Source organism: Syzygium oleosum, unplaced genomic scaffold (genome assembly GCF_021117445.2).
Source record: "Syzygium oleosum isolate NSW1041296 unplaced genomic scaffold, Sole_v2.1 Sole_v2.03, whole genome shotgun sequence".
Classification (NCBI taxonomy): Eukaryota; Viridiplantae; Streptophyta; class Magnoliopsida; order Myrtales; family Myrtaceae; genus Syzygium; species Syzygium oleosum.
This window is the reverse complement of record NW_026607487.1, coordinates 9090654-9158282: the sequence shown is the minus strand read 5'-3', so window position 1 is coordinate 9158282 and position 67629 is coordinate 9090654. Positions and strand designations below refer to the sequence as shown.

The window sequence follows — 67629 nt, the reverse complement described above, 5'->3', positions numbered from 1 at the left end:
AAATTTTGCTTTGATCAACTATGTTTATCATATGTCGATAATTTTGTCATTTTTTTTGTGCAAACTAACGCCCCTTTAAAATAATTGAATGATTCATCACATCATTTGATTCTTGTAAATTAGATAATCAAGAGTCATCATATGCCCCATTGTCATCAGCAAAATTTATTTTTTTTGCCGAAAATTTATCTTGGTCAAATTCATCGTATGACTCATATTTTCCACGAAAGGCACGTTTTATGTAAAGTCTTCAAGTGGTCCTCTATCGTTATCCTTAAGTAATTGCTCATACTTAGACACACTCGTTGCCAATTGGAATAAATTGGCAAAATTTTAGCCTTCAAATTTTTCTCTAAAATTGAATTTCAATCCATTGAAAGCCAAATTTGTGAATTTTTCTTCAGAGAGTGAGATAAGGCACTTATTTCGAGCCCTCTTGAATCGATCAACTAACTCATTATCGTGTTGACAGATGTTGGCCAAATCATCAATCGATATGTCAGGTATCATTATATAAAATTGAGAATGCAATTGTCTTCCCGTCTTAGCCCAAGTATGGATTGAAATAGGAGATAAATTAATATACCATGTAAAGGCGGTTTTTGATAAGTCTCAGGAATTTATTTGTTCCTACCTCTCCGCATTGGGCAATAAATCAACAAATGTGTTCGATGATCAACTAGTCATCTTCGCCAGTTAAAACAGCAAAGTTAGGACTTTCGAATTTTCTTTGGTAAGGTATGGTGTCAACCCAATTAGGATGTGACTTTCTATATACTAGCCTGACCATTCCTCTTTCGGCGAGTTCACCCACTTGATCAGGATTCACAAGTTGACACATTTCCTGCCCCCTAGGTTCAGGGTAGATAGGATTCTCAAGCCTTTGTAAAATCCTCACTAATGGTGAGATCACTTGACCTAAATTATTTCCACTGCTCAATTTATTAAGAGTTAGAGGAACATACCCGGAAGCCGCAATATTAGGCAAATTACTTCCACTAACAGGTATTGTCCTACTAGTTTGGGTCGTACCAACAATTTCAACCCTTTGCAAAATCCCAAAAGGTGCAGGATTGGTAGGATTCGCCTGCATTTGAAATGAATAGCTCAATGTTCTTGGCCCGTGCATGACCTCATGCAAGGTGTTGACGATCATGGACTTGATCACGTCAATAAGGTATTTCATCATGTGAATGGTCGTTTCCTTCTAGTGTTTGTCGTGAATCATTCATGGTAGCCAACATAACAAGATTTGGCTCCAACTGTCATCTTTACTCGTCGGCGAATTGTCTTGGGATGTCGACATCTCCACCTTGTTCTTGCTTTGCCATTGGTTGTGCAGTCGATGACTTAGAATGCCCCACTCTGTCATTAATAGGTTACGGTGAGGAGTTGTTACCGCCAATATTGTCAGGACCGAGTTGATTCATAGTATGTGCCATTGCATTTCCACAAATTAGCCACATTGGTTCCACCAGCCATGCCAAAAAGATGTTTCGCCTGAATTTCTCCCATGACAAATATCTTTTACCAAAAGTCGTTCTTCGATTTTTTTTAATGGAAATGGGTTATGTGCCAACTCCGGACAGAAGATATCCAACCAAATGAAGAAATCAACGGCTTTACTTCGAATCAAACTATACAAACCCAAACCGTACCGGAATTTAATGGACAATAAGGTTTGGAGAGTACAACTATTACTAACGAACCGAATGTGAACAAATTATGTCGGAATTTAATCGATGACACGACCATAATATGCCGAGATGAATATTCACATCAGAATTTAATCGACGACGCAGATCGAGAAACTATAGCTAAGAAACACGCTAGAATTTAATCGACAACGATAATCTAGAAAATAAAAGTACAATCCAGGAAAGTAAAGATGTTAAAAAATAGTAAATTTGTTTGATGTGTGCAAAGGTATCTGAAGATCACAATGTGGCCATTTAAAACCTACGATCGACGGTTATTAAAAGGTTATAAAAGGAAGTTACAAAGGGTGGTTACAAATAGAGGTTATAAACAGTTATTGAAAAAGAAATAACTTCCTAGTAGTTACGATAATTATAACAATCGTAAAATAGCGACAAAATAACCAAGTGACGGTTATCCTCTTCTCGATTGCTTCATGTCAATATTGATGACTTAATCGATCAACTTCAAGGTCCTTGTCAATAACTTCACTTTTTGTGTCTTCAATGACTCCACTAGCGAGTTATTAATTCTTTTCAAGTTACTAATAATTCTATTAATAAATAACCAATTTTACACACTCACGATATATACTATATAGGTCTTCGGATTCTGTATTAACATGGAAAAGGCAATGAGTGGATTGAAAATAAAAATGGCATGTATTTATTGATTAAATAATTATCCACGATATATATAGTATGATTGAGGCCCGTGATTTGTTGTGTTTTGGAATAGCATTTGGGTGGCGTCCGAGTCAATTTTCACGCACCCCGACTACTAATCTACCTAAGGGTCGTGTTTTAAACTACAATCTCTTTAGAATTCTACAGCATAATGTCGGCCGATCTCATCCATAAAATCATGTTTAATGAGTGTACGCTGACTTGGTATTTTATATTCTCTTTTGATCTTTTTTTTCGCGTGTACTTTTTATGACGGGCCTTGTCTGTTTTTTGTATGGCGAACTATACTAGAAAAAATAGCGGATGGAAGCAACGGAGATGTGGCTATAGATCAATACCACAATTATAAGGTATGTCATTCATCGGTCACGACCCCGTAATCTTTTCTTCATTCTGTCGGTCCATCAATACAAAACTCTTGGTAAATAAGCTACTTTATGTTATCCAACTCTGATCTTTCCGAGCATTATGTGGTACAGGAAGATGTTGGGATGATGAAGGAGATGGGTTTGGATGCTTACAGAATGTCAATCTCGTGGCCGAGGATACTACCCAGTAAGTTGTTCTTCTCGTCCAATCTTCTCCCTTTTAGAGCACAAAATTTTTCAATTTCCTATGAACAGAATATACTTAAATTCTTTGCTGTATTGACGATTTCAGAAGGCACGGTCAAGGGAGGAATCAACAAAGCAGGCATTGCATACTACAACCTCCTTATCAATGAACTCCTGGCCCAGGGTATTAACCTCATCTCACTCTCTCCATCAAATAATTTTTTTTGTTTTTGCTTAGTATTGTGACCTATATCTGTTGCAATTCGTCTCCATTCGATGTAGGAATCAAGCCATTTGTAACCATATTTCACTGGGACGTTCCCCAAACATTAGAAGACGAGTATGGTGGTTTCCTGAGCTCCAAGATTGTGTAAGTGATTGTCAACTTGCGTAATCTTTAGCCGTTCAACGAGTATTATATGCATGTAACAAAGCTCAAATGCTTGTTTATATGACAACATTACGACCTGGCTTGAGGAATCCCTAATGTACCTTAAGTGTTTCTTGCTGGCGGGTATACTTCGAATCATTGCTGTTAGTTCGCATATACTCTGATGAAGTTGGGCTTTCTCGTCCGGGTTCGAGGTTTCGAAGATCAATCTTTGTTTTGTTCATGTGCACACAGGGGCCACTTCCGAGACTTTGCTGATGTATGTTTCAAGGAGTTCGGGGACCGGGTCAAGCACTGGATAACCCTGAACGAGCCGTGGACTTTCTGTGACGGAGGCTATGTGCTTGCGAGTTTGGCTCCGGGCCGATGTTCGGCATGGCAGCAACTGAATTGCACCAGCGGCGATTCTGCCACGGAGCCGTACGTAGTCGGCCACAATCAACTCCTCGCGCACGCAGCTGCCGTGAAATTGTACAGGGTTAAGTACCAGGTGAGTTCGATAAATTTCTCGATTCTCCAGGTTAATTTCTCTTGCGAGCATTTGGAAAAATCAGAATAACGGTGATATGCGGGCATGCAGGCAACTCAAAAGGGGGTCATTGGTCTAACATTGTTATCTCATTGGTTTGAGCCCTACTCGGACGCCAAGCACAACCTCAATGCAGTCCAAAGAGCCTTGGACTTTATGCTCGGATGGTGATTGAAGTGCTTCTTCTCTCCTATGCTTTTCTCGTGTGATTTGTAGTTAATCGGTTAGCTGCGCTTAACTAGCACTAGAGAGTGAACCGAAAAAGCTCCAACCCTCGCGTACATTACTCGCTCACTGATTGTCTTTTATAGGTTCTTGGACCCAATAACCTACGGCGACTACCCCCACAGCATGCGATCCCTCGTCGGAAATAGACTGCCAAAGTTCACGGAAGAGCAATCGCTCTCGTTGAAAGGGTCGTTCGATTTTCTCGGGTTGAACTACTACACCGCCTACTATGCAGCGTATGCGCATTACTCTGTGAACGCTCAAAACATGAGCTACGTTACAGATGCTCTCACCAATCTCACAAGTGAGGAACCGAATCGTTGTAGTTGATATTCGGTGACAACGACGATAGCGCGATCTTGATTTAAGTGAATGCTAATAACAACCTTTTTTCTTGTAGGCGAGCGTAACGGGATACCAATAGGCCCAGTGGTATATATACACTCTTTTGTCCAATCTATTCTTCTTTAATTTGCTTGCAATCTTTCATTTTTGTTGCCCTCGTTGATTAAAATGTGAATCAACTTTTGCAGGCTGCTTCGAGTTGGCTGTCGGTTTATCCAAGTGGGATACGAAGTCTGTTGCTGTATGTTAAGAATAAGTACAAGAACCCGCTCATCTACATCACCGAGAACGGTACGTAGGACTCACTAAACATCTCGCTAAAATTTACTTACTAAACAATCTGAAAAGACTAGAAGGCCGATTCTACAGTTCCATTCCAATTTTTTTTTCATTCTGGTAAATTTTTAAAAGAGTTGGTAAATGTAAAAAAAAGTATGGGTAAAGAAAGTTGTTGATCACCTAATTTTTCTGTAATTAATTAGTAACTTACTGACATTTTTATGAAATTCCTAACTCTTTTTTAAAGTCTACAAATTATCGGCTTTAATTATCTTTTACTAACTTGATTTGTTTTTCTTTTACCAAGGCTTTAAATATATCAACTCCTATGTGAATTTATCAATCTGTCACTGGTTATTTTTTTGTTTTTTTAACACTTATCAACACTAATCAAACTAGTAGTTAGTTAAAGAAATCGGAAACTAGAAACTCTAGAAAATCTTCATAGACAATCACAAAAGTAAATTGCATGGTTTAATTAGGTGGGCCATAACTTAGTTTTGAAGCCACAAGTAAATATGATTTGTTGAGGAATATATGATATAGTAGGTATACATTTTAAACCCGTCTTTCATAGCTTAAAGATATTTAAAGAAGCAACATGTCTAACCACGTTTTTACAACTCTATGCATAATGGTGAGCTAACATCTTAGAATTTGAGATCCTAAACCAAATGAATCCTTGCCGATGTCATTTCTCAAGGGATAACAATCTCTCTGTCACTCTCGATCAAACGCACAGGAATCGACGAGTTCAGCAATTCGACACTACCGTTGGAGCAGCAACTGGCTGATCCTGTGAGGATAGATTACTACTATCGTCATCTCCGGTACACTCTGAAGGCAATCAAGTAAGCAATATTTCAAGCAAGATTCTTCTCATAATTCAACGCAAAGTCTCAGATTTCGCAACTTTGCACTACATGCGAATAACGGTTGGGTCGGTTGTATGGTCAGGGACGGAGTGTACGTGAAGGGTTACTTCGCATGGTCATTGTTCGACAACTTCGAGTGGGGCTCGGGATACACCGTCCGTTTCGGCATCAACTACGTGGATTACAAGAACGGATTGAAGAGATATCCCAAGCACTCGTCCATTTGGTTCAAGAGCTTCCTCAACAAGCATTGATGTTGGATCGTCTTTGCAAGTGATTTCCTGCGTGATATGCATCGAACGAATAAGCAGATCCAAATCCCATTTTCATTTGATCGTTTCCTAAGACTGTTTGCTTGAAAGTGCTATCATAGATATAGTGACCAAGTCGATCAAAATAAAGAAAGGAAAATTCGTTTTTCGCATGATGCCAGATGTCTTTTACAATAGTAGAATGAACTTTCTCGTTGGGCTCACTCGTCACGGCATGCTAAGAGGCCCAATCTAGGGTCGACCCTTTTCTACGCACTGAATTTCGTTTTCCGGGAAAACGCGAGAAATTAACGCCCTAAGAAAGAAAATGACGGGAACATATCATCTCGACCTTGACCCTGCTCCTTCTCCCGTTAACCCCGCAAAGCCCCCGAGCTCGCTCAAGCCGTCACCTTCTTGTGTTGGCTTGACATCATCGCCTTCATTATCATCTTCATCCTCCTCCTTAATCAACTCTCACTTCGGTTGTTACAGCGAATGCGAAACCGCCATTGCCCATGGCAACTGGCAGATACTAGCCCTAGCTTAGCTCTACACAACCTCGCTTGCTCCATTTGAACTTTATTCTCTCCCGCTCGGATCTCAAAAGAACCTCGCAGTTAACTAGTTCTAACAGTATCACCTAGAAGGGGTGAACATGTGAATTCAAGAAACTTAACCGAAAAAATTAAAGAATAAAAAGTGTTAAGAGTTTGATACAAGTATAACCAGGTAAAACACAAAGTCGATATAAGCAGGATCTGGTTATATCAAGTAGTGCAGTACGGTTCTATCAGACAATAAATTAATATAAGTAGAGGGATAGGAAATGATGCACATAGAGCTTATAGTGGTTTGGTTTGGTGTAAGCCTACATCCACTCTTCCAGACTAATTGCGCACCACTGGATTTCACTAGTAATTTTTTTAGCAGTTACACAGTATCACGTGCTACTTCTACTTGAAGCGCTTCTACCCAAAGCTAATAGATGACACTATCACGCACCCAAACACTACTACAACACCGGTACACTCCCCACTCATATTACATTCAACGTAAGCACTCTCTGTAGCTCACTCACAGTTTGTATCAAAATATAAATCTTTCTCTATTTCGTAGTTCTATCTTCTTCTGTATAGGTTGATCTTCTTATATAGTCTTCAATCTTCAAACTAGCCGTTGAATAATCTTCAAGAGGATCAATTTAGCTGTTGAAGATAAACAATTAAATCACCGGAGATCTAGTCCCACACAATCAGATCTTCTAGTAATATTGTAGCTGCCACGAATAGAGTTGCCATCGTAAGAAATAATCCTGTCATATCACAAGCTGCTGGAAGCACGTAATAAGATGTTGGTCACAAGTAGTGCAGATGATTCACTTTTATCAACAGTCACTAGTTATATCAAGCGTCCCAGAGATCTCAGGCTTCCGCTTATATCAGGCTCCCACAAGATTTCGTTTATATCAAGCCACCGCAAGCTTCCGCTTATATCAAGTTCCTGCAAACTTCTGCTAATATCCGACTCCGGTTATATCAAACTTCCCGAGTATATCCAGTTGCTTTCCATTGATCTTCCTTAGTTTCTTAGTGATCCAAGACAGTATAAACTGTTCACTTTTATTGATACCTCCAAGTCTCCACAAACTTTCCGTTCTTCATGACTTATTCACCTCCATAAAGGTCTCTCCAGTTTTCATCAATCTTTAACTTCATACTTCGGATACCTTTGATATTGGCAAAGTATATCACTTTCACTCTGGCTTCTATCTTCTAATCCTTCTAAGAATATTGGCAATTGTTACTTTACCTCATTGTTCACCTATCTATTATACCTCCAAACTTTACTGAACTCCCTGTTCTAGGCTTGTTAACCTTTTACTCAGGTACATCTAGCTTGTAGACACCTCTACGCCCAATGCCTTATTCATCATTGATAGAGAACTCATAACCTTTAGATGTCCTGTTAGAACACCATATGCATAACGGCTTGTGCATTTTCATGTTCCACACATAACTCTTCAAAAAGATCTTCATCATCGAGAACAGGACCTAAGCAAATCACCTCATCTTCTTCAAATTGAATGTCCGCCATTAAACATAGATTTCCTTTCTCATTAATCTCATCATAGGCCTTTAGGACTTTCTTCTTCTTTTTCGAATTTTCCTTTCCTTTTCTTGAATAAAGGACAGTCGGGTTTTATGTGATATTCTGATCTTTATTGTCATCTCTATTTTTGTAGAATCTCCTTTTTTTGGATTTTTTTGTTGGCTTCTTCATTTTGGAGTTTCTTCTCTTTCACACAAGAATTTGAAATCTTTAAAAGCCATGCTAAAGAAAGTGTGTCAATCATGGCATTTTATGTTCATGAACTGGTGCCGGAATTCCATATGAATTCGACTGAATTAATATCGATCACTCCGTTCACTCATGCTTACCATCGTTTGAAACGATGGATTGCCATCTTCAAAAGAGTCCTTACACTCGAAACTCTTCTATTGGTCAAAAAAGAAAATGCAACTAATGAGCTTTTTATATCAGAAAAATCCAAGTCGAGCATCGATATACAAAATTTGCCCTTGAGTGAACAAGTCAAATTAGGGTTTATTTGATATTATACGGCTCTATAATATTAGTTTAGTCTTAATTTGCTAGCGCATCGAAAGCGAGAATCAAGGGCCAACCAAACCAAAAATATTTAAGTATCGTCACTAGTTCGTAGCAACACGGCATCCCACGTCCTTTCCAACTCATTTGGGTTGTCTACTTAATATATAGTTGGGTGTATAAGTAACTATGCTTAAGACCGATTCAAGTGAGGTTAACTTAGGCCCAGCAGCCGCTCTCTTGTCCCATTTATGTTAGCATTGAACCCACCATTCTTTTTTAATTGCCCAACTGCTTATATTGTAAGGGCACATGCAAAAATTTGACTTATCGTATTAATGTCATTCCTAACACATAAGTAGTTGATAAGCGATGATCTACACGTCTGACTGCACGAGCATGTGATTTCAGTACCCTTCAACCAGAATTGCCTGCAGATCATAAGATAAAGTTGTCGATTCTAAGTGGCATAATTGATCACTATGCTAATTCACAGTTACCATATATCATTCCACTCTTGATTCGATCTTTGCATCTCATTGTTTGGTCCTTCCTAGTGGGTTTGTTATTAGGATAAGAACAGCAGATAACTTTCGTATGGCGCTCACTAAAGTGTCATAACTTTTTTTTTCGCTCACTTAAGTGCCACATCAGAGTAAAATCGTTTATTTGAGTGTCAATTTCAACAAATCGTCATACATGGATTTTTTACTTAATTTTCCATTCCGACGTGGAATTTTTTAAAAATAGACAAAAGTCCAACGTGGAAATTTTTGTCCACTTGGAGAGAAACGACGTCGTTTCCATACAACCCGTCGTCTCTCTCTCTCTTTAACAGAAACGATATTGTTTCTTTCTGTCTCTCTTCCTCAAACGATGACCTCATTTCACTCACACTCTCTTCCTCTTATTCGTCTCTTAATCTCACTACGCCCAATCCCAAATCTCTCTCTCTCTCTCATTGCAAATTAGGGCTTCCATCTTCCTTAAAACCTCAATCTTCACTTTCTTTCAATGTTTGTCCGTTGAGTTTTCTGTTGCTCGTCATCCTCTCTCACATGAACAGAGACTAGAAAGGCCCTATGTGCTTATTACACAGACATTGAATGATGTGCTCAATGTGCTCATTACACAGACCCTAGAAAATTGTTTTGGCCCCCACTGTGCGAATAACGACAATATCTTAGCCGTTGTTCCAAGACCAAGTCAAGTTATTTTGATAGGTCCTTCCTGTGATCTGACTTGGGGAATAGAACAGACACTGAGAAGGCAGTTGGTGGGTTAGACAGATAGGAACATGTTCAACGGGTTCGCCAACTTGCAGCTTCTCGAGATCACAATACGGGGATTAATACATAATAATCATTGAATGGCCCAAAACATAGCAACACGATCATTTCATAATTTATTTCTCTTACTGCATTCATTATATATAGAGAGAGAGGGGGGATGAGAAGCAAAAGCAAGGCATTGTCTTGGCTTGCTTAGGCTACTGACCACAAGGATAAATCAGCCATGGCGTTTCTGGTTCACAGTGAGCTTGTGCTCTTGGCCTTCATGCTTCTTCTCGGCAACACAGCTTACGCTTCTAAAGTTCAGCCTGAGTACGACACCGCATTATTCAACCGGAGTAGCTTCCCCTCCGGTTTCCTCTTCGGGACGGCCTCTTCGGCATACCAGGTATCCTAACATTGTGCTCTTCTTTTTTGGCTTCCTTCAGCTAGATTATTCATGGCCCACGAGAAGGTGAGTTTGAGTTTGATGTATGCGTTCTTGCTTTATTGTTATTGTCTTTTTTTACAAGTATGAAGGTGCAGCCAAAATAGACGGCAGGGGCCCAAGCATTTGGGATACTTTCACTCACAAATATCCCGGTACACATCCAGCACTCCTGATCATATCATAGCCATATAAGCTAAGCTGCATATTCTTCTTCTTTTTCTAAATGAAGTTAGGGCATCGTGAGATTTGATACTCTCTGGACCCTGCAACGTAAAATGAAGTGTGGTTGCTTTTATTGGAAAAGGAGTAACAGTTCATAAGAGCTTGTCTCTGAACACATGACAAAATTAAAGAAGATGCGTGTGTATTGATTTTTTACCTACAAAAAGCCCATCTTAAGCGGATAAGTTCCGAGCATTTCGAATATTTATGCTTTCTACTAACCTAATGGACTATATTACAAGGCAAAAATGCGAGCTCGAGCATGCGTGTGTGGCCCAGATATGAGCTTTGACACAGTAGGAAATCGAACATATATCAATTGATCAAACCATGCGTGTGTGCCTCTTTCTTATGCTCACTAAATGAACCCTAGTTGTTCTTTAATACGAATTATCAGCAGCATCCGTTGGTCCAAAGTATTGGCAATGTCAAAAATATCTCAGTCCATGTTTTCACTCGTAAAATTATTTAATGTCAACTCCTTTTTGGGGGAGTTTCTTGCATAATATCGAAGTGGAATACGGCATCGGAGATAAATTTCATTTCCTTATAGCCCCATTTAATATTGTATTTCACGTGCCGAATGGCCTCGATGCACTTTATATGAAGTATGATCACAGCTGAAAAAAAAGATTAGTTTAAACTCACCATCCCCCCAGCTTGTGTGAAATTATATTCTCGTGTGTCAGTAAAACTATGTCAGTAATTGAGATGTTAGCAAAAATATCAAAATAAAGCAAGTGCAAGGACGAAGTGGAACTTAGAGAAGTTATGGAGAATGATAGAAATGGTCAATTTAATGAGAGTCCGCTCCTCAAAGTCAAATCTCTGCCTTTCTAGACAGTACAGACTATATTATTTCAAGACGAGAAATGAAGATGTTCAGAACATATAAAACGTCGTCCAGCTGCGCGTGCTTCATGCGGTATTAAATGTCGCAATCTTCAAGGTCAACCAAATCTTGCGTATACTCACAAATCAAGACAAGGAAATCATTATGGGGATCCATTAATGCTGACTTGAAATGCTTATTAGATCTATGGTCGACAACTATATATAATGTGATCATGCACTCCAGTCTGTCCCAATATTATTTATATATCAATCAATAATATTTTTTGCGATATTTTAGGCGAATATTCGGTTTGATCATATACTTAAACACAGACTTCAGTTTGATCTTGTCGTCTATGCTGGAGACAAAGCATCCAGTTGGGTTCCATTGAAATTCAAGTTGCCTATTCTAAGGGATATAATATTACCAAAAAGGGCAAATGAATTGATTGCTTTCAAGTCGTCTCTTTCTCGTTTTATATTATATAGTTTTGAGATTGAATAATGCTAGAGATGTCAAATTCGGTTTTATAAATTGATTTCCAACCACTTGTTTGAATATAAAAAAAATTGGAAATTGATTTCCTAAGTAATTTCAGCTTATGCAAAATCAACCAACACTTTTAGAACGCGAGGGAATCGGCCAGAGACTGTGGTGTTCTTGTATATAACTCTTTATTATTAACATGCTTATATGTTGCGCCGTACGTCAGCTTGACTAATTTATAACGTACTTATATATAAGATTTAAGCCTTGCAAAGGGTGGTTAGCTCGCCATGATTTTACTTTTAACGAAAGAAAAAAAATAAGCCAACGTCGTTTATAATCTGATGAACACTAAGAAGTTGTTGCCTCAAAGGCATTTTTTGTTTTCTTACAGCTAACAAAAGAAACCACAGTTTCTGCTATCGTTTTGTCTCACGATCGATTGTTAGAATCGATATATAGGTCTTCGGATTCTGTATTAACATGGGAAAAAGCAATGAGTGGATTGAAAATAAAAATGGCATGTATTTATTGGTTAAAACAATTATCCATGATGTATATAGTTTGATTGAGGGCCGTGGTTTTTCGTATTTTGGAATGGTATTTGGTTGGCGTCCGAGTCAATTTTCACACACCCCGAGTACTAATCTACTTTCCATGCTGCGATCCTAAGGGTCGTGTTTTGAAGTACAATCTCTTTAGAACTCTACCATATAACGTCAGCCGATCCCATCAATAGAACCATGTTTAATAAATGTACGCTAACTCGGTATTTCATTTTCTCTTTCAATCTTTATTTTTTTTCATGTGTACCTTTATCACGGGCCTTGTGTGTTTTTTGTACGGCGAACTATACTAGAAAAAATAGCGGACGGAAGCAACGGAGATGTGGCTATAGATCAATACCACAAATACAAGGTAATCTCTTTTCATTCTGTTGATCAATCTATACAAAACTTTTGTTAAATAAGCTACTTTATGTGATCCAAATCTGATCTTTCCGCGCATTATGTGGCACAGGAAGATGTTGGGATAATGAAGGAGATGGGTTTGGATGCTTACAGATTGTCAATCTCGTGGCCTAGGATACTACCCAGTAAGTTGTTCTTCTCATCCAATCTTGTCATCTTGGAGCCCCAAAGTTTGTCTATTTTTGCATGATTAATACTTCAATTCTTTGCTGTATTGATGATTTCAGAAGGAACGGTCAAGGGAGGAATCAACAGAGCAGGCATTGCATACTACAACCTCCTTATCAATGAACTCCTAGCCCATGGTATCAACCTCATTTCACTCTCTCCAAGTGCTAAACCCTTTGGTCTCAAAGGAGCATTACTTTCTTCTTCTTTTCCTTCTAAATTCGTCTCCATTCGATGTAGGAATCAAGCCATTTGTAACGATTTTCCACTGGGACGTTCCCCAAACATTAGAAGACGAGTATGGTGGTTTCTTGAGCTCCAAGATTGTGTAAGTGATTGTCAACCTCAGCGTCTCTTACTCCACCGAAGGTGGGCTGTGTCGTCCTCTTTTGAGGTTACGAAGATCAATCTTTGTTTTGCTCATGTGTACGCAGGGACCATTTTCGGGACTTTGCTGATGTATGTTTTGAGGAGTTCGGCGACCGGGTCAAGCATTGGATAACCCTGAACGAGCCGTGGACTTTCTCCGACGGGGGCTATGTGCTCGGGAGTTTGGCTCCCGGCCGATGCTCGGCCTGGCAGCAACTGAACTGCACCGGCGGCGATTCCGCCACAGAACCATACATAGTCGGCCACAATCTACTTCTTGCTCACACAGCCGCCGTGAAATTGTACAGGGATAAGTATCAGGTGATCCAAACTCTTTGAATCGTGGAATTTATACGTTTGTGCACACACAATCATGCTAAATCTTTTTTTCTTCGAGAAACCCGAGAAAAATATAAATTACATTAACGATCTCGCTTCGCTCTGGTCCGGTCGGTTCAAATTATTTCTCAATTCTCAAAGGTTAATCTCTTTTGCAGCACGAGAGCACCCTCGATGCTGATTGAACTTGCAAGTTTTTAGTTTATATTGTCATTACATGTCATAATGACTTTGATTGCATGCAGGCAGCTCAAAAGGGGGTGATCGGAATTACATTGGCATCTCATTGGTTTGTGCCCTACTCAGACGCCAAGCACAATCTCGATGCAGCCCAAAGAGCCTTGGACTTCATGCTCGGATGGTGATTGAATTGATTCCTTCTCTCTATTCGTGGTTAATTAGTCTGATTCATTAGGAGTCTAGGACTAGGGAGTGAACCAAAAGGCTCCCAACCCTTGTGCATATTAACTCGCTCGATCTCTCGTCTTTCCAGGTCCTTGGACCCGATAACCTACGGAGACTACCCGCACAGCATGCGATCCCTCGTCGGAGATAGACTGCCAAAGTTCACAAAGGAGCAATCGCTCCTGTTGAAAGGGTCATACGATTTTCTCGGGTTGAACTACTACACCGCCTTCTACGCAGCGTATGCGCATTACTCTGTGAACGCTCAGAACATGAGCTACGTAACAGATGCTCTCACCAATCTCACAAGTGAGGAACTGAACCGTTATAGTTGATATTCAGTGACACGATGATGATAGCGCGATCTCAATCTAAGTAAATCCTCATGACAATGCTTTTTTTTTGTTGCCCTTTTCTATGTAGGCGAGCGCAACGGTATACCAATTGGCCCAGTGGTATATATACACTCTTTTCTCCAATCTATTCTTCTTTAATTTGCTTACAATCTTTCATTTTTGTCGCAATCGTGGATTAAGATGGCAATTAACTTTTGCAGGCTGCTTCAAGTTGGCTATCGGTTTATCCAAGTGGGATACGAAGTCTGTTGCTGTATGTTAAGAATAAGTACAAGAACCCGCTCATCTACATTACCGAGAACGGTACGGAGGACTTTTTCACGATGACTCTTTCATGAAAAATAAGTACAGTTCAACTTCTCGCTAAAATTTGCTTACTAAACAATCTGAAAAGATTAAAGGCTGATTCAACAGTTCCGTTCCAAAATTTTGGCCGTGCTAGTAAATTTCTGAAAGAGTTGGTAGGTGTCAAAATGGGTAAAGAAATCGAGAAAAGTCCTACAAACTCTAGAAAATCTTCATTTGCTTACACAGTCACAAAGGTACATTGCATGGCTTAATTAGGTGGGCCATAACATAGTTTTGAAAGCCACAAACCGATATGATTTGCTAAGAAATATATATGATATAGTATAGATATGCATTATGAACCCGTCGTTCATAGCTCAAGATTTTTAAAGGAGCAACATATCTAACCAAGTTTTTACAACTCTATGCATGATGGTGAGCTAACATCTTAGAATTTGTGATCCTAAACCAAATGAATCCTTGCCAATGTCATTTTTCGAGTAATAACAATCTCTCTCCTTCGCTCTCGATCAACCGCGCAGGAATCGACGAGTTCAACAACTCTACACTACCGTTGGAGCAACAACTGGCTGATCCTATGAGGATAGATTACTACTATCGCCATCTCCAGTACCTTCTGAAGGCAATTAAGTAAGCAATTTTGCAAGCAAGATTTTCCTTCTAATTCTACACAATGTCTCAAATTTCACAAGTTTGCATGACATGCGAATAATGGTTGCATGGATCCGACGTATGGTTAGGGACGGAGTGAACGTGAAGGGTTACTTCGCATGGTCGTTGCTGGACAACTTCGAGTGGGGCTCGGGCTACACCGTCCGGTTCGGCATCAACTACGTGGATTACAAGAACGGATTGAAGAGATATCCCAAGCACTCGTCCATTTGGTTCAAGAGCTTTCTCAACAAGCATTGATATCTGAGATTGTCTTTGCAAGTAATTGGGAGCCCTGCGTGACTTGTTTCAAACGAATAAGCGGATCCAAATCCCATTTTCATTTGAGTGTTTCCTAAGACTGTTTGCTTGAAAGTGATGTTAGAAATACAGTGACCAAGTTGATCGAAATAAGGAGAGGAAAAATCGATCACTTTTCGAATGATGTTGGATGTCTTATTACAGTCGTAGAATGAACTTTCTCGTGGCTTAGTCGTGATTAGGGCCGTCAAATGGGTAGGTCTGGTCGGGTTTGATTTGGGTCGAAAATGGTCCGACCCAAATTGATCCATTTATATGCAATATAAAAATTTAGTGACCCATACTCGTATCTAACCCATTTACTAAAATACTTTCATATTTAATCTAACCCATGAAAATCCATATCCATCCAGTTAACCTAGTTAAGCTCTTCATGTAGTTAAAATCGCTATTTCGACTATAAGATGCCAAAGAATTGACTTTCAACATTGCATAAATTTTTCAATTTTTGTATTGATTCGCAATGATGAATAAGATAAAGTTGGTAATTTGGTAGTGGATTTATGAAATTACAGCGACAAATAACGTAGAGGAATTGAAATTTTGATTAAATGAAATGTAAGATACCGAAGAAGATGATTTATGTTGACCGTGGATTAGCAATGACAAGAACTAAGATTAGAATATTATATAAAAATAGCAATGCCAAATGCAACCAAGAAAAGATATAGCAGAAGAAACTTATGAGGTTACTAAAAATAAAAAATAATGGTAAAAAAACGAAACCACTTTGATATTTTTAATAAGGGTGAAGCCGGCTTCATCAAGACTACTCCGAACTTGGAACAGTCCACTCCTGATATTGTGGGCCCAATACGACGGTTGGGCTCAGTTGGTTGGGCTCAATCGTGACGTTTGCGGGCCCAACTAGCCCGTTGGGCTCAGTCGCCACGCCCAGCCAAGAGGCCCAGCCTAGGGGTCGGCCCTTCCCTGCGCGCTGGGATTCCGTTTTCCGGGAAAACGCGAGAAAAACAACAACCCCCGAGAAAAGAAAATGGCGGGAACATGTCATCTCCGACCTTGACCTCGCTCCTTCTCCCGTTAAACACCGCACCAGAGCCCTCCCCCGGAGCTCGCTCAAGCCGTTACCTTCTTCTGTTGACTCGACGCCATCGCCTTCGTCATAACCTTCGTCCTCCTCCAAAACCAACTCTGTCGCTCGGCTATTGCGGCGAATGCGAAGCCGCCATCGCCGCCCCCATGGCAACCGGCAGATGCTAGCCCTAGCTCAGCTCTGCACAGCCTCGCTCGCTCCCGCTTGGGATCTCGAAAGAACCTCGCGGTTCGCCAGCTCCGTCCGCGCCGGTTGAAGGACCCGCGCCTGTTCGGATCGGGCTCGGAAGGGGGTCGCGGTTTGCGATGGAGGCGGGCGGCGGCAGCGGGAGCGGGAGCCCCGCCGGCCAACCGAAGAGGGGCAAATCGAAGGCCCCGAGGAAGGCCAAGGACAGCGTCCTCAAGCAGAGTTCGTTCTCTCTTCTTCCTTCTTTTTCCTCAGCTCGAGTTTGGGCATCCTCTTGGACGCGCGCGATCTGTGCTCTTTTCGGGACGTTCGGTGCGCCGGAGAGCGGGTTGTTGTTGTGGATGATGTGTTTTTGAGGAACTGTCTTGCTGATTGCAGAATCTCCGGCGGAGTTCTTCGCGGAGAATAAGAACATCGCTGGTTTTGACAACGTGAGTTTTGTTCGTCTGGTTTCCTGGTTTCGGTTTCGGTTTTCGTCTCCTACCTGTTTGATATATTTACCAGCAGAAAGTCCTCCGGCCTCTAACGAGTGCTGGACTTATCTGCAGCCTGGGAAATCCCTCTACACTACCGTGAGAGAGCTTGTCGAGAATTCGCTCGATTCGGCGGAGTCCATCTCTGAGCTTCCTGCTGTGGAGATAACAATGTAAGCGCTGAGTTTCCGTGCCTATTGAATTGATGGGTAATTTGGTATTCTCATCTCATGTATTGGCTTACTGGAAAATTACGTGCAATAAGTCTCGAACGTCCACGCCTTCTTCAACCTCATGCGCATGATACTTGTTCCTTTTCTGGTGTTTGTATATCGATGCTCTGTCCGTTTCTGAATTATTGATTGTTTAAGTGAAGAGATAGGGAAAGTCAAGTTTAACTCTATGATCGGTCTCGTTGATCGAGAACGTGTTGACGAGGCACTTTATGATGACTATGAGACTGCCAAGGCTCGTGAGGTGGGTATGCTTCTATCATGTTTGCTTTGACTTCCATTAGCAATCCTTGAACTTAGTCTGATGTTTACATCTGAGTTTCAGCTGTTTCTGTGAATTCCAGTTTGGATGGTTCTTTTCCCTGGAAACCTTCCTGACTGCATTTATTTGTGTGAATAAACATTTAGGATCAAAGTCTGAATTATCAAAAAAACTAATTTTGATTCCTTTTCTATTGATTGAATCTTTTAAGTTCTTCATGTCATTCAGAAAAGATTAGCTAAGGAAGCTAGAAACCAGGAAATTCAAGCAAAGAATGCTGCCCTTGGGAAGAAAGTCAAGGAGGCTACACCAGCAAAAATGAAGGGTCGAGGAGAGGCTTCATTTTACAGGGTGACATGCAAGGTCTGACCTAAATATCATCTAAAGCTTCGTCACCTCGAAGTCATTTTTATTTGCATTATCTACTTTTGATTTATTTTATCAAAAGGTGACACTTACTGAAATGGCGTTTCTTGCTTATCAATATCTCTTATAGGACAATGGAAGAGGAATGCCACATGATGACATCCCAAATATGTTTGGACGAGGTTGTAAACCTTCTTCTAGCTTTATTTTTATTTGAAAGACGCTTGTGTATGTCTGTCAGTCTGTGTGTCTGGTTGTGGTTTTAGGTCTGATTCACACACGCCCTTAAACTTTCTATAAGCTGTTCTTTTCTATGCAGTTCTGTCTGGAACAAAGTATGGCTTGAGACAGACACGTGGAAAGTTTGGTCTTGGTGCAAAAATGGTAATATTGTAATTTTGTTAATAGATTGGATTTGAAAACTGACATACCCAATCTTCATCTGCCTAGTAGTTTAGCTATGTTGTTCACTGATCTGACATAAATTGAGTTATTTATATCTGTAATTCCAGAGTTTAAAATTTGGGACCATCTTTTACATAGATTAGCATTAGTTTAAACTTAAAGACTGCATAAAGATTGCTGCCTACTCTCTGTAAGCTAAATGCCAATATACCTATCTATATAACCACCATTCAAAATGATTAAATTGCAGGTATTGTTTCATGGTGGTGTAGCATAGAAATGAATGGAAAATATGAAGAAGCTGAATTCAAAAGTAACGTTATGGGATGTTTCGGTCATGCCTTCACGTTTATAGAACTTGATTGACAAGGTTATATGCGTTGGTCTTGCAGGCGCTGATTTGGTCCAAAATGAGTACAGGGCTTCCTATAGATATCTCATCATCAATGAGAGGCCAAAATTATGTGTCATACTGCAGGCTGGATATTGATATTCACCGGTATGACTTGTGTTTGGGCAAAGATAGAAGTTTCACTGGAAAAGCATGTTATGAAATATGTCTTCACACAAGTTGAAGTTTTTTGGTGAACTTAGCTTACACATGTATGCAATCAAGGATTTATGGAAGCATTGCAAGGTCTATTCACCAAAAATATCTACTAAGACCATGATATTTGCTTTAAAGATAGGAGGTTTGTTAAAAATTCAAAAGGGTATAGGGATATTGCAATTTCTACTTGATTTATTATTTAATGACGCGCCTCCTTTGTGGATTTCAAGTGGTTAAAAATTCTGTAGGTTCTTCAAATCAAGTGACCTTTTCAATCATCCATGGTGGCATATGCCTATAAGCAGAGCCCAAAATATTATTTCAACTGATTGTGCAAAAATACTGAGCAATGTTTTCTCTTTGCATGCCAGGAACATACCTCACATTCATGTACATGAAAAACTAGAGAAAAAGGAAGAGTGGCACGGGGCTGAAATTCAAGTTGTGATTGAGGGAAATTGGACAACCTACCGTGTATGTTCTTATATAGTTGATCTGTGTCAATGTCAGAATTCTGTTTACTTCTCTCTTGGCAACCCTTAGTTGTGCTTGTTCGGTATACTTATTTTCATCAGCTTACAAGTCCACAGATCAAAAGGAGTAAAATAACACTATTGTTGACTTTGCAGTCAAAGATTTTGCATTATATGCGGCAAATGGCTGTGATTACCCCGTATGCTCAATTCGTTTTCAAATTTGTATCAGATACATCTGAGTAACTCTCTCTCTCTCTCTCTCTCTCTCTCTCTCTCTCTCTCTCATGCTCTGCGGCACAGACTCGACAAGCGCACACATGCACATGCACACATACACACACTCAACTAACTGTTAATGTATAAATGTGACTTTCTTCCGTTTCTGCAGTAAAAGCATGACTATAAAATTTGCCCGGAGAACTGATGTTATGCCCCCTGTTCCACTGGAGACAAAGCATCATCCATCATCTGTTGATTTGCTCCTTATTAAACGACTTATTACAGAAACTTCGAAACAGAACCTTCTGCAGTTTCTTCAGCATGAATTTGTAAATATCAGCAAAGCACATGCTGAGCGTTTGATCGGTAAGAGTAAAAGCAAGCTAATGATTAGTTTATGGGAAGAAACACCATTTTAACTTCGTCTGATAATGATTCCCTGTTGTTCTAAATGCAAGTATCTCTAGTCTTCACTTTTTTTCCAGGAACTGACTTCCTTTCTGCCTTAATAGTCTCAGGGTGTTTATTTGAGCCACTTGTTTCTTACAAAACAAAAATTAATATATTTTCAGGCGAAATGGGCCCTGAATTCCAGCCCAAAATGCTGATCAAGTCTCTAACAGATCAGCAAATTGTCCGCATCCATCAACTGTTTCGGCAAGCGAAGTTTGAAGATCCTACTGGGGATGTAAGCTTTTAATGATGTCGATTGCTTTAAACTACATCTAAAGATTTTGACCGAAAAAAAAAAACCACATCTAAAGATCAGTCTCTATGTACTCCAAATTTAACAAGTGAACTTGTGCTCCTTGTTTGCCCATGGAAATTTGGCTAGTGACCTAACCACGTAACTTCCTATACTGCTCTTTTGCTTCTCGATTTTTCAATATTTTTTGCACTGCAAGCTTTTGCATAACAGCTTCACCTTTCCTGAACCTTTATATGCATGTTCACTATTGTCATGGTAGATGATTTTTGTCTGACTCAAACCACCTTCAGTGTCTTAGTCCTGCAGGCGAGTATAATCTTCGCCTTGGAATTATAAAGGAACTGCATCCAGACATGGTAGCAACTTATTCCGGCAGGTTGTTTTTGACTGTCTGAAGTTCTTTGGATCAGTGTATATATTTTTGTTGATACTAATAAATGTGAAATGGCAAAAGTAAATTGCATCGAAGAAGTACAGTTATAAGTTAGTAGTAGTGGTAACGTTCAGCTTGGATTTTTCACCAGTTTGACTTCTATGCTTATGACACAGTGCCCAGGTTTTTGAAGGTCACCCATTTATTGTAGAAGCTGGTGTCAGTTTAGGTGGAAAAGATGTCAAACAAGTAAGTGTTTCCATATTAATTTTGGTTATCCTCTGATTGCTTGTTTAAATCTCATAGGATTGTTTGAGGCATTCAAAAAGGTAAAATGCTACTTGATATAGCCAAGTCCATGTTATTTTGATCATAGGGTACATTATCAGATGGTTCAGATGGACGCTGGTCCTGATCTGTGATTATGCTATGCCTTTTAAATATGTTCTCTACTGCTGTTCGTTATAATCAAAATAGTATTTGCTAGCCAAAAGTTGTTTTTGACTGATAAGACATGTACAAATCACTTCATTTTTTCATCTCCTTTTTTGGTAATGAAAGCCCAGCCTCACTATGTGTTCCTTTGCTACGTTGTGCGTGGTTTGATTACCGGTAACAGACATATGTCTATTAAGTTTCCATTATACCTCTACTTGGAATAAGACAATACAGTTATCATTTACCTGTGTCATCACTTTGCTCTAAAACTGTTGTCTTCTCCTTTATTGTTTCCCTTGCTAAGATTTTGCTGTTAAATCTTGTCACAGACTTGATATTGAATTATTCTGCCTGAAGATATGTTAGTTAATGTATGATTCTTCATTCTATTTCTTCACTTTTGTCTGACTGCTTGTTTAGGGGTTGAACATATTTCGGTTTGCAAACCGGATCCCACTTCTTTTTGAACAAGGTGCTGATGTAGTGACCAGAACAGCTCTCAAGAGAATCAAGTGAGGATAAGATCGAGATCCCAATCTTTACCTCTGTTTTATTTATAGGGTGACATTGATTTATACTGGAATTTGAACCTTTTGAGTCCATCGAGGAAAACTCTTATTGAAAAATTTTCGCAGCTGGAGTAGTTACAAGATAAACCAGATGCAAGATAAAATTGGAGTCTTTGTGAGCATTGTCAGCACAAAAATCCCCTTCAAAGGGACAGGGAAGGAATATATTGGAGATGATATTACCGAAATTGCTACTGCTGTTAAGGTGAGTAGGATTTCTTCTTGCAAGAATCGTTATTTGGAATCTGAACAGATTGTCTAACAATTTTAATCCTCCAGTATGCCATTCAACAATGCTGCATCCAGCTTAAAAGTAAAATAGTAAAGAAAATGCAGGCACGTGAGCAACAAGAGAGAAAAAGAAACTTAAGCAAGTAAGCCTACTATCTGTTCAGAGCTCTAAAATTTTTGTCATGATCTACTGCCAATGAATAGTGTAAGATAATCTGGCAGGTACATACCTAATGCTGCTGGAGCGGTGTATGATGTTCTGAAAGAAATGGCACAATCTCATGCTTTGAAGAAGAAACGTTACGAGGATGAGGATGCCAATTTACTAAACAAAGTATCAGCTCGTTTAATTACAAAAGATACGCTCACGGAGAAACTATCTCAACATGTTGAACAGGTAATCCATTTCAATGTGCTTGTCAAGTATTTTTAAGGTTGATGACGATAATGTGGAAGTGCTTTAATTGAGAGGACAGCTGATGGATGTGGAATGTGGATGTATTATTTTTGCGGTGATAGGATCGGCATCAATGCTTGTGTTTTTCTGTCATACCAACAGGTCCATAAGTGGAGGCCTGAGGCCTCCTGTAAATTTGGACTTTAAATGTTCTATTACATTCTTTACTTCATGCGTGAATACAAAATAGAAGTTTCACAAGACGAATCTGTTAGGGATGTGTGGTAAAACGGCTCTTCTTTTGTGCCAATTCTCTGTCAACAATCTCTAACTAATCTAGCGTCCGAAAATTTTGACAGGCAACATTTGAAATCTAAGGAATGCTTTTATGCCCATGATACCCTATATCTAGGAAGACATAGATGTGGAATCCTTGCTTACTTTAATCTGATCAGGCCTTTTTCAAATTGAAATTTGGTCTTCCAAAGTAAGCAGCTGTTGATTCAGTGCAACTCTATTAATCTAGCTTAGCCAGTCTAGCCTGAGTACCCGAGAAGGCTATACTTTCTAGGAAGGGAAAGGCTTTGATGATTAAAAGATTCTCAAATATCCACCTTTTGAGAAACTTATATTTAAATGTTCTTAGTTTTGATGTGAGACCCTTGTAATAGCAGCAGATATATGAATCGGAGTTACCCTGTGTGCAGGTGGATTATGAAATGGCTTTGGAGTTTGCCACACAGAGCGGAGTTAGTGAGGAGCCCAGAGAAGCTATCTATATACAGTCTTTAGACGCCAAAAGTGACTTCATTGAGTTCAGTAATTCAATCTTCTGCTTCAGGCTGATCCGGTAAAATTTGATTCTTCCTGCCATTTGTTGGATATGTACAGGATTATAGTATTTTGACCATGATGGTTGCTATGTCCCTCGGTATAAGCCGAGATATTTAATCTATGTTTGCCCTTATAGCACATTTTGAAGGGGCAGCTCTTCAAGCTTACACTATATTTTCTAGATGCTTGGTCAACAAACCTCTTCAAGCTTACACTATATTTATGGTTTATTTGCCATTAATTAATTTCTGGCTTGTCCTTAATGTAATCATTGAACGATATAGCCATAGAAAATGCACCTTAAAGGAAAAAGAGAGGGAAAGAGAAGGTAAATCTATTGCTGGTGTAATGGTTATTCAGTCTGCTACTTGAATTTGAAGAAAATGATTGCTGGAGTAACACACCAAAACGTGAGTAGATTTAAAACGCCGACGACTGCTGTCTTATTTGTCAAAGAAAAAGAGAGTACGTTATAAAGATATCTACCGCTATTCATTGTTTGGGCTTTATATTCCAGTCAAAATAGTGATATAAAAAAATAAAAAATAAACGGACAATGAGACACATGAATATTTCTGTTAAAATGTTTGATCAAGTAACTTGAAAAAACTGGCTGTCTTTTTTGTTAAATCATGTGAAAACTAAAGAAGACCGCGTATGATTGTTCAACTTGCAAAATGCTGTTGTGATAGTGACAGAACTATTAATGGCATATGCTGGACCCTTTGAAGATTGGTCCCTGCATAAGCTTGTGGAATCTGGATAATGTGTCTGATATATGTTCTACCTTGCCAAGTGTGAAGAATGCGGTTTATCCTAAACAGCTACTTTATGTAAATGGTTGAGGATGCTTTGTTTTCTTGAAATCAAGCAAGGTATGGTTCTCGTTTTTGCTGTTTATCCATATGTACTCTGACTTTTGTGACAGTTTTGCATTTTTTTAAGTAATACACCAAATGCACGATGCAATTGTCTGCTTAAATTATAGATACATTTCCAGTTATAGGCTATACAAGAGTGGTTGCACTCATCATATTCCTAGATTGTATTATTTCGCTTCATACTTCTGATCTGCCATACATAGCAGCAGAAAGTTTCAAACAACGTTAACAGAACATAGGTTGCTCTCCTAACCATCCCCAAACCAGCTGCAGACCAAATCCATTAATTAAAGTAAAGGATGATGTTGTAAAAGATCCATCAAGACGTGTCTAGATAGACTTTTACTTTTTGCTTTTGCTTAATCTAAATTGTGTGATGGACGCTTTCTTACCATTTTTTTAATCCAAAACTTTCGCAATATACTAATATTGACACGTAAATTCGCATATAGTATTTACATAGTTGTTTGAAATTTGGTAATAAGTGAAATTTTGATGGGAAAGTATATAGTTGCCCATTGCTAAAATGCTTAACCAAAATCATCTATCATCAAAATGCATTCTTGCTTTTTATGGTGGTAGCAACTGTCTGTGCTGCAAAACCATAGACAGTAGTTTTCCTCATTACTAATTTGTGTCATAATTTACATTGCTTTGGGATTTACTTACTTTCTTCATCTTCTGCTTTAGCTTTCAATTAATCTAATCCTCATCTGAATCACACAAGAGAGTTCAACATTCTTACAAATCGGTGCTGTAATTCATTCATTTTGCATGGGATGTCGACTTGCCATCAAGGGAGCGGCTATGCTCAACCGCAAGAGAAATATCTTCTTGATATTTCTTCTTGGCGTAGGAATTAGGAGTTCTGGCGGCTTTTAAGCTGTTCACTCTAACATCGTAGGTTAGGTTGGGTGATGACTTACAAGACGCGGCCACGAAATTCATTCTGCGAATTGACATCATGCTTTTCGTTTCATGCCAGTTTTGTCAATGCCTTGTCTGTCCTTCTTCGTGTCTTGTTGGGGATTTTAGATGCGGGTTTAGTTGCTGAGATGGTGCCTGAGGTTTCAACTTTGCAAACGGTCACGATAGAAGTTTTGCATATGATGCCAGATATAGACCGTTTTTTTATTACCCTTCAATTCGAATTAGTGAACTCTCTCTTCAGGGATTGTGAAAGATGTTTCCAATCAGAATATTCTTGGCATAGATTCGACTCGTATTGCCCCAGGATCACGCTCTAATAGCTGTGTTTACTGAGAGATTGGTTGAAACTTGACGGTGTATGGATTAGAGAGAAAGTAGAGAAGAAAGAGGGTGAGCTCCTGAACAACCATACACCTAACACCTATAACGCCCCCCCAATTACTCCGTCAACTGCCCATTTTTGTTTGAAAGCAGAAGCACAATTTACATGTTCCCATCAAACCCCCACCTATCACTGATTGTATGAACACACCCACGTCACACGTTGCTTTCAGCATTTCTGCCCAGAAAGCAATCGATCTCTGAAAAGAAGGCGATCTATTTCGGTTGAGAAAAAGGAGGTCGAAATAAAGGCCGTGGGGGAAAAAGTGCACGCATTAACCATCTCTGTCGGTGCCGTCGCCCGGCGGTCTCTGTCCGATCAGGCATTGGAGCGCTGAAATGGAGTCTTAGCTGTGGCGAATGCCTCACTCGTCTAATTGGCTTGAGAATCACGGCAGCTATAAAGAAAACTTGAGAGTGATCTTGACCGGTTCAATTATGTATGTTCGATCTCATTCCATAACCTACCCTACGATCCTTCGAGGTTTCCGCCTTCACTTGCTCACTCGAAAAGTACTACTCGCTATTGCTCGTCCTCCTAAACAGGAGCGCGGTTGCCCTTATGAAGGGATTAACTACGCCACTGATCGGTATGGCAGTACAACACATTGGATTTCTTTTTGTTACAAAATAGAATGAAGGGATGATATGTTGGTTAAGAAGTTAGCTGGGCGATCAGTTAATTAGGTTATTATTTCTATTTCCTTTGAGTCAGACGGATAAAATAATGTCGCGTGCCATCAAAAAAAAGCCTCGTCTAAGCATGCTCCACGAGGATCGTGCGATAGTGTTTTTTATTTTTTAAATCTGAACCATCTTGAATTCAGGGTTCGTGTCTCTTGACTTTCTAGTTTGATGTTGTTGGCCTAAAACTGATGTAGTAGCTTGTTTTCCGTCATGATTAGGGATCATTTTACAAGTGGTGATTGATGGTGACATAATAACAAACTCCCAACTAGAAAAGAAACGGGCCCCTAAAGAAATTTAATCTGATATGTATAACCATTCCATTAACGACTGATTTTTCTAAACATATAAATTGCCTATCAGCCACTCATATCATTTTACGCTCGCCTTTCTAACAAAGAGAGTAACGAAAATTCTAACCAAAAAAAAAAAAACAGAGAGTTCGAAAAGCGAAATTATCGAAATTGGGAAGAGAGAGAGAGAATGGAGAGAAACAAGGACCTGGAAATCGAAAATGGGGTTGTCGTTTTTTCTTTTCACCATCCGAGGAAACAGTACACGAAGCCTTGACCAGTTCCCATAACAAAAACACACACGCGCACACACCCCCCGTCCCGCACGTGCCAGAGACCGACCATACGTGTGGCTCGGGTTCCCAAGTACGTTCCCCCCAAGAGCCACGGCGAAAACGTAAAAGAAAAGGCAGAAACAAAAGAATGTAGTTGGTTTGTGGTGAACTCTGTTTTTCCTTATATGAAGAAATCCACTCTCCAGCCTCGACCTCGTTCTTTTCCGTTTGCTCCATTTCCCATTCATTGATCAAAAAGTCCCCCATCTTTTCCCCCATTCTGACATCCTCAGGAGCTCCTCTCCTTCCTCTGCGCCAAACGTTAGCTCTCTCTCTCTGTCTCTCTCTCTCTCTCTCTCTCTCCGTTTCTTGTGGACTCTTTACGAGTTGGTTCGAGTAGTTGTTGAAATGTGGGGCAAAAGTGTTGTTTCCTTCGGAAATGCGGCGTTTCTTTTCTCTGGTTTTTTGTTACGTGGTTTGAACGTTGAGCTTTGCTGTGGCTACTCTGCTTCCCTGTTTTAGTTGGCTTTTCGTTGGGTTCCTTCGCCAGCCTCTTCCTTTTGGGTTTTCGATTTGTCCTGCAAAAAGTAAAACTGAATGTAGCTATTAATTACTAGTCACTGTAACCTCTCCGTTGGTGTGTCCATGCGGTTTCGTGATGAAGCTAAAAAAAAATTTATTCACTCTTATAACCTCATTCGTTGCGGGGTCTTCAGGGCCGTTCAAGAATCAGGTCAGCTGAAACCTGGTACTAGTTTACGTCTTACCCCTGCAGTATTCGGGGCTAAGGCTTGAAACTTTAGTGTCCTTGTTTGTTGTAGCTCCCCAACTGATCTGCGAAGAAGAAAGTTGATGGTGTATTTGGCTGGTGGTGGCTATAACTTTAATGTTCCTCTGTTTCCTTTCGCAGGGTTTTGATTGTTCTTGCCTGAAACTATCACGAAGAGGGGCTTCGGTTTTTCGGCGTCAGCGAGTCATAAGGTTCCGATCGTCTTTCTTTGGCCTCTTTTTGGTCTCTTTAAGCTGATTCTAGATCAATCATTCAAATCTACGGTTGGTAAAGCTATGTGCAGCTCCGTACTTTTGCCTTAGAGACATTGAAAAACCGATTTGTCTATCTTGCTAACGCATACTTGAAGCTGGAATCGCTTAAACTGTGGTTTAAAGGACCAAACCGACGGAACGGCATCAAGTTACCTTGTCAAAAGCTCTTTAAAGCATTGCCCAAATACTGATACCTTCTCTGTTTATCTCGAGCTCAGATCCTCGGCTTTTGTTTTTATTTTTTTCCTGAACCAATTCATAACCGAACTCTTTGGGCTTCATTACCATAAATCAGAAAAATGCAGAAACCTCCTCAACCCCAAGATTTTGCCCTAAGAGAGACTTCACCAAACATTGGTGCTGGAGCAGTCACGCCTGCTGACAAGCTCGCCTGCACCTATGACCTCGTTGAGCAAATGCAGTACCTCTATGTACGGGTCGTCAAAGCCAAGGAGTTACCAGGGAAGGACGTAACTGGTAGTTGTGACCCCTATGTCGAGGTAAAACTCGGAAACTATAAGGGAGTCACTCGGCACTTCGAGAAGAAGTCGAACCCAGAGTGGAACCAGGTGTTTGCTTTCTCAAAAGAGAGGATTCAAGCATCAATCATGGAGGTGGTGGTGAAGGATAAGGACGTCGTGCTCGATGATTTCATGGGAAGGTTAAGTTTTGACATCAATGAAATTCCTAAACGTGTTCCGCCTGATAGCCCATTGGCTCCTCAGTGGTATAGATTGGAAGACCGAAAAGGGGAGAAGGTAAAGGGAGAACTAATGCTTGCCGTTTGGATGGGAACACAAGCCGATGAGGCATTTCCGGATGCTTGGCACTCAGATGCAGCAGCAGTTGCAGGCCATACAGTTTCGCATATTCGGTCTAAGGTTTATTTGTCCCCAAAGCTCTGGTATGTAAGGGTCAATGTCATAGAAGCTCAGGATTTGGTACCTAGTGACAAAAGTAGGTATCCTGAAGTTTTTGTGAAGGCGATCCTTGGAAACCAGGCTTTAAGAACTAAAATATCTCAAAGCAAGTCTATAAACCCAATGTGGAATGAAGATTTGTTGTTCGTGGTCGCCGAACCATTTGAGGAGCCCTTGATTCTTACTGTAGAAGATAGACTGGCGGGAAACAAAGATGAAGTGCTTGGGAGGTGCATGATCCCGCTGCAAAACGTGCAGAGGAGGCTGGACCATAAGCCTGTTAACACAAGGTGGTATAATCTGGAGAAGCACATAGGAGAGGGAGAACAGAAGAAGGAGATCAAGTTCGCGAGCAGGATCCATTTGAGGCTATGTTTGGATGGTGGATATCATGTTTTAGATGAATCAACACACCACAGCAGCGATCTTAGGCCGACGGCAAAACAGTTGTGGAAGTCCAGCATTGGGATTCTTGAACTAGGGATTCTAAGTGCTCAGGGGCTCATCCCAGCGAAATCGAGAGATGGAAGAGGGAGTACGGATGCTTATTGTGTAGCTAAATACGGGCAGAAATGGGTGAGGACACGAACAATTGTCGACAGCTTTAGTCCTCGGTGGAATGAGCAATACACTTGGGAGGTTTTTGACGTATGCACCGTGATCACCATAGGGGTTTTCGATAATGGCCATATCCATGGAGGAGGAGATAAAGGTGGAGGTGGAAAAGATTCAAGAATTGGCAAGGTCAGGATTCGACTGTCCACGCTCGAAGCTGATAGAATTTACACACACTCCTACCCCCTTCTGGTTCTACATCCTTCGGGGGTGAAGAAGATGGGCGAGGTTCAATTGGCCGTGAGGTTCACATGCTCTTCATTAATAAATATGTTGCACATGTACTCGCATCCATTATTACCAAAAATGCACTACGTCCACCCTTTATCTGTAATCCAGCTCGATAGCTTGAGACACCAGGCGATGCAGATAGTGTCGATGAGGCTGAGCCGGGCTGAGCCACCACTAAGAAGAGAGGTGGTGGAGTTTATGCTCGATGTAGACTCACACATGTGGAATATGAGGAGGAGCAAGGCCAATTTCTTCAGAATCATGGGTGTCCTGAGGGGTTTGATTGTGGTTGGGAAGTGGTTCGATCAGATCTGCAATTGGAAGAACCCGCTCACTACCATCTTAATCCACATTTTGTTCATCATCTTGGTGCTTTACCCGGAATTGATACTTCCCACGATTTTTCTCTACCTATTCATCATTGGGATTTGGAATTACCGTTGGCGGCCAAGACACCCTCCTCACATGGATATTCGACTGTCTCATGCAGATGCGGTTCATCCCGATGAGCTCGACGAAGAGTTCGATTCGTTCCCCACTTCCAAAGCATCAGATATTGTTAGGATGAGGTATGATCGTCTCAGAAGCATAGCAGGAAGGGTTCAAATGGTGGTCGGTGACTTGGCAACTCAAGGTGAAAGGTTTCAGTCTCTTCTGAGCTGGAGAGACCCGAGAGCAACTACTCTTTTCGTGACCTTCTGTTTAGTTGCTGCAATCGTTCTGTACGTCACCCCTTTCCAAGTTGTGGCACTGCTTCTTATATTCTATGTGTTGAGGCATCCCAGATTCCGGCACAAGTTGCCTTCGGTCCCCCTCAATTTCTTCCGGAGGCTGCCTGCGAGATCAGACAGCATGTTGTGAGAAGTCGATTTCTTCGGCTCCCCTCCATGACACGGATTGTTTCCAAGAAAAGCAGATGAATGCACGGGGTTGTTCGCACAGAAATAGGTGCATACCGGTTACACAAGTCCCTGGGTTGTAGTATTCCTTGAAACTTCTTCTTGCACTATAGTTGCTTAATTATACTAAGCTATATCTTTGTTTAGTATGGTCGATGCAATTCCACTAGTTTATCTCCCTCAATTGCAGAAATTTGTCTGCGCATCTGCATCTCATAAAATAAATTAAGCCAGATCATGCGAAACCATAGCATCTCCTCTCCTCTTCTTTTGTCCCCCTTCTGGAAAAGTTGCGTGGTTATGACTTCTCTAGCTGGGGGGAAATATGACAATTTCGCAAAGGTCTTTTCGTCATCGTCGTTCGGTTCGCCGTTAGTGTGTGATCTTATTTTGCAATTCGATGCCAGTGCCTAACATCGTAAAAGAATTTCTCCGCAGAATTAGTAGTCCAAAATCAGTAAGGATTCAGGAGCTGGACCTGGTCGGATTGGAACCTTAGTTTGTAACATGAACGCACTAGTCGTGTTCTGAGAAATCAACTAAAACTGCACGCATCTTTCTACTCTGCAGATTATTGAAATGAAAACCCTGTACACCTTCTAGAGACCCCAGCTCTCCAAGCTGTTGTGCATCTTTCTCCATTGAAGCCATAACATTCTATATGAACATTTTAAATTAGTCCAAAACATTTCGTATTAGCATTTGTCCTGCATTCACCAGAATTCAGAATCAAGGACCGTGATTTGACTAGTGTACAACTTTTCGTCGACCGTACACCACCCAATCTGGTCATGAGCTTTAGCGACCCAACATACGCTAGCAAGTCCAGTTTGCCATTAGCACGAAGCTACTGGCACTTGAGATCTTATTGGGAAAGGACTGGTCAACTGCGTTTCAAATTCTGTAATGGATTCTAACCCTATTATTACTATTCTATTGTTGTGGTTTGACCCTAGAAAGAGAGAGAGAGAGGGGGGGAATCTGATGCTTTAGGGGAAAAAGGAATGGTAGAGAGCAAGGAAAAGAGAGGGGAATTGGATTCACAGAGCACAAGTCAACCAGATCCTGATCAATACTTTAACGCCCCTCGCCAGTCACGTACGAGGTAGCATTTGGGGCATCATTAAAGAAATCAAACTCTCGATACGACCGTGTAACGGCGCAATGGCATACAGAGGCGAGAACGAGGGGCGTGCAAAATGATTTGATGCGATATATTTTTGTACAACAAGAGTGAGAGTTCAAATTGGATGCTGCAAGTCATTATATTAGGCCACCAATCTGGAATTAGCCGTATTGATCATGTTGCTATAAAGTCAACGTGCGCAATAAAACGGCAGAGCGCTTTTGTGAGTGGTGGCTCTTTCAAAGCAAGCGTGCGTGTAACAGTAAGCTATGAAGGGAAACATGAACCAAGAATGACCATCAAATTTCTCTTCCTTAGCTTAGGCCAACAGATAGAGGGAACTTTGGTGGTGACTATTTGACTTGTTCAAACAGAGAAAATACAGTGACAATGCAAGCATGTGACTGGAGTGATCCTCTCCTATTAATGGCATAGGAGAAATTCTACGAAGAGATTTTGCATTATTAAGGAGTGTCCCGTTCCGTTGTGGGTACATGTACGATAGAAATTCTTGTCCAAATTTGAATCCATGGCTATAAATCAATGATTGATCGTGTAAGCTCATGTAAGCTTTACGAGTGGTGCCCGTGTGATCAATGCATGAACTAGAATGGACTCGATTCATCACATTTCGGGAGCATTTCTCGGCATCCTAATAGTTTGTTTTCACCGAAAGAGCTACAAATATTACTGCAAATGAAGACTATTTCGGCTACCCATTTGACTCTTTTTAGCCATATAACCAAAGAATTCCCTGTGCTATCTGATGCCGTGGCCCGTGGGATATCCCTTCAAAGAGGAGATATTTTGTCGTATCTCATAAGGTGAAGGAATGGAAAGTTTTCGTTGATAAATACTTTCTTTCTCGATAAATCTACGTTGGTAAATATTTTTTCTGCATGTGAATAACTTCGTACTCAAAACCTATAGAAATTTGCTTTTTATCAGTGTTATATATTGCAGGTTATTTACTATGTGAATTCTACTTTATCCAGCAATAAAATGGATTTACAAAAATTTATTTCCATTATTCTTCGTTCTTTCCGTCTATACATTTACTTCGTAGTAAGAAAATAACTAGCCATTATATCTTTTTTTCTCGTCCATTTATAAATGTACGTGCAATAAGGAGATATTTCCACGCTTCAAAATGGTAAACATTCTATCTCCTAGCAAAATGGGTCATTTTTTTTCTGGCTTTCGAATTTTAATCTAATTCATTATCAAACTACGTAGATACTTTCATAATTACATTCGACAAGGGCAATAAGAACTTTCAAAATGCGCTTCGAAATCCTTATTTTGTTTCCGATTAAGACGAGAAAGCGGTGATCAAGCAACATTAAGGATAACAGTGGGAGCGAGAAATCCAGCTCGAAAACGATTTTCCGCACAAGCCGGTTATGAAAAGAAATCGCGCGTATATATCTTTCTTGCCTTTTTCCATATCCCGAATTAATACGATAAATTCGGAAATACGCCTCTACGCTTTAAAAAAAAAAATAATAGGGAAGCGTAAAACGCTACTGCCAGAAAGACGGAAAAAAAAAAAAAAAAGAAAAGAAAAGAGAAGAGAAGAAGAGAAAAAAAACAGACAAGTCTTTGTCCCCGGAAAACGAGGAACAGGACAGACAGATGCGCAAAACGCACGTACGTGCTCGCGGGCCGCACGGTCCGAGGTATGGACGCGACGCAGGCTATAAAAACCAAACCCGGAAGGGGAATGGCGACTCTGCAGAGCCCCGAGGAGTTCATCTTTCTCTTGTCCACTTGTAAAACCTCTGGCGACCCTCCATCGATTTCTCTCTCCGTCTCGTTGAATTTCCAACTATTTTTCTTCTTTATTCTCTCTCTCTCTCTCTCTCTCTCTCTCTCTCTCTCTATCTCTCTCTTCCCCGAGGAGCCCCCCCGTTTTTGGGTTTTTGGTGCGCGGGGGTTCATCTCCCTTTGCCCGGGTTTCATCTCCATCCCTCGCCGCGGCGGCGTCGTCGTCGTCTTCCTTCCTTCCTCCCTCCCTCCCTCCTCCGGGTTACGTCAAAGGAAAAACGAGGAGAAACGATCGATCTCTCCGCCGGGGATTCTTCTTCTTCTTCTTCTTTCCGCGGATTTGGCGGGGATTCGTATCGGGGCGATTCGGATTGGCGAGAATCCGGTAAAAAGTTCGGAACTTTCTCTCTTTCTCTCTCTCTGTCTCCCCGGCGGTCTTTCGTTTGTGCCGGGATTGGAATTTTTCGGTTCTGGGTGTTCGTGCTGTTGTCGGAATTGTCTTTCGATCGTGGGTTTGGATGGTTTTCGCGTGCTTTTGGTCTCTGCGGGGTTTTGTTGGCATTTGGGGTCGTGTGTGTTATTAGGATGCTTCTTTTGGTCCGTGATCATGGTGCAGTATTTGGGTCGGAGAATTGTTGCCTGTGGTGGCCTGGAAAAGTATTATAAAAGATTATGCTAGGGGAACTGAGAAGATAGCTAGTCATTGTGTATTGTTTTTCAGCTGATGGTCGAGGTTAGAGGCTGCCTGTTATGAGAATGGAAGAGAGTCTTTGGTGTCATGAGGTTTCCCTTTCTTCGTACTGGGTTTTTTCTTTTTTATTATTAAGTTTTGGCAGAATAGGCTTGCGATCTTGACGGTTCTTATCGTTCCCGATCCAGGCTGTTAAATGTTGATAAGCGAGCCTCGCGCGGCGAAAGTAAGATTCCGAGTATTGTTTTAGTGTGAGCTGCTGCGGCGGTGATCGAGTTTGGATGGACAATCTTCTGATTGCTGCTGATGCGATGGACGAAGGCTCGGACATCGAAGTCGATGATATAAGGTGCGATAACATTGCGGAGAAGGATGTTAGCGACGAAGAAATTGAAGCCGAGGAACTCGAGAAACGAATGTGGAAGGACCGTATCAAACTCAAAAGGATTAAGGAAGGACAGAAGATTGCAGCACAACGAGCAGCAGAAAGGCAAAAAAACAAGCAAACATCCGATCAGGCTCGGAGGAAGAAAATGTCTAGAGCTCAAGATGGGATTCTCAAGTATATGCTGAAGCTGATGGAAGTGTGCAAAGCACGGGGTTTCGTCTATGGGATTATTCCAGAGAAGGGTAAACCAGTGAGCGGTGCTTCTGATAACATAAGGGCTTGGTGGAAAGAAAAGGTAAAGTTTGATAAGAATGGGCCAGCGGCCATAACCAAGTACGAAGCAGATTGTTTAGCCATGGGAGCGGCAGATTCTAGTCGCAAGGGTAGTTCTCAGAGTGCCCTTCAGGATCTACAAGATGCAACTTTGGGTTCTTTATTGTCTTCTTTGATGCAGCATTGCAATCCCCCTCAGAGGAAGTATCCTCTAGAGAAGGGAATTCCGCCGCCTTGGTGGCCAACTGGTAATGAGGATTGGTGGATAAAGTTAGGGCTACCGCAGGGTCAGAGTCCTCCATATAAGAAACCACATGACCTAAAGAAGATGTGGAAAGTTGGCGTGTTGACTGCCGTCATAAAGCACATGTCACCTGATATTGCAAAGATAAGAAAGCACGTTCGCCAGTCCAAGTGCTTGCAGGACAAGATGACAGCAAAAGAGAGCGCCATTTGGTTGAGCGTTTTGAGTCGAGAGGAGTCTGTTATTGAGCAACCTAGTAGTGATAATGGGACGTCGGGAATAACTAAGTCTCCACCTAGCACTCGTAATGAGAAGAAGCAACCCGCAGCGAGCAGTGATAGTGACTATGACGTTGATGACGTTGATGGTGGTGGTGGTTGTGTCTCATCTAAAGAAACTCGGAAAAATAAGATGGTTAATACTGTGGCGATTGGTGACCATCAGAATAACACTCAAACAAGTGACCAAGATAAAGAGCATCGGGAGAAGACACGCAAAAGGAAAAGACCGCGTACTAAATCGAGTTCTGCGGATCCGCATCCTCCTCCACCCATCAATGACCATCCGGGTTATGAGCAGGGGGACAGTTTTCCTGATATGAATCACGGCCACATTGATGTGCAGCCTCTTGGATATCAAGTTCATGGCATGCAACAGGAAAATGCTGCAATTCCGGATATGAGCCCCTCAAAGAAAGATCTCAATCTCGAGGGACAATCACAGTTACAACCACTTGAGTTTGATCATTTCTCTTCCCTCCCTTCGACAGATGTAATGTCAACACAGAGCATGCTGGTGGGTGGAAAGCCCTTGCTTCATCCTTTGATGCAAAATGCTTCACATGCAACAGCCGCTTATAATTACTATGGCACAACACCATCATATGGCCCTGATCTCAGTGGGCAGCAGACTCAGATAGGAACAATCGAACCTCAGATTAGACCAGAGGACGTTGGAACTCATGTCCCAGCACCTTATAAAACTGGAAATGACATTCCGAGAGCGGACTTGCATCATTTGGGGAAAGAAGCGTTTCCAACTGATAAAGATGTACCTTTTGACTGTAACTTTGGCTCCCCACTTCCATTGGATTTCGGCATACAAAACAGCCCTTTCCCTTCATTTGAGGACATGGCTTCGTGGGACGATTGTCACAATCTGGAGTTTGAAGATGATCTTATCAAATACTTTGCGGCATAGATTGTGGATATCATTACCATTGACAGTAGATTGTAAGTGATGTCACCTTTGTCCTGTTCTCTTGCTTCACCACCTTTTGCTTATGAATCTGTACAAGTTTAATGTCCATTAATCCTTTCTGATGTGTTACAGGAATTGCAGAAAGCTGCCATTATATACTGACTTGGGAAGGCCATGTCTTGCTAATCATTGGAGGTTCTGGTAATTGTTAGCGCAGGTTCCGGAATTTGTATATTGTTAGGTTGTAAGTTAAAAAGACAAATTCAAGTCAGTTGCTCCAAAATAAAAGGAAAATGTTGGGTTTTTTTTTTTTGGGGTTCCGACTCTATTGAGGAGTTTATGCAGATGACTCAAAATTATGGACCGGCTACATGACATATCCGATGATTAAGGATTAGCTTGTTCATCCTCATTTTGCCTGTGTGTGAATACCTGAATCAGATGCGCATTTTTCTTGCTTCTGTTACTCGAAATGAACCCTTGGGGTTCTTTGAACTTCATAACTAGGCAACTGTTGCGTTCAGGAACATAGGAAGGATGAGAAAACAATGAAATGGCTCTCTTTTGGATCCATTGTGCTCAATATTGCGATGGCATTGAAAAACGTAGAAGTTCAATCTGCAATCTCCCACCTGCTACTCATCATGGGCAGGATGTAGTTGGGAAGAGAAATGAGCCCGGATCTATGAAAGTTAGATTTGTCCTTGCTCCCATCTGGAATCTTTAGCTAGGAAGTTGGCGTAGAGGTGAATGTTCCTGATTATTCTTTTTCTAAAATGTGCACGAAGGAAGGTGCTGAAGCCTCTGAATGCATACTTACATTAGGCATCGTGGCTGTAAATGTACCAGCATCTGCTCTGTTCTCTGTTCATTGGAAATCTCGTGGTCCCCGATTATGGCTCTTAGAGAGAGCAAGTGCGAGCATCTTTCTTATCCTGGTCAGTTCGGATATATCTTTAAGTTGCACTCTTCAAGAGGTTCTTTGGTTCTCATATCATCGCAACGTGCACGTCTTAGGATTTGCATCCGGTAGTTGTCTTTCTTCCTAGGGTGGGTCCAGAACCAGGGATTTTGCAATGGATGTGCAATTTGATGTGGCCCGACATAAATTTGGGCATTGAGGTTTATGCCATGTTGCACATCGCTCTTTCTAGCACAGACGAATTTTTTACACGGTCGTGTTGAAGTACCTTAAACATGTGTGATCATCGCTAGGGAAACGTCGTGCCCTGGTTTCTGGAGCCTGCCACAGGGAAATTTCAAGCTTCTTTCTTCATGCAATTCTGCCTTCCTGCTAAATGGTGGGAGATCTCTTGTTGCAATGAGAGTTAATTAAAAATTGACACATATCCATGACACGGAAAGTAAATAAAAGAAAATTCAAAATCAGTTCTTTTATTTTCTATCATCTTCCTCCTTCGTTTAGAGGCGCCTCTTCCATCCAATCACCGGCGACTGCGCTGGTGCTGCATCAAAGCCGACCATTGTGTCCATAGATCTTCCTCTGTTCGTCCATGGCAAGTGTATATTCAACACTTTTGAGTGCCATGAAATGTGGATTTCCTCAAGGCTGGTATGAATACTCAAGTTTGAAATTCAATACGTGGGTATGAAACTTTTGGATTTCCTTACGGCTTATTCATACTCTTGTCACTAAGTTTGAAATTCAATACGTGGGTATGAAACTTTTGGATTTCCTCACGGCTTATTCATACTCTTGCCACTTACTACTGCTGTGAGTTCCTCCACCGACGAGCCATTGCCTTAGATATGGAGTTCGTCCTCGAGATGGACCATCGACGAGCTCCTCTTGATCTTGAGATGGAGCTCTTCATCGGGAAGATCAAGCCTAGCGGCAAAGTTCCACGAGGCCAGATTTGGATCGACGAGCAAAGCCTTGGACGAGCAAGAAGATGGAGCTAGTGACGGAGCGGTGCTTTGTGGATGGAAGGCTGCGAGCGACGACAACTCGTTCGACGAGCAGTAGTGGTCGGCTTTAACGCAGCGCCAGTAACTTCGCCAGTGACTGGGATGAAAGAGATGGCTGTGGACGAAAGAGGAAAATGAGGGAGAAAAACAGAAGATGATTTTTTTTTTTAGGGATTGTCATTTTTAATTATTTTCTTGAGACACATGACGCCACGTCAGCAAAAATAAAAATAAAAATAGAAAAAGCTGAAAAAAAAATCAAAAAAAGGTAAAAAAAAAAAAAAGAACCGGCGGTGGCCAAGCCCGCGGCCACCGCGGTGGCCGAAGTCCGGCGGCCGGGAAGGACCGGCGAGAGGTCGCTTGGGCCTTCCGAAGCCCGGCGACCCTCGCCGGCCCCCGGCGAGTCCCGGCGAGGGCCGCGACCCTCGCTCGGATCCGGGCGAGGGTCGCGCCTCCCAGTTGAGGTCGCCGGCCCTCGCCGGACTCGCCCGGGCCGCGAGGGTCGCTTGGGCCTTCCGAGGCCCGGCGACCTCCGCCGGCCCGGCGAGTCCCGGCGAGGGCCGCGACCTCGATCGGGGAGAGCGCGACCCTCGCCCGCAGTCTGGCGAGGTCGCCGGCCCTCGCCGGACTCGCCGAGGCCGGCGAGGGTCGCCGGGCCTCGGGGCCCAAGCGACCCTCGCCGCCCCGGCGAGTCCCCGGCGAGGGCCGGCGACCCTCGATGCGGGGAGGGCGCGACCCTCGCCCCGATCTGAGCGAGGTCGCCGGCCCTTGCCGGGCCGGCGAGGGGTCTCCGGGCCCGGGAAGGCCCAGCGACCTCCGCGGTCCTTCCCCAGGCTGTGGTGGCGGCCACGGGTGGCCGGGCTTGGCCACCGCCGGTTCTTTTTTTTTTTTTCCTTTTTTGGTTTTATTTTTGCTTGACGTGGCGCCACGTGTCTCAAGAAAAATAATTAAAAATGACATGTCGGGCGCCACGTCGCATTTTCCGTTAGTAAATCTAATGGTGTTAACTTTAGGACTCAAATGAACTATTTTGACAAGTTTTAGGACTCAAATGAACTTTTTGCAAGTTTTAGGACTCAAATACACTTTTGTGACAAGTTTTAGGACTTGTAGTGCACTTGTCCCTTTTTTTTATTTACTTGCCATGTCATAGACACGTGTCGATTTTTTATTGACTTTCAGTACAAAAGTATATGCCACATCACCTATAACGTGGTGGTATTTAACCACTGAATATTATAAACAACAAAAAGGTTGTCTTTGTTTTGATTAGAACACGTGATCATGTTTTTCGAAACATGATTGGGATGTCAAATTAGCTCATTATTTTGACTAGAATACGAAATAAACGGAGCCTACTTATATCCCATATATATTGTGGTGCTCTCTTCCTTAAATACAACTCTGCTGGCAAATGATGTTGCAGTAGCAGAGCTCAGACTCAACATGCAAAACGCACTGTCCCTGCCTCGAGATTATTGCACCGAAATATAGTATGAAAGTGCCGTTGTTTTGGGTTTGCTATTCATGACATCTTTCCATATCATTTGGTCATTTCATCAGGCAACAAAAATACATATCCTTTTTTCTTTTGTTGGTCCTAACACGATTATGTTGAGGGTGTCGTGTAAGATCCAATGATCGGACAACCGAGACAAGAAGAGTATGCTCACGTACGCAGACCGTATGCAATACTTTACTCATATACGGCCTTGGGCATTTAGCAAAGGAAAAATGTCCACATAGCATGGCACCAAAGGCCTCTAATAAACTGACAAAAGCTGGGCCCATTTTGATCCTCTGTCTCTGTACGTATTCTACGACTGCCAAGTGTACGTCTTCAGTCGTCTTCATCTGGCATCTCGTCGTCGCAGGAGCAACGCCCGGACCGGATGACTGTGATCAGTAGTACCACGGAGGAAATAATAGGGTACGAGAGTTTTTTGCTGTCACGTCACGACGAGCAACATTCTTAAAACGGTCGTCTCCTCCTCCTCCTCCTCCTCCTCCTCCTCCATCCTCGCCGCCTCTCCTCTCCTCTCCCTCTCAGAGTCCCATTGATTGCATATGCAGATGATGGTGGCTGGACGAACATGTCTCACCGTTAGCCCTAGGCTTTCCATCTCCGTCCTCATTCTTGTGCTGCTGCTCCTTCTATTCCTTCCTTCCGCTTCGCGTAAGTTCATCATCATCGTCTCTCTCTCTCTCTCTCTTTCTGTGGCATGTGAGTGGTGAAGCTGCAGTTTTGACGATGATTAATCTTGTCGCAGATGGAACTTCATGGAGGGCAGGAGAGAACGCAAACACGGCTCCTTATTCTTCCGAGGTAACCAAGAACCAACAAGTAACACCAACGCATTGCTACTTTTGCTCTACTCGCGCTTCCCATTCCCATTTTGATGTCACAGCACTCGTTCTTCACTCTCTCTCTCCCTCGTAACTTGTTCTTTTCTTTTTCCTCTCTCTCTATTTCGTGTGCGTGCTCGAGAAGATCACAGAAGGGAACAGAAACACGAAGATGGCAAGAGATCTGGTCGTCGGAGGCTATTCATCGGCGCTCGTCGACGTCGAAGGCTCTGCAAGACAAGTCCCCACAGGGCCCGACCCTCTCCATCATCGCCGCAAGCCCGTTTCTCCTTGAACCGTCAAGAACCCACAAAAGACTGACCTTTTGCCGCAGATGGTCAGAATAGCAAGCTCAGCTAGCTGGCTAACTCTGATGAACTAATCCTCATCACCCCCCATTTCCTTTCCTTTCCTTTTCTTTTCTCTTTGGGTCCTCTCTCCTGTGGTCTGTGGATAGTGATATGCCTTTTGCATTATTAGCACGCTGGCCGAAGCTTGCGCTTGCGACGCATGCGTGCTGATGACGACGACGACGATGATCGTAGGTTGCTGTTTCTTGTAATGCATCGTCTGTCTGCGTGGTGTGTGAATCGAGAATGAATCAAGTCATTGCATCAGGATGGGAAATCTCCATTGACTGCCACTCGATTATCCCCCACAGAGATCTCTCTGATGGACAACATCTTTTCGTCATATTGAAGAACGTTATCGTGGTTATATCAACAGGCTGTCCCCAGCTATTTGCTGTTTTCTTGTGGTGCATATTTTTCTTTTGCGCAAGCTTTTCTTGATGATAGGATAAGATGTTTGGCGACAACCTCCGGATCGGATTTGTTCACTGATGATTTGCTAATTGCTAGGTTATCGGTCTCATGGATGAAAAAATTATTAAAGCGTCGAGAAAATTTGCAAATAACATAAATGGTCATGTGCATCAATAGTTATATATTAAAAATTGTTTAAGATGTTCTGCGCGAAAAATACGAAGTTTTAAGCTTGCCAGTCATAAAAGATCATTCAAAACAGGCTTTACCATTATGGTCTTTTTACCGTAACGAGGCTAAAGTAGATGACCATCCCAAACAAATCGAGTGCGCCTGTGATTGCTTTAAAAAACAAAAGTTTCGATTAAGGATCCATTTGTTTGGCGGAAAATGTAGCATTTATGGAAAATGTTTTTCAGTGATAATATTTTTCGGTGTTTGGCTGAAACCAAATGAACTAGAAAATATTTTCTGCCGTTTGATATGCAAAATCTTATCAAACGGTCGCCCTCTGTTATCGCCGGTTTCTAGCCACCGCTGCTAGTCGACGGTTGCCGGATGTTGGTGTGGCCGGTCGCTGGCCTTGGGTGAGGCTCGAGCTCACCTGTGGCTGGCCAAGGAAGAAGCAAAAAGAAAAGAAAAGAATATAATATAAAAATAATTAAAAATTCGTATGAACAAACATTTTATTAGCCGATAACCTAAGCCCGAGCGTCGAGAACCTATGCACGGCCATTGTTGTCCCGAGCCCAAGGGTCGAGACCAGAACTCGAGCATTTAGGACCCAAGCATGACCTTTATAGACCTGGGCTCAAATGCCAAAGCATCGGGTACAGGCACCAAGGGTTTGGGCCCAGCCTCGATGGACTTGGGCGTGGGTGTCGAGGGCCCAGGGCCAAGCACGGGGGGTCTTGGGCCTGGCCTCGACGAACCCAGGCCCGACCACCGAAGACTTGGTCCTAAACACCAGGACCTGGAACCAATGTTGGGATTTTTGTGCCCAAGCATAGAGTTTCGGTCCAAGCGTAGATACCTAATCATATTTTAGAAAATGTTTTTCAGTTCTTTTAAAGAGGAAATCATTTTCTTAAATTTAAGCTTTAGTAATAAAATATTTTCCATTGATTAAAAAAATGTTTTCCGTTGACTCATTTTTCATAACGAACCAAACGCCGGAAATAGAAGAAAATATTTTTCGCGAAACAAATGGATCCTAAAATTAGCATTACCTACGCTGGACTTGTGTTTCCAGCGATTTAAACAGTGGTCCATGCTTTTTCTTTAAACAAAAATTAGATTAGGATTAGGATTGAGTCCATTTTGATCTATAGTGACTCCAATTTCATAATTTTATCGAGACTGTGTAGCCGCGGTTCAGTAATCCGCGAGGACATTTTAAAATTCAAATAATCCGCGAAGAGGTTTTCCAAAGTTGTTTTTTTGGGTCAAGCGCGAAAGGATTCGACCGTCCGCGCGGTTCAGCAACTTCCAGCACGGATCGCGATCCGCGTGAACCCGATCCGACAAATCCCGGCCGTTCCCAACCCAACTCCACCAACGGCCACGATTGACTCCCCGAGCCACCCGAGGCAAATCTCCGAAATTTCGAACCTCCCGCGCGCCCCCGTCTCTCTTCTTCTCTCTCTTTCTATATATATATATAGCTCTTCGAACCTCCACGCTTTCCATCACGACCAAAATTTTCTCTCAGTTTCTCTCAGTTTCTCGAGAAAACGAACACTTTCCTTCGCTTTCCCTTCGCTTTCTCTTTGCTTCCGTTTGCCGATGGCCCGCACGAAGCAGACCGCCCGCAAGTCCACCGGGGGCAAGGCCCCGCGGAAGCAGCTGGCCACCAAGGCCGCCCGCAAGTCCGCCCCGGCCACCGGCGGCGTCAAGAAGCCCCATCGCTTCCGGCCCGGGACGGTGGCGCTGCGGGAGATCAGGAAGTACCAGAAGAGCACGGAGCTGCTGATCCGGAAGCTGCCGTTTCAGCGGCTGGTGAGGGAGATCGCCCAGGACTTCAAGACGGACCTGAGGTTCCAGAGCAGCGCCGTGGCGGCCCTCCAGGAGGCCGCCGAGGCCTACCTGGTGGGTCTGTTCGAGGACACCAACCTGTGCGCCATCCACGCCAAGAGGGTCACCATCATGCCCAAGGACATCCAGCTCGCCCGCAGGATCAGGGGGGAGAGGGCTTGAAGGGTCTGGTTTCTTTTAGATCAAAGATTGGATTTTGATCCCGTCTCTCGTCCTGCTGCTGGGGCCCTCTGGCCTTTTTTTAAGCGTTTTGCATATGTCGCTTAGCTTTTAGAGGTCTGGGTTTTGTAAATCTATGGGAGATGCTTTTACTAATGAATCGAGTTCTTCGCCTTAAACTTTCGTTCCATCTTCTGTTGTGTCGTTTGTTTCACTGGGGAGGTGTCTTGTCTGCTTGGTTTATGCTGGGGTTCGCATTTCCCAGAAGTTGCGACATTCGGGTCGGCTCAAGAAAGCCCATCGCATGCGTTGGATCCAATCCGTGTGATTTCAACCACGTGTCCCCCTTTCTGCCATCCAATCCGACCCTTCAATTTTCAATGATCATGTGTGTTTTTGCTCGGTATTGTGTCAATTGTATTGTGCTGAAATGACGGGTATCGTGCGGATCCGACTGATCCGAACATGTTGAACTCTCTCGTGGCAAATGGCTCGAGACAAGTTTGGTGAGACGGTTCGCACGACCCCTGCAAGCTCGATGTCAAACCAGCATGTATTCGAACACCATCCTAGATTCTCTCTTGTGATTTCTTCCAATCTAGAAATTGCTCTCCTCGTTTTATTTCTTGCTTTGCTTTCCCATCTCCCCTACCTCTCCGCACCTCGGAACCGTCTCTAATCCCAGGGACTTATCTCTAATCCATCGGACGAATTCTAGAAGAGAAAGGGCAGTTCTTGAAATGCTTCGGGGTTTTTCTGGCCGTAGTCAATTAGCTTCGTGCAACTCGAACCTCATTTTCTCTTCTCGTCTCATAAAAAACCACGGTTTCTCGTGTAAGTCACCATGTATGGCGTATGAACATATATATGCTGGACTGGGTATTCCCATTTCTCATTCATGGAGTCATGTCTTTGGTTTTTCGCTATTTAGTAAACAGGAAGTTATGCAATCATAAGAGACATGCTCTGTGAAACGATTCTAGCTGCCCCAATAGTCTTAAAAGGTTTTGCTGTAAATACAGCCTATCGTCTCCGGCTGGATTCAAATTTGCTCGGATTCTAGTTGTTTCGCAACCTTTCGGCTAACCTGCATTTATTATTAGAAGAAACCTCAAAGTATAAATATCTCCAATGACCCTGAATACACCACTCAAGTTGACTGCGCAGTATGGCTAAGAACATAAAAGGAGCTATCACAAAGGTCAATAAAGAAACTACTCCCACAGTCTTAACATTTACAGTTGTAACTATGTAATGCTTATTTTGCGATGCTCATCGCTTATCTGTATCTTCTGTTTCTCCAGCATCCCCGGAAAGTCGGATCCTTCTGCAGCCACTTGATTCTCTGTTTTGGAGGGTCACAACGAGAGTTTAATGCAGATTTTGTTCCGCGAACTTGTTCAGTTAAATCAACACCACCGCTGGATCATAGAGCTCATTTCCAGCAGAACACCATCTTCCTTGGGGCTTCAACAAACGTCATTCACCTGAGAGCCTCTCATGCTTTTGAGATAGTACCAGCAGTGAAGCAAGCTGAAATTCGACATTCACCATCTGTAAGATTTCTATTGCAGAAACTAGAATGCAAGACGACGGAGACATTCAAGCGAATAAAGTGTGAACTAAGTCTTCTGCGTAAATAATTCTGCAGAAAATTATTCTAGCCCGCGTTCTGATTGTCTGATAGCTTCTAGTCTTTTAGTAATCATGTTCCCCATTACCTTGTACTCTGGTTAATAAGGACTACCGCTATACTAGCACATACGGATCAAACACATCAGTGGAACTTACGAAGCGTGTAGAAAAGCAGCAGTAAACCTCAAACTGAGGACATCCCAACAGATAATGATACCCAACAGGCAATACTTAATAGTCAATTTTAAGCAACTCTGCCATTCCCCACTGCTTGATTCCAAAACGAAAGGGCAGCAAGAACGGACAAGGGAAAACGAAAGAGTGGACTGGTAAAAAAGCAAATCAGACAAAGGTGATATGAATAAAACCAATGGAGCTAGATTTGGAGTTGATGTAAAACGAATGGCTAGTCACTAGTGAAGGCAATAACAAATGGATCAGTCCCAAACCTCCGTTCCAGCAATTATGGTACCATTGACCGGATGAGCAGCGCATGCTGTGACACCTTCAGACAGAGGAATATACCTATTTCGCCTAGTTCGGCTACTAACTTTGGAAGACTTACGCATATCTTCACTGGAAATTAAGACAATAAAGTTAGTGCTAGGAATTTAATGCAGGAAAAAGAATAAGCTATCTAGAGATTCCTTACAAGTAGTCCACATGACTGGGGGAACTGACATCTGGAAAGAAATCCAGAAGATGAATTCCATTTTCAGGTACTGATGGAACCACATAGATCTGCATAACATAGTGCAGAACAGTTAAACAAACAGAAGCCTTTTCATGGGGATATACAATTAATTTTCCAACAATCCAAGATTCCTGAATTTGATTTGCATCGATGCAAAATATTCAAGTGAGATCATGTGACATATTAAGAATGCATGTGCCAAGTTAAGACAAAGAAACTAGCTATGCTAGTTCGTTGACCATCTAATCACATAGCATTTCCTCTGTCATGTTATAGCCAAAAGACATTCTAATAATTCTTACAGGCTTACATCCCCAAAGATGTAACTTCATGGGCCCTTTTGCTTTTTGCTATGGTGTCTTGTGCATTGCACATCAATTTTGTATTATGTTGCACAACAATTCAGTTTGATGTTTGCTTTTTTCAGCTCACTCTGAACCTAAAGTTTTGGCTCATAATATCTCCAGCCAGAGCTATACTCTTGCAATCTCACCCATACTCATATCGCTACTGCTTATCGCCATCGCCAGACATGAAGGGAAAAGGACTAGAGGGAAAGTTATAATTGCACTACTTTAGGAAGTGCAAAAATAAAAGCCTCGCGAAAACTCTTCTGACAACAATGTGATGAAACATGCACTGTTATTGAACTAAAAAACATTTGACGTCAGAAATTCTCTATAGGAATGGAGTAGAAAACTTACCGAATATGTTGGAAGCCATGACGGTTTCCTCAAGTAGAATAAATTGCTCGATATATCAGCACCCATCCTAAATCAAGCGGAATGGAAACAGTACAGTTTTAACAATACAATTAATATATTCACCATCCACTAAGCTAAAATTCGTTCAAGTTTACTCACAGCCATGATGGGGGAGGGCAGTGCATGTGAGTCACACGAAGATTGTAGAGATCCAAAACTCCAGACCTGCATCAAGTGAAAAATCAAAATTTAAATAAGTTAACCTAATAACTGAGATCGCAATGCAGATCCTCATCTTTGATCGTAAAACATGTATAACTGAAGCAAGTGCTCACACCATTCTTGATACGCAAAATTTCTTCCGATAAAGACGAAAAGTTTCACTACTTACATCATTTTCAGTCAAGGAATTAAAATGCTACTGCCCGGAGATTTTATTAAGATAATGGACTAAAAGTGCAGTACAAACAAATGGAGCTACCAAGAACCATGTGAGAATGTTGGTTCACCAAATACCAATTGACAAAGACCATTTTAGCAAACCAATACAATTTGGAGGAGTTAAGACTTCAGAGTACTTTCTCAGGGATACAAGAAGTTACAAACAATCTGTTAACCAAGCTAGCATGATGATCAGTATATACCTACGATTAAAAAGGCAACGCAAAATATAGCTGAGTGCTTTTTGCATCCGTAGATACTCAAACTAACAAGACACCGGTCAATCAAGTGAAGGCAGAAAACACTAGGAAAAGTAAATACATGTATCACCAACCTACCAGCAATTATCAAGATGAAATGCCAATTGATATGGGCAAGAAGGATCAAGATCAATCGAGTGTACTTCCCTGGCAACAATGTCTGATTGTGCCTGAAAAAAGAACATGCGAGTTCATTTATTATGACTAAGAGAAAGAGGTTCATATTTATGCTGCAGAGTCAAATGATCAATTGTTGACCACAATTTTGTTTTTTGAGTCGCAGTCGAGCAGAAGTTCTTAAACAGAATGAGCAAGCACCATAGGATATCAGTGAATTAAATGCATGGGTCATAAGCTCGACAGCCAACACGTTGAGTTTGGATTGATTCCACACACTTCAATTAGGATTTGAACTGACATTACATGTTGCATACGAGAATATTGCAACGTGTATGTACCTTTAAAGTCTCGATTTCGTCCAGCATTGCAGCCACCCTGAAAGTCGTATGAGGAGGATTTTGCACCTGGATATGAAAGAATAGGAAATATTGCATTACATGATAATATTCAGTTGACAGCTATAGCTGTGAAGATTCTATTTCCTACACCTTCTACATGTCATACAGTCAAGGTTGGCGCCCTGTTGAATCCAGTTGGGGTTAGTTGACCCCACAGCAATTTCAAGTAATTCTCTCACGCGCTTAATTATTAAGGTATTTCTCTCTTCTGAACTTAAATTTTGGGTTTTGATCCCCTAAGCTTTTAACTTAATTGAAATTATTAAAAAAGAAAAAGGCAAAAAGACACCCAAGCCCAATAACAAATCCACCATTAATACATTGTCAGAGAATGAGCCAGAGAAAAGGAACAAAACAATTACAGAACAGAATAAAGGCACCGGAGGTCCTTGAACTATTGCAAAATATTCAATTAGATCCCTCAACCCTTTATTTTGCGCAATTGGGTCCTTAAACTATATACTTCTTTGTTTGAATTGGCCCTTCCATTACAAAAATAAACAGAGGCACTGACGTGGCGTTTAATTGCCCTTAAATGCTGATGTGTCATCCCACATGGCATCCTATTGGCATTAAAAATCTAAAGAAAGTTTTTCAGGGTTTTAGAAAATAAAAATCTGAAAAAATAGAAAAACGAAGGAAGAAAAAGGGTTTGGTCAGCCAAAGGAAAAGAGAGGAAGAAGGGAGGGAGAGCTACGGCAGCAGTGGCAAGGCGTGCTGCCCAAGCACCAATGACGGCCGGCGTCCTTCGCTGGGCTCAGGCAAACCTCTAAAGTGGTGCAGTGAGAGCTTCAGATCAATTCAATTGATGAATGAGGTCAAGAAGAAGATTAATTTATCAACCACCTTCACCAGTGCCGCCTTTACTAATGACAAGGGCAATGGGTCACAACCTTTTCCCTCTGGGTTCGCCTGAGCCAGCGAGGTTTGCCAACCCTAACTGGTGCTTGGGCGGCGCCGCCATTACCACCGTTGCCGTAGCTCTTCCTCCCTTCATCTATTTTCTTTTGGCCGATTGAACCCTTCTTTCTTCCTCTGTTTTTATATTTTTTCAGATTTTTATTTTCTAAGATATTGAGTAACATTTTTTAGAATTCTAATGTCGCGTTTGATGCCACGTGGAATGACATGTTGGCATCTATGGCAATTTAACGCCACATCAACAAGCTATTATTTCTTTCAAGAAAGGACCAACTCAAGCAAAAGGGTATATAATTTAAGAACCCAATTGCACAAAAAAGAAGAGTTGAGTAACCTGATTTAACATTTTCCATAAGTTCAAGGAACTCCGGTGCCTGTATTTCTTACAAAAACAACCACCAACTTTTTTCCTACAACACATCAAGCAGCAAAGTAGCTATTTTACCTCTCTAGGATTTCGAAAACCACCAGCTGTCCGTCCTCCACGAATATCCCACACATAAATCATGCCTTTCTTACCAGCCCCGAAGATGGTCTGCAAAAGTTTATTAAATGTATACTATAAGCACTCGTTAAGCCACTTCTTTTCAAGAACAAATGATATATAAAAAACCCTGCCAGTAAGGAAAACAATGTGATTTCATACATGACAGTAGAAGTCACATACAGAACATTAAAGGTCAGACATTTAATATTTGCTTAACAAGGGAGCAACAGATGCTATCTGCTCTCTCTGAAGTTGAACTATTTCCTGTCAAAGAACAGATTTTTTCCCCTTCTTTTGAAGAACAAATAGCACATCAAGACCCAGCCAGAAGGGAAAAACAAGGTGGGAAAACAAATGACAAAAGTAAATGGCATAAATAACATTAAAATCTTGCTACTTCTAAAATCTCATAGCTGCTGTTTCTTGTAAAGATGCATACAGAAATTCTCGCGATTGTCTCTGAGGCATGCTTCAATGCTTCTTCAAGTAGTGGAGTTTGTTAGAATCTGACTTTTGTCCATAAATTATGCAAAGTTTTGACAGCATCTATGCATTTAAAAAGTTGATAGATTACACTGTATTACTTTTGTATAACCGCAGAAAAACAGGTAGATGACTGCCTTAAGTCATTGAATAAAATCACAGCAAGGAGGCATTCTGACAATAACTTACATTGGTGTGGTCCTTTAATCATGCCAAGCATCCAGGCATCAGAAATAATTAAGAGATATACTCTGCTACTTTTGTCCCAGTTAACTTCTAAAGAATAGGTAGACGATTTCCTTCTTCATCAAATTAAACCTTGGACAGTAACCTAAATTCTAACCCTGATGTCTGCACAGAGACACTACTTTATACAGTAGTTACCATATTGCCCCAGAATATTACATGCATCGGGGTTCCAATTGAACAAGAATAACATAGAATAGACTTCCAGTACTAGTCTATCTAAACTGCAGAGTACGTATTGTACAGTATACAAGATCAAAGAAATTAAATCAATCCAGGCAACATCATTATTCAATAATAGGGCTCTCAACAACATAGACCATTTAAAGAATGCTGATATGAAAAAAAGTGTGGCCCTTTTGTTTCTTCTATTAAACTAAGAGCCAAAACCTCCAAAACTAGAAAACCTCCTAACAAGTAAACTCGAGTTCTATGGAAAAAGCACTTAATTATTGCAAAAAGATAAAGGTCCATTGTAACGAAGCACCAATCCACATAATAATAAGGAATTCCAGAATTGGCTTAGTAATAACCTGATTTTCAATGTTTAATTGGAGACTGTTAAGAGAATCATGCGAACCAGTAGTAAGCTCCAGATATGGAAAGACACTTGCTCTCCTATCCCATAAATTTATGCTACCATGTGTATCAGAAGCAATTAGCCTATTGAAAAAGGCAATCAGGAATAGGGTGTTAATGGAAAAGAACAGAACTGCAAGATGTAAACCAAAGAGAAGTGAACTAATGAGTGCATGCAAAAACCAAGCCTAAACCACGGATAGTTAAGTACATTAGCATAGGGCAGACCATTCTAGCAGCAAGTCTATTAAGTTAAATGTACCTCCAAGAATCTCTGATAACAGGACATCCTAAAGATGCTATAATTGCGTTTATCAGACAAAGCTTTTTACTACAAAAGATGTAAAGGAATAACACGTGCATTTCCAGAAGACGATTTATCATTGCTTGCTACACTACTCTCGCTATATCTGTGAATGCAGAAAGGAATGTACGTCAACTCTTTAAAAATTTCCAAAGCAAGTGCCAGTTAAGGAGGCCAACTTGCACCACTCACAAAAGAATTGACTAACAGAAAAAAGAGAACGGGAATCTAGTTAAAGGTGTTCCTCCCAGCCTTGCCAAGATATAAAGCTACCATAATATATGAAGTAAAAGGATAGGCATGTCCGGAAAGTCCTCCAAATAATACGTGCTGTAAACGATGTTATTGCTGCTCATATAGTTCGAAATTGAAGGCTCTCAAGCACACTCCATGCAAAACTATCTTCGCTTCTAACATCTAATAAATATGCAATTCAACAAAGAATTCTAGAGAAGTATCAGTTCCCGTAATAGCAACAAGAGAAATAAGAGCGGCCAGAAATAAATATCGCTCATCATCATGCAATTTCTTTTGGTCAGTCAACTCCACAATATGATATGAATATTAGAGTCCTTTTTATTTCACTTAAACAACTTACGTTAAGGCATCTGTAGAGGTGAAAGTAATGTCAGAGAAACCTCTCGGTACACGGGACCCGCGAACGCTGACAGACTGCCTTGTTCTTAACATCTGCACGGGATTAACAAAATTTACTTGTGGAAATGAAGAACTCAGTTTTCCTCCAGGATTCAGCCTGTAAGTAAAAGCTATAGAAGATATTAAGGATAAGACAGCAGTTTGTTTTAGATTCCATTTACTTAATATGTAGAAATAGGATGCATTTTTAAGCTCCCGAGGCTTCTGTGCTAGAGAGAGCTGATTTATTGATATTAAGAATACTGCCTCTGCCTCTGCCTCTTTGTTATTCGCCCCCTCAAACATGGGAGCTCTATACACCACGCTCTCATGTATTTATGTATAGAAAACACAAGCCATCACCAGATCTACCATTAGTTATTGTTCACTGGAACTTTAAATGTATAACAAACAAAAACTTACTCCAACTGGCTCGGAGGAAAGACAGCCAACATCGAACACAGATATTACATTACTCTTCAGAGATGAACAAACAACCTGCACCAGTGCAAAGTTTCCCATAAAAGCGCCATAGAGACTCAGGAGGAAACAGAAGGAACCACACAAAACAGAATTAGCATTGCAGTGAAGAGGTGCATGACATTACAATTCAAAGATACAAGATCAGAAGCCTATCACAAAAAGCAATACCATGAAATTCTAACGGACATCTGCACCATCACAGATTGCATATTGCAAAGGCAGGAATATAATACACATACAGACATGAAGTTAAACGGACATTAATCAACCGGTTCATAAAATGTTGAGATTAAGATGTAATCCATACTCATGTCCAAAAAAAATATCTTAAGAAATACATCCGCAATGTAGCAGCTCATAAGAAAGCTCTTTGTATCCATCACAAATTTTCGTATTGTGAAGGCAGGAAGATAACATAGACAGACAAAATGTAGGGAGCACATTAATCAGCTTTCTGGCCCGACCTGTGCCAGCATATGCAATGCAATAGAAAAGTCATGTTTAGTCTCAATCTATGAATGTTGGCATCCAGAGGCAACATTCCAAGCCACAACAGATAATGCAAAAAGCGGCCCGCAGAGTATATGAGCTCCAAACCTCATTTTGGCAAGCAACATTCCAACGAACAACATCAAGTTGATCTGGTGAGGAACGATGCATCACGTGTTTGGGTTCAACCTCCTTCGAACCTAACAAAGCATGCACACTCTGGGAATGTCAACTAAAGATAAACTCAACAGTATCATGACACAAAAGAAAAATGGAGTAGCACACATGAATCTAAATGGATTCAAGAAGCAGCATCTTCCCAGAAAATAGCTTACAAGGCACGGCAACAATGACACTAAACATGTTATAGCTCAATCGTACTACAATTTTCAATTTGCTAGTGAAAGATGGTGATATCAGAAAGTTAAAGACAGTCATGTGCAATGGTATTGCATTACGCATGCAAAGAACATCTACTGGTTCTTATCTCGGTGGAAAACCAAGATATAAGCCAGGGAGCAGAGGCAGACAGCTAAGTAAGGTCGGTCTGTAGAAAGAAATATGAACCACTCAAACAGGATAAATTTCTTGTACAACTGCGCTTTTGCAAAATGACGTGATTTCCATGTCATGATAATACTTGAGTATGTCACCTTCCTGCGGTTTCGATATTAGTTGGAAAAGAAGTTAATTACATTTCCCTAACAAGCAACTGCCCTGAACCTTAAAAAGCATTAATTATGTCAAATTAATGAAAGCAACAAGTAGTAAAGCTTCTACAATAAAACTTACGTGGTTGATTACTCTGACAGTAAAGGTTTTCAAAATCATGAATTGTTAAGCAGCCTGATTTTGTTACAGATGCCAAGTAGTAACCCTGCGAAAATGAACACAGAGGTGAGGACACGAGCACAAATGAGAACCAAACAAGTATAATTTCATGAAGAATCTTCAATATTTATATTATCAGAGTGAGTGCTAATAAGCCTCCGCAAGGTACTAACACCTGCAGCTGTCATGCTCATGCATGCCAGTAGATATGTGCGCCAGAGGGAGAGGGAGAGGGAGAGAGAGAGACTCCTACATGTTCAGGGAAAATGGCCTATTACAATATCCCAACACAAGCATGCTAGTATTGCCTGCTAAATTATTTGCTTCCCATATATGTTCAGTTTAAGGTTGACCGTGTTTTAGACAAATATACATGCATGCGCAAGCACAGGCACACAGCCAAGGCAGAATGCAGGGAAAAAGTCTGATTCAGCCAATTAATGATACTTTTATTTATAGTAAAAGCACCAAAAAATCCAACTTCATAAGAAAGGTCGTAAATTGGAAATTCAGGCTCGTCCTACTATTTACCTTGTTGTCGAAGTCCATACAAGAGATGCCTTGCCTACGAAGGAACAAAAACCAGTTAACTTTTGGGCATCTTGATCTGATGAAATCAATCACTACTCTTCACATGAGCTTAGGAAGAAAGAAGCAAATATAAGAATGCATTATAAACACACTTAATTGAGTGGCTCATGTTGCTCATGCTTAAATATGCTATGCAAAGAGACACGTGTGCATGAGAGATACTATTATTCTTTGGCATATTTCTTTCAATCATCTTTGGCAATACGAGATGATATTCTACCAACATACGAAACTTTATCAGGCATATATTAAAGTTCACATTAAGGAGTATCAAACGGAGTAGAAGGAGGCCTAATAAAAAGACGCGTATATCAAGTACTTACTGATATAAAATGACCAATATAGAAGGCAATTTAGTAAGGAAGGTGCTTGTACCGATAGCCAAGCACCCCCAAACCCCCTTTCAAAAGGAAAAGGCGAGAAAAAGGGAAGCAACGATCAAGATAAAACGCCTAGACATCTGGCAACCAAGTCAAGTAATAAATCCTTATGACAACTCCATCGTATGGCATGTAGAGGTGTTGTAGCTCCATTACAGATAACTCATATATTCTATATGCAATAATTTTCTGCAAAATCTCTTGCTGTCCAATGGTCAAACAAAATACTGATTTTTGTGCACCAGATTGTAGTTCTCCACTAAATTCTGCATCCTATATTTCATGATATCCACGTAAGTAAAAGTACTCACTTCAGAGGAATGGGCATTAAGCTTTTCAACCAAAGTTAAGTAAGTTGTTTCAGTCCAACACCGAGTGGACCATCGACCAACAGACACACGATATCTAGCCATGAAAATCCTCAGGAGAATATAAATATAGGAGTCTCCGTTTTTTGCCAGTGGTGATAAGGTGCAGACAGTCCTATTAACCTCTGTCAAGAGTTTGTTTAGCTCTTTCTTATGAAGACATTGCAAAACCCACAGTCAATATTATTCGCCGGCCCCTCCCGGATTCCTAATACCTGGGGAGTTTATTTAGTCTCAACCCCCTCCCACACTTTTACCATCCATTTTAGCTTCAGGTACCCTCCAAGAATCCGCCGTCGTCGTATGCATATAAGGTAAGGATTAAAAACAAAAATATCGGCGAAAAGCAGATAAACAAAAGGAAAAAGGAGAGCTCTCGATGACTCTACCGGGCAAACATAAATGAGGTGTGCTCAAGCTGACTCAGCTGCCCAAAAAAGCCGCGCGATTACGTAAGCCGAAGAAGACACGACGATATTCGCATAAAAAGCAAGATGGAGAAATCCATACATAGTTAGTCGCACATGGAGATCCTTCAACCTCATACCGATGCGGAAACGCCCCGACCTGACCTTCCACACGAGTTCAACAATCAGAGGAAAGGAAAAACCTGAAATCCGGCGAGCAGCAACAAGCAACAACAAGCAACACATGGAACAGGGCGGTAGCGGCGGTGGAAGATCAAATGAATTCACCTGAGAATACGACGGCATCAGCAGGCCGGACAGATGGTGGCGGTACTTCCGCTCGAACCTACCGTTCAATTCAACAGCGCTCCTCTTCCATACGTGCCTTCAACCATCGAGACCATTTCATCAACAGACCAAAAAAAAAAAAAAAAAAAGAACACAGAAACGACGCCAGGTTTCCGGTCGATCAGAATCGAAATCAAGGAAATGCAACGAACTGGGGAAGCGGAAAGGCGATACCTTTTCACGGCCTTCGCAGGAGCGCGGAGCGGAGATTCTGCGGGGACGAGGAACTTGTCCATGGTGGTGACCGAGGAGGAAGGAATTTGCAGTTTGGACAGGATGCAAGTGAGCTCTGGGAGAGAAGACGACGGTATGTTTTCCCGCGTGATGGGAGTCGCTTTTGGGCCGGACAGGATCTGGGCTGTGCTGTCTGTTCCGGTTTTTGATTTGTCAAGGAGGATTCTATTTTCCAAAAATGCCCAAAGGTCAATTAATGTGAAGGGATAATTACACCATAAGTCCCCGGACTTGTCATGAAAACGCAATCGGCTCCTCAAAGTTTTAAAAAGTGCGATTAAGTCCTAGACCTTGTCAAATTGATGCAATAAAATCCTTTTGTTAAGTCCGTTCAACTTGGCTAACGGAAAATGCTGATGTTACTCGGGGATTTTATTTACGTTTAAAAGAGAGAGAGAGAAATCCGTCTAGTTTTTTTTCCTCTGATATTTTTTTTGTTTATTTTTTAAGTTATCTTATTTTTAGTATAATTTAAATAAGGGAAAACGATACTACAAGTGACGGCGCTCACTTTGTGCCAAAACTTTTCACCGAATAATTTTAGTGCCATATCAAGAAAGAAGGATCATAAGTACCTCGTGTGACAAATTGTAACCGAAAGTTCTACGCGTCATTTATAGTTAAATGTTTATTCCAATGTGGCTTTTCTTAATTAATTATGCCACGACCCGAATTTCCATAAAATTTGAATCTCAAATGAGTATATAATTTAACTTCGCTTCAATTCTCCGATAGATAACTAATTTATCCTTAATTGTACAAATAATTCGACCTCGATGAATATACATCAAAACCTTTTACACAAAAACACGTCTCCACTTTCATTGCACAATCTGGTCCAATCCTTACTATTGATTTTCGAAAGCCTTGCCCATCGACATGCATCGCCGTCGAAAACAACAGGAACTTCGAAGCCCCTTACTAGTTCAACTAATTTACCGCCGATGTTGAAGTACCAAGCGACAAATCGATGGTAGGGGTGAGCGGTTCCTGGTCCGGTCCGGTCCAACCCAAGAACCGGGAACCTGACTGGGAGGATCGGTTCCTAGTTTCTAGGACCGGGGATCGGACCGGCTAATCTTGGGACCGTGGACCAGACCGGACCGTTGGTCCGGTTCCAATGGGACCAATTGGTAAAGGCAAGAGGGAACCGGGAAGCATTTTCGGGACCAATATATGAAAGCATTTTTGGGTTGGTCCCATTGGAATCGAATAAAAATGAACTATCAACTGCTTCTTTTGTTATTTAAATATATATTTAAAAAGTAAATAAATATATATATATGAAAAAATTAGAAAAATATATATTTATCGGTCCGGTCCGGTCCAGTCGGTCCGGTTCCTACCTTAGAACGGAGAACCGGACTGCCCGGAAGCCGGTTCTACTTTTAGGAACCGGGAACCAGACCAATATTCTCAAGAACCGGACCAAACTGGTCGGTCCGGTCCCGGTTTGGGCGTTCTATCTTGCTCACCCCTAATCGATGGGAACCCACTCTAGCAACCCCACGACAACCAGTACAATAGAACTATTGACGATTCAGGGGAAAATTACCAAAAAAGTCCTAAACCTTTTGCAATTGTGCCAATTTAATTCTAAACCTTTTTTTTTTGCCAATTCAGTCCTAAACCTTTTGCAATTATGCCAATTCAATCTATCCAACCACTTTTGGCCGGTCGGCGCTGACGTGGACGCCGGTCGGATGACGTGGCAATTTTTAATAATTTTTTTATTATTTTTCGAATTTTTTTTCGCCTATCTTTTTCCTCGGTCGCCAGTCCGGCGACCTGCGAGAGGTTGAGGCCGGCGAGGTCCGGCTCGCCGGCCATGGGCGAGGTCGACCTCACCAGATCTGGGCGAGGCCTCGCCCGGCGACGGCGAGGCCGTCCAGATCTAGCGAGACCTCGCCGTCGCCATGGCCCGGCGAGCTCGACCTCGCCCGGCGACGGCGAGGTCTCGCCAGATCCGGGCGGCCTCGCCGTCGCCGGCGAGGCCTCGCCCGGTCATGGCGAGGTCGACTCGCCGGCGCGCGCGAGGCCTCACCCGGCGACGCGAGGCCTCGCCCGACGACGGCGAGGCCTCGTCCGATCCGGCGAGGTCCACCTCGCCCTGGCCATGGCGAGGTCGACCTCGCCCAGCGACGGCGAGGTTGGCCCTAGCCAGTGCCGGCGAGGGCCAGCCTCGCCCATGGCCGGCGAGCTGGACCTCGCCGGTCGCCGGACCGGCGACCGGGGAAGAAGATAGGCGAAAAAAAAAAGAGAAAAAAAAATTTGAAAAATAATTAAAAAAATTATTAAAAATTGCCACGTCAGCCGGCCGGCGTCCACGTCAGCGCCGGCCGGCCAAAAGTGGCCGGATGGACTAAATTGGCACAATTGCAAAAGGTTTAGGACTGAATTGGCCAAAAAAAAAAGGTTTAGAGCTGAATTGGCACAATTGCAAAAGGTTTATGACTTTTTTTGTAATTTTCCCGACGATTCAGGTACAAGCTTATCTTGATATTCACAATCAAAATACTAGCTCCAAAAAGTAGTGAGGATCCATCCTCTATATATGAAAAATAAAGGAATGAGTCGAAACCCAGTAAATAAAATCTTAAAATCTAATGTACAACATCATCTTATTACTCAACCAAGTACCAACAAATAACGTGAGTTCAAAATAAGTACAAAATAACAATGTATGATAATTGCATAAGTAAATACATTGTCTTCCCTATCATGATATGTTGATAAAAATTATTAACAACATTGCATAACATTATTCACTCAAATGCAGGTTGATGGCCTATTATTTCATTATGCGTAGATACCACATAGTAGCTCACCCAAATACACAAGTGAGTTTTTAACTCTTAGAGTGCGCATGACAACAATTCTGTGCCCGGGAACTGATTCTGCTCATAAATGATTCTTTTTGATTCTGTGCCCGAAAATAATTTCTAAGCATTTGAAAGCGTTTAGTAACTGCCCAAAATTTCTATTCTTAGAATAGAAAAAGAACATAAATGCGTTTGATAACTACACAAAATTTCTTTTTATTAATAATATTTTGAATTTTTTAATATATCTTTCTTTTTTTTCCTTGGCCATGGCCAGTTGCCGGCGCCGACAACCAGCCACAGGCCAGGGCCGGCGAGGGTGTCACGGCCCTCGCCGGTCGCAACGGCGAGGTCGGCCTAGCCATATGACAAAGAGGTCGAGACTCGCCTGGCCTCGCTAGGGGCGGCGAAGGCTACCCTCGCCGGCCCTGGCCGGTCGCCGGTAGGGGTGTCAAAAAAGCCCGGGCCGGCCCGGCCCGACCCGGCCCATCCCGACCCTATTCTAAAATTTCGGGTATTTTTAGATCGAGCCTTAGTCTGCTTGGGGTACTATTTTTAGGTGTGGGTATTGTCAAGTTAGGGTAGGGTCGGGCCTGGCCCGCATTGGCTTTTTGACACCATTAGGGCCAAAAGTAGTTCTCTTCCTCTGATTCATCCAACTAGCTTACCCATCATTAAACCGAAGGATGGAGAGATTCACATGAAGGAGGGAGAGATTCACATGGAATTCCCTGGAACAAAGCTCGGCATCCTCAGAACCCAATTACCATGTCGAGCCCCCACCCCCCACGCTCGCTTGCTCCGCCCTTCTTCCCACTCCCCGAACCTCAGCTCCACTTCGCATGGCCGCCGCTTCGGGAAGTGGAACCTGGCTCCAATTGCGCCAATCCTTTCGCCGATTCCACCAGCCGACGAGGAGGAACTCGAGAGCAGGGAAACATCGATTGGACGAAGAACACAGAAACCCTAGCCAGCGAGAACCTTCGGGAAGTTTGGGGACGACGCTCGAGAGCTTGGTTGACTCCCTCACAAGTCACACCACCACCGGGCTGCTTATGTCCGTAGCGAAGCGCGAAACGCAAGCAATCGCGACTGTTGCTATTCCATGGAAAGGGAACAACGAAAGGCGGGAGCTTTCTCCTTCTTCACTTGCGCTGTCTTGTAGAAGTCGTCTTCAATGGAGAAATTCATCGAAGAGAGAGAACGAGGAGGGGAAGAAGAAGGAGGAGGCACAGACGGAAGTCCAGATGATTCCAAGCTCCTAAAAGAGAAATGTCGCTTTCATGTTGATTTTTTTATTATTTTTTTTATCTTATTGATTTATTCCAAAATATTGACCCAACCCACAATCCATGAAACCGGATCCGGACCGACCCGACCCGACCCTTCTCTTGGTTTATATGCCAAAAAGGGTCTCGGGTCGGGGCGGGGCGGGGCGGGTCAAGCATGACCCTATAGGGTTCGGGTCGGGTTGGGTATCATCAAAGCCCTACCCAACCCGACCCATTGACACCCCTAGTCGCCGGTGGTCGGCCACCGGGGGCGGGCCGGGAAGAAGATGAAGAACAAATAAAAAAGGAAGAAGAAAACCAAGAAGAATCATAAATGGAAAAATTGTTCCAGAATCAAGAAGCTGTTCTTTTTTTGCTTCTTGATTCTCTTCCAAAATTGATTCTAGGAACAATTTTTTGCAAATTTACGCCCGGGCACAAAAATTTTAACAAACGGATTTCTGTTCCCAAACTGATTCTGGGAACAAAAGAATAGAAATTATCACTATTTGGCAAATTGCCAAACGCCCCCTTACTCATCAATGGCCAAGATCCATCTCGATATCTATGACACTCTGGATTTAACTCACTCGAGGTATTGTCTGCTTTGGTCTATCCCATACTGAACCTCATGATTTTGTCCTTTGGCGTATAAGCAGGCACTTTTCCAGAAGGTGACCCATCCTGGTTGTGCTCTAGCCTGGGCTCGCTTAACTTTGGAGTTCCAAAGCAAAGTTTGCCGTTACATCAAAAGGCGCCTCCGTGAGTTAATTTCAGTTTTCACATATATATCTCATGATCTTTTTCCCCATGTTCGGTGCACAGAACGGTTCATTCCTGCCCCCTTCACCATCTTAGAAACCTATCAGGAGCCGCTCCTTGTCTAGGCCCTCTGGCCCCAGTGACGACTCTCTGCCCTCGTCGGACCGAGTCATTACAGACCCACCAGCTTCCGCATAGTTCGTCCTCGAACCATACACCTACTAGAGGGGATCCCGCTCTGATACTATACTACTAGAGGGGATCCCGCTCTGATACCATATTGTGACACCTTGGATTTAACTCACTCGAGGTATTGTCCGCTTTGGCTCGTCCCATATCGAGCCTCACGGTTTTGTCCTTTGGCGTACAAGCAGTTACTTTCCCAGAAGGTCACTCATCCTGATAGTACTCTAGCCTGAGTTTGCTTAACTTTGGAGTTCAAAGCAAAGCTTGCCGTTACGTCAAAAGGCGCCTCCGTGAGTTAATTCTAGTTTTCACATATATATATCTCAAGATCTCTCTCCTCCTGTTCGGTGCACAGTTCGGTTCATTCTTGCCCCCTTCGCCATTTTAAAAGCCTACCAGGAGCCGCTCCTTGTCTAGGCCCTCTGGCCCCGGCGACCACTCCCCGCCCTCATCGGACTGGGTCGTTACGATATCACCGGAAATTAAAAGTTTTAGGACTTTTAGTAGACTTATTCCTAATAAAAAAAATCAGCAAGCCAATTGGATATTTGTATATTCGGAGAGATTCCGAGTGCTTCAAATTGAAAACTGAAAGATTTAAGCCCCAAAAGAAAAAGTACTTAATGAAGCATGCCTCATACAGAGAGAGAGAGAGAGAGAGCATTTGCTTTTCTCCGTGTTCACTGCACTTGCTTTAGGCCGGACAGGATTTGGGGCATGTAATTTGTTCCGTTTTTTATTTAAAAAGAAGATCCTGTTTTCAGAAAACGTCAAAAGATCAAGTAATGAAAAACAGCAAGCGAATCCGATATTGTATAGTTGGAGAGATCCCGAGTGTTTTCTTATTGAGTACCGCAAGATTTAAACTCCCAAAGAAGTGCTTAACAAAAAAATGCGTTAAAGAGAGAGAGCGAGCATTTATTTTACCGCGTTTTACTCTTTGGGCCGGACAGGATTTGGGCCGTGTAATCTGTTCCGGTTTTGAATTGAAAAGGAATTTTTTTTTTTTTTTTTTTTGAAAATGTCATAAGATCAAGTAATGAAAAACAGCAGACGAATCCGATATATGTGCATTTGAAGAGATTCCAAGTGTTTCAAATTGAATACCGCAAGATTTTGGAAAATGCATAAGAGAGAGAGAGAGAGAGAGAGAGAGAGAGCATCTTTTTTTCTATGTTCACTACACTCACTTTGGGCTGAAAAGGATTTGGGTCGTGTAGTTTGTTCTGGTTTTGATTTGAAAAGAAGATTTTGTTTTCAAAAAAAGTTAAAAGATCGAGTAAAGAAAAACAACAAGTGAATCCGATATTTATACATTTCGAGAGGTTTTGAGTGTTTCATAAAGGCTAAAATCTTCGGAATTCGGAATACTGACGTGTCCTTGCGGGAGAAGAGAATTGGGAAGGCGGTTCCGACCAGAGCCACCGCGGCCGCGGCCGCGATTAGGTACACATTGCCGTCGGCCGAGACGTCTCCGACCGCCGCAACCACCGTCAGGCTCCCCCTCTTCTTCTTCGCCTCGGCCCCGCCGCCGCCGGCTATCGACGCCCGGTTGACAAACGATCCGCCGACGGAGGACGGCGGCGAAACGCGAGCTGTTCTCGCCGGCTGGATCATTGAATTAGCGCCAAGAATCATCGGCGGAGGAGCGGTGGACGCCATTTTTTTGGTGGGTCTTATCGTGATGTGGAATAGTGACTTAGGAAGATTTGCCGTCGTCCGAGGTCGGGTGACCCCCGACAAGCTAGATCTGCCGCCGGCGGTAGTCGCCCGAGGCCAGGCAACCCAGGCGGCCGGCGCCTGGGTCGCGCGACCTCGCCGGCCCGATCCGGTGTCGACCGCCCTCGCTGGCCACCTCATGAACAGTAGCAAGAGAGGCAAAACCGAAATAAGCCAAAATAAGTGAGGGTAGTTTGGAGACATAAAATTCGGGTTCAGCATTTGTGGAATGCTGAAAGCCCAAAGCTGGTCCGGACCAGCTTTGGGCTTTCCTCATTCCAAATGCTAGCATTTGGCCAATACTAGGCCGAATGCTGAACCAAACGGGACCTTACTACACTCACTTTAGGCCGAACAAGATTTGGGCCATGGAATTTGTTCCAGTTTTGAATTAAAAAAGAGGATTTTGTTTTTTAGAAAACGTCAAAATATTAAGTAATGAAAAAAAAGTAAAGGAATCCAATATTTGTGAAAAGTTTTAGGACTCAATTGCACTTTCGTGATAAGTTTTAGGACTTCCAATGCACTTATTTGTACATTTGGAAAGATTCTAGTGGTTCATATTTAATGCTGTAAGATTTAAACACCCCAAGAAGTACTTAACAAAAGATGACTTACCAAACATTTAATCGAAATTCTAAGGCTTCTGATTTCTGTTCTTATGTTGCTGACTTCGATCAGCCTCATGAAAGCATATATGATTCGATCAACGCATGTACTGTGGAGAATGACTTATCCATCCACCCTAGATGTTCATACTACAGTGTCGTCCGCGACAAATCTGATGTAAGCCGCATCTGGTGATCCTTCCCTGAGGCAGTATTACAAAATTTGCAAGAGAAAGCCTTTAGAGATTGCAGAGATTGTAACTGGTTCACAACTTGCCATTTAGAATTTGCAGATAGAGAGATATCTCTTGCTTTGAATAATTCATAATGTCGACCGGTTCAGCAAGACGCTTAACTAGATTATTCAACTGGTTTTTACCAGCACTAAAAAAACAAATTGGTCCAAGTTTTAAAACTTTCACTAAGACCATCGCTTCCTAGTGATCGCATCCTTCGATCCAGTATTAGTTTGCTTCCTATTCCTCTTGGAATCTCCTCCAGCCGACGACAGCTGCCTTTGCCGCTCCGAAGAGATCTTACTTGATTTATCATTTGTCGTAATCTCCTTAAGAGGACTTACTGATCTAGACCTGGTTCGACCAACAACTGATTTCATCGAGAAACTTGAGGTCTTTTCCGCTACCGAATTATCGTTTTTCCTCAAAGCATCTCCACATTTTTCTGCTGGTGTCACCTGCTGTTTGACAATGGTCGCTTGCGGTCTGGTTTTAGGAGAGCTATCCGAATCAGAAGAGGAAGGGCTAGTTGAACTGTCCATGTCATAAAGGAGATTATCTGCCATAACAGGGATTTGTCTGGTGCTTGTATTGGTATCTATTTGCGAAGAGGGTCTTCGCAATCTTGTGAGTTGAACAACCTGCATATGACAGAATTGAGGTAATTCAAATACAACGCACCTCAGTAACGCCTGAATATTAATTTCTATGTCAGACTTCTTCGGCTTTTGCAAAAGAGTAATTTCAGTTGTTCACTGTCCGGAATCAATTCCTATCTAACATTGAGCTGTGACATGTGTATCGGTTCATTTGTTATTTAGTTGTGGAGACCTAAAACTTTCAACATAAGATCTCATTCATGCAGTGAAGAAAAGGCTCAGTGGAAGGAGTAGTCAGTTGATTCCTTATTCTCATCTCTTAACAAAAAGACATTGAAATAGAATGTAAATGTTCCAGCAGCATATCCTTATTTTCTTGCCTAGTATTCCCAAGAAATAACACAGAATTTAAGCACCAGTATCTCACCTTTTGGTCGAGAATTACCATGTCCTTCCTGAGCTTTGTAATTATCACATTCTTCCTGCGTATAACGTCTTCAAGTTCTGCAATCCTCTGGTATCATGAAAAATCTTAATAATCATAAGAAGGAACTTTAAGAGAAAAGACAGAAGCGGTAAGTTAAGAAGAGAACTTGCCTTGGAGCCAGCAGCATCACATGATTGCAGAAAGCCAGTGAGCTCCTTTATTGTTGCGTCCTTTTCTTCACACTCTCTCTTCAGATTGTATACGTCTTGTTCTATAGCCATAGCATTTGTCTGTAAGAAAACCCACATTAGATTCATTGTCATAAAAGTTGGCCGTTCCATTGCCACGCCTAGAAGGCTAGGGAGACAGTAGATCAAACGGATCATATTTGTATTACTTCTGCCTGAAAGGATGCTGAAAATGCACAAATTTAAATATGTTTTAATCCACCGCTTTGAATTGATCATGCTAGGAAATCCTTAATAAATTAAGGAGGATGAGAATTGTATGACAACTAAAGCATATTTCAGAAAACTCCATCTGCAGCTTGCATGGGACGAAGCTTTCAAATCAAACTAAGAAATAAACTAAAATTGCTATGATTACACAGACTATAATTAACAAGAATCTAACCCAAAAAGCAGTTACAATATAAAAGCATTAGAGACTAAAACCAAAGAAAAGAAACTGTATGTATGTTCACCACCTGAATTTCAGCTGAAGATGTCACACTTGACGCCCAATCCGACAAGTCAGACATGCGTCGTTCCTCTGGTTCTGCTTCTTCTGTGAAGGTCGTCTTTGACTGTTGGATATCACTCCCATTGGAAACTCTCATAATAGAATTACTCTATGGCCCGAACCACAAAAAAGGAAAAGAGTCATAAAAGAAAACCACAGGAACATCATGCGCGCAGTCTGCCTAATTAAAGTGAATATGGAACTGAAAAATGTGACTCCAGGGTAAAATTGAGCTTTTGTACGAAATCCGCTTCCTCAGCAACAGTTATGATTGTTAAAATCATATCACATCGCGACACCAAGATGCCACGGTGCCCGTTTTGTCATTCTGGAAGAGCACGACTGACCATTCATTCACGACTAACAATTAGTTCATCGGACAAAATGCTACATGTCGCGCTACTTGTAATCGACACTTAACACCAGGCTAGATGATAAACCTTCCCAAACCCAACTCCAAACGCACCCTGAAAAATAAAAAAAAGAGAAAGAATGCAGCTCAACTTTTCCCTTACCATCAGTCCACCAAACTGTTTGTGGTGCTGATCACATAACCAACAACCGCAATCGACAAATTCGATCCCGTTCGATTCGAAGGTTGCGTCAAACGGGAACCCAAAGTTCTTGGCAACGGATGCTTCCGCCCCATTTCCCTCCCGGTCCTTGACATTATGGACTTGCTGGCACAAATTGTCAAGCTTCTGCTGCATGCTCGACAGAATCTGATCCTGAAAGATTAGTCATCGAAGTGAAAACAAGCAAATTCACATGACAGACTCAGAGAAAGCGCATCGAGCTGAAAAGAAGATGAATTCATTATGCAGGTTAAAAGAGAAGATAGCGATTGCTGAAAGGCCCTTGGAAATGCCCTAAAAATTAGAGCTTTGCCGTAATCAATCAGAGCTTGCTTAATCCACAACGTAGGAAATCCCAAACAGGATGATAATCTCCAATGAATTTCGTAATAAATCACATACCCTAAGTTCCACAGAGCTTCTGAGCTGCGAAATCAGCCGATTCTTCCTCGACTCCGCGACGGCCACGCCGATGACGGCGACGAGGAGCACCCTCTGGACGGGGCTGAACAGCTCCCAGGCCGCCGCCTCCTCCCGGCCCAGGAAGCCTCCGCCGCCGATCGCCCGGGCCGACGTCGCCTCCTCCGCGTTCACGAGCCGCCCCTGGAGGGAGACGTACGCCAGCCTGCGCGCCGCGGGGACGGGGCGGCCCGGCTCGGCGAACTGGCTCGAGAGCCGGCGCGCCGCGGGGGATGGCCCGGGCGTGAACGGGGCGAGGGACACGAGCGCCGGGGGGACCGATCCGGAGCCGGAGCCGGACCCGAACCCGAGGTCGGGGTCGGAGTCCGCCTCTTCCATGGCACGGGCGGGCGGGCGGGCGGCGGAGGGAGGAGGGAGGGCTGAATCGGAATCGGAATGGGAGATGCGTGGCCAAATAATTGACTGTGGATTGAAATCGAACTCGAAATCGAAATCGAATGGAGACAAATTCCTCCGAAACGCAAGCGATCGGGATTCAATTCAAATCTTTTCGGCTTTTTGGGAGGGAAAGTTCAAAACGGGAATGGAACGTTGGAGGTGTGTCCTGCTTTCGCGCGCCACGTGTTGGAATTCTGTGGGTTTTTCCTATTTTATGATGTTTTTTTTTCTTTTTCTGACCCCCCTAAAAGAAATTTTCTCTGTTTTTTTTTATTGGGATGTGGTTTCTTTTTTTTTTTTTTTTTCCAACTTACCAAAATATGGGCTAATAAATGTGGATATAAATCCAATGCGCTTGCCTAAGTTAGATTTTTTGGAAATGGGGAATTTATTTGGGGGTGATGCCCATATGCATTTCAAATATCGACATTAATCAACTTGCTTTCTTTAGATTTTTGGGTATGTTAATACCTTTTCAATTTAAACACAGCCTTTTTTTTTAGTGAATTGACTAAATTGGCTTCGTTTTTTAAGATCGCGGATGATGATGCAAATGGTCCCTGAACTTTGAGCCGATATGCAATGTAGTCCCTGAATTTTTAATTTCTTCAACGTAATCCCTGGACTTTTGTAGATGTTTGATTTAGTCCCCGGACCATAGGAAAATGTTAAATATTGTTCTTGTATTAATTTAAGTTCAGAACATGAGACTAAATTGAACATATGTCAAAAGCTTAGAAACTACATTGAACAAATTAAAAAGTTCAGGGCCATTGATTTGTTCACAGTATGATGTTATCATGTGATATATTAAGACATCGTCCGTTTATGTTGTTGTCTAAGTTTTAAGCGATCCCAATGAAGAGTCAAACCTAGTTACAATTCTTCATTTTCAAACTCATATTTTCTCAAAAAAAAAAAACTTACTCTCTCTCTGCATGTACATAGTCATCCTGAATTACAGGATTATGAACCGTATTACTGACTTTCCTCGTGTTTAGATAATAAAAAGGTTCAATTACGATTTTTCTTCTCGTTTTTATTATGTTTATTTATCTCGATAGCCTCTGTGGTTTTTAGATAAGAAGAACGGAACAAAATAAATCATAAATTGAGTTTCTAACTAAATGCACATCTTATGAGGTCCACTTTGAGAAGAATAGCTTACTCTATCTTATGGAATATTTTTGAAATAAACCGATATAAGAAAGTATCAATTTGTGAATCGCAATTGCCTAAAATTATGCAATTAAACATCAATACATGCTTAGCTTAATTCGAAGGATAGTCTCTAGTTTTAAGTAAAATAATATAAAAAGTAAAAGAGTGGAAAC

At 42.0% G+C, this 67629-nt stretch overlaps 9 protein-coding genes across 13 annotated transcripts; 7 read left to right on the top strand and 2 right to left on the bottom strand.

Annotated features, from left to right (window-relative positions):
- The first annotated feature begins 2649 nt into the window (after nucleotides 1–2649).
- LOC115679197 (beta-glucosidase 12-like) lies at nucleotides 2650–6007 on the top strand. The gene is made up of 11 exons (XM_056309348.1): nucleotides 2650–2734; nucleotides 2864–2939; nucleotides 3045–3122; nucleotides 3221–3308; nucleotides 3564–3819; nucleotides 3910–4025; nucleotides 4170–4390; nucleotides 4487–4518; nucleotides 4620–4722; nucleotides 5453–5561; nucleotides 5668–6007. The coding sequence occupies exons 2-11, from the start codon at nucleotides 2876–2878 to the stop codon at nucleotides 5837–5839; spliced, it is 1239 nt and encodes a 412-aa protein (XP_056165323.1). The 5' UTR covers nucleotides 2650–2734; nucleotides 2864–2875; the 3' UTR covers nucleotides 5840–6007.
- Nucleotides 6008–9946: 3939 nt separating this feature from the next.
- On the top strand, nucleotides 9947–15724 carry LOC115679198 (beta-glucosidase 12-like). Its single transcript, XM_030602791.2, has 13 exons — nucleotides 9947–10126; nucleotides 10251–10320; nucleotides 12571–12629; nucleotides 12732–12807; nucleotides 12910–12987; nucleotides 13091–13178; nucleotides 13285–13540; nucleotides 13804–13919; nucleotides 14052–14272; nucleotides 14387–14418; nucleotides 14520–14622; nucleotides 15150–15258; nucleotides 15369–15724. Exons 1-13 carry the CDS (start codon nucleotides 9962–9964, stop codon nucleotides 15538–15540), a joined length of 1545 nt encoding a protein of 514 aa, XP_030458651.1. The 5' UTR covers nucleotides 9947–9961; the 3' UTR covers nucleotides 15541–15724.
- A 951-nt stretch (nucleotides 15725–16675) lies between these two features.
- Nucleotides 16676–23620, top strand: LOC115679195 (DNA topoisomerase 6 subunit B). The gene is made up of 19 exons (XM_030602786.2): nucleotides 16676–17062; nucleotides 17219–17271; nucleotides 17389–17486; nucleotides 17685–17790; nucleotides 18037–18171; nucleotides 18305–18356; nucleotides 18494–18558; nucleotides 18972–19078; nucleotides 19501–19603; nucleotides 19759–19844; nucleotides 19994–20190; nucleotides 20397–20512; nucleotides 20824–20909; nucleotides 21083–21155; nucleotides 21765–21856; nucleotides 21980–22118; nucleotides 22193–22287; nucleotides 22367–22541; nucleotides 23249–23620. Exons 1-19 carry the CDS (start codon nucleotides 16960–16962, stop codon nucleotides 23393–23395), a joined length of 2028 nt encoding a protein of 675 aa, XP_030458646.1. The 5' UTR covers nucleotides 16676–16959; the 3' UTR covers nucleotides 23396–23620.
- A 3376-nt stretch (nucleotides 23621–26996) lies between these two features.
- On the top strand, nucleotides 26997–30715 carry LOC115679012 (FT-interacting protein 3). Of its 2 annotated transcripts, none has more exons than XM_030602533.2 (2): nucleotides 26997–27143; nucleotides 27733–30715. In XM_030602533.2, the coding sequence occupies exon 2, from the start codon at nucleotides 28166–28168 to the stop codon at nucleotides 30491–30493; it is 2328 nt and encodes a 775-aa protein (XP_030458393.2). In that variant the 5' UTR covers nucleotides 26997–27143; nucleotides 27733–28165; the 3' UTR covers nucleotides 30494–30715. The 2 variants fall into 2 exon arrangements, with proteins under 2 accessions (XP_030458393.2, XP_056165320.1); XM_056309345.1 differs by lacking the exon at nucleotides 26997–27143 and adding an exon at nucleotides 27159–27570.
- A 2937-nt stretch (nucleotides 30716–33652) lies between these two features.
- LOC115679094 (ETHYLENE INSENSITIVE 3-like 3 protein) lies at nucleotides 33653–36626 on the top strand. 2 transcript variants are annotated; one of them, XM_030602646.2, is made up of 3 exons: nucleotides 33653–33809; nucleotides 34304–36252; nucleotides 36353–36626. In XM_030602646.2, exon 2 carries the CDS (start codon nucleotides 34397–34399, stop codon nucleotides 36218–36220), a length of 1824 nt encoding a protein of 607 aa, XP_030458506.2. In that variant the 5' UTR covers nucleotides 33653–33809; nucleotides 34304–34396; the 3' UTR covers nucleotides 36221–36252; nucleotides 36353–36626. The 2 variants fall into 2 exon arrangements, with proteins under 2 accessions (XP_030458506.2, XP_030458507.2); XM_030602647.2 differs by having other exon boundaries at nucleotides 33704–33816.
- A 3519-nt stretch (nucleotides 36627–40145) lies between these two features.
- LOC130137640 (uncharacterized) lies at nucleotides 40146–40949 on the top strand. Its single transcript, XM_056309349.1, has 3 exons — nucleotides 40146–40325; nucleotides 40420–40475; nucleotides 40641–40949. Exons 1-3 carry the CDS (start codon nucleotides 40217–40219, stop codon nucleotides 40788–40790), a joined length of 315 nt encoding a protein of 104 aa, XP_056165324.1. The 5' UTR covers nucleotides 40146–40216; the 3' UTR covers nucleotides 40791–40949.
- Nucleotides 40950–42991: 2042 nt separating this feature from the next.
- LOC115679096 (histone H3.2) lies at nucleotides 42992–43642 on the top strand. The gene has a single exon (XM_030602649.2). The coding sequence runs from the start codon at nucleotides 43045–43047 to the stop codon at nucleotides 43453–43455; it is 411 nt and encodes a 136-aa protein (XP_030458509.1). The 5' UTR covers nucleotides 42992–43044; the 3' UTR covers nucleotides 43456–43642.
- Nucleotides 43643–44515: 873 nt separating this feature from the next.
- On the bottom strand, nucleotides 44516–55641 carry LOC115679095 (uncharacterized). Of its 3 annotated transcripts, XM_030602648.2 has the most exons (18): nucleotides 55432–55641; nucleotides 55198–55294; nucleotides 55013–55069; nucleotides 54892–54929; nucleotides 53695–53728; nucleotides 53125–53209; nucleotides 52441–52532; nucleotides 51784–51858; nucleotides 51323–51414; nucleotides 50375–50504; nucleotides 49071–49160; nucleotides 47645–47710; nucleotides 47265–47356; nucleotides 46645–46710; nucleotides 46486–46552; nucleotides 45740–45828; nucleotides 45537–45663; nucleotides 44516–44985 (listed from the first exon to the last, which is right to left on the bottom strand). In XM_030602648.2, the coding sequence occupies exons 1-18, from the start codon at nucleotides 55491–55493 to the stop codon at nucleotides 44932–44934; spliced, it is 1413 nt and encodes a 470-aa protein (XP_030458508.2). In that variant the 5' UTR covers nucleotides 55494–55641; the 3' UTR covers nucleotides 44516–44931. The 3 variants fall into 3 exon arrangements, with proteins under 3 accessions (XP_030458508.2, XP_056165321.1, XP_056165322.1); XM_056309346.1 differs by lacking the exon at nucleotides 51784–51858; XM_056309347.1 differs by lacking the exons at nucleotides 54892–54929; nucleotides 55013–55069; nucleotides 55198–55294; nucleotides 55432–55641 and adding an exon at nucleotides 54446–54864.
- A 7471-nt stretch (nucleotides 55642–63112) lies between these two features.
- On the bottom strand, nucleotides 63113–66367 carry LOC115666089 (uncharacterized). Its single transcript, XM_030587878.2, has 6 exons — nucleotides 65840–66367; nucleotides 65378–65590; nucleotides 64828–64971; nucleotides 64292–64411; nucleotides 64122–64208; nucleotides 63113–63736 (listed from the first exon to the last, which is right to left on the bottom strand). The coding sequence occupies exons 1-6, from the start codon at nucleotides 66233–66235 to the stop codon at nucleotides 63281–63283; spliced, it is 1416 nt and encodes a 471-aa protein (XP_030443738.2). The 5' UTR covers nucleotides 66236–66367; the 3' UTR covers nucleotides 63113–63280.
- Between the last annotated feature and the right edge of the window lie 1262 nt (nucleotides 66368–67629).

What these genes read in the sequence shown, in the direction of transcription:
- LOC115666089 (XM_030587878.2), bottom strand. Translation starts at nt 66,235, where the DNA reads ATGGAAGAGGCGGACTCCGACCCCGACCTCGGGTTCGGGTCCGGCTCC. An exon ending in GAAGCTCTGTGGAACTTAGG is followed by an intron (nt 65,591 to 65,839) that starts GTATGTGATTTA and finishes CTAATCTTTCAG; the next exon opens with GATCAGATTCTGTCGAGCAT. An exon ending in GTGATGCTGCTGGCTCCAAG is followed by an intron (nt 64,209 to 64,291) that starts GCAAGTTCTCTT and finishes TCATGATACCAG; the next exon opens with AGGATTGCAGAACTTGAAGA.
- LOC115679197 (XM_056309348.1), top strand. Translation starts at nt 2,876, where the DNA reads ATGATGAAGGAGATGGGTTTGGATGCTTACAGAATGTCAATCTCGTGG. An exon ending in TGTACAGGGTTAAGTACCAG is followed by an intron (nt 3,820 to 3,909) that starts GTGAGTTCGATA and finishes GCGGGCATGCAG; the next exon opens with GCAACTCAAAAGGGGGTCAT. An exon ending in CATCTACATCACCGAGAACG is followed by an intron (nt 4,723 to 5,452) that starts GTACGTAGGACT and finishes TCAAACGCACAG; the next exon opens with GAATCGACGAGTTCAGCAAT.
- LOC115679195 (XM_030602786.2), top strand. Translation starts at nt 16,960, where the DNA reads ATGGAGGCGGGCGGCGGCAGCGGGAGCGGGAGCCCCGCCGGCCAACCG. An exon ending in GAAATTGGACAACCTACCGT is followed by an intron (nt 19,604 to 19,758) that starts GTATGTTCTTAT and finishes TTGACTTTGCAG; the next exon opens with TCAAAGATTTTGCATTATAT. An exon ending in AGAAAAAGAAACTTAAGCAA is followed by an intron (nt 22,288 to 22,366) that starts GTAAGCCTACTA and finishes ATAATCTGGCAG; the next exon opens with GTACATACCTAATGCTGCTG.
- LOC115679198 (XM_030602791.2), top strand. Translation starts at nt 9,962, where the DNA reads ATGGCGTTTCTGGTTCACAGTGAGCTTGTGCTCTTGGCCTTCATGCTT. An exon ending in TTTCACTCACAAATATCCCG is followed by an intron (nt 10,321 to 12,570) that starts GTACACATCCAG and finishes GAACTATACTAG; the next exon opens with AAAAAATAGCGGACGGAAGC. An exon ending in TGTACAGGGATAAGTATCAG is followed by an intron (nt 13,541 to 13,803) that starts GTGATCCAAACT and finishes GATTGCATGCAG; the next exon opens with GCAGCTCAAAAGGGGGTGAT.
- LOC115679012 (XM_030602533.2), top strand. Translation starts at nt 28,166, where the DNA reads ATGCAGAAACCTCCTCAACCCCAAGATTTTGCCCTAAGAGAGACTTCA.
- LOC115679094 (XM_030602646.2), top strand. Translation starts at nt 34,397, where the DNA reads ATGGACAATCTTCTGATTGCTGCTGATGCGATGGACGAAGGCTCGGAC.
- LOC115679095 (XM_030602648.2), bottom strand. Translation starts at nt 55,493, where the DNA reads ATGGACAAGTTCCTCGTCCCCGCAGAATCTCCGCTCCGCGCTCCTGCG. An exon ending in TGATGCCGTCGTATTCTCAG is followed by an intron (nt 55,070 to 55,197) that starts GTGAATTCATTT and finishes GTGGAAGGTCAG; the next exon opens with GTCGGGGCGTTTCCGCATCG. An exon ending in CATGGCTTCCAACATATTCG is followed by an intron (nt 45,829 to 46,485) that starts GTAAGTTTTCTA and finishes TATGTTATGCAG; the next exon opens with ATCTATGTGGTTCCATCAGT.
- LOC115679096 (XM_030602649.2), top strand. Translation starts at nt 43,045, where the DNA reads ATGGCCCGCACGAAGCAGACCGCCCGCAAGTCCACCGGGGGCAAGGCC.
- LOC130137640 (XM_056309349.1), top strand. Translation starts at nt 40,217, where the DNA reads ATGCAGATGATGGTGGCTGGACGAACATGTCTCACCGTTAGCCCTAGG. An exon ending in ATTCCTTCCTTCCGCTTCGC is followed by an intron (nt 40,326 to 40,419) that starts GTAAGTTCATCA and finishes ATCTTGTCGCAG; the next exon opens with ATGGAACTTCATGGAGGGCA. An exon ending in CGGCTCCTTATTCTTCCGAG is followed by an intron (nt 40,476 to 40,640) that starts GTAACCAAGAAC and finishes GTGCTCGAGAAG; the next exon opens with ATCACAGAAGGGAACAGAAA.